This window comes from Podarcis erhardii, assembly GCF_964252035.2.
Source record: "Podarcis erhardii genome assembly, chromosome: 6".
In the NCBI taxonomy this organism is placed as follows: Eukaryota; Metazoa; Chordata; class Lepidosauria; order Squamata; family Lacertidae; genus Podarcis; species Podarcis erhardii.
In genome coordinates, this window is record NC_138510.1 from 41,454,819 (window position 1) to 41,515,766 (window position 60,948).

A 60,948-nucleotide genomic window follows, 5' to 3' on the forward strand; every position below is an offset into this window, starting at 1 on the left:
TCAACCCTGGAGCATGTGAATGAATTAACAGAAGATGTGCTGAAATCCTTTACATTGCTAGTTTCTCATGGACTGGCTGGATGCAGAGGACTGGTGGGAGGTATCAGCTGGGGAACCTTCAAGGGAAGAAGACTCGGAGCCAGGGGATTAGTGGTGGGACATGGTCAGAGGGAAAAGAAGGAACAGACTGGGAGGAGGATCTGTCGGAAGCTGAAGAGATAACAGGGTTTAGTGAGCAGCGAGATGCTGGGGCAGAGAGCAGTTCAGACTAAGAGGCAGAAACAGAGGCTAGAGAGGAAGGGAGCCAAGAGGCAGCAATGAGTCAGGCTGGTGAGGAAGCCAGGCTGTCTCCCCCTCCTGTGGTGACCAGCTCCCCTCTCTCCTGGTTTCCCAGAACCCAGAGAAGTATGAAGAGGGCGGAGCAAAGACAGACAAGATGAAGGAGCCTCAGATTGCTTGGGAAGGAACCAGGGGAGGAGGAGACTTAGGGAGCTGTGGGAAGGCAGGGTACTTTAGTCCTTGCAACTGCCTCATTGGGCAAGACCTACTAAGAAGAGTTCAACAATACAGGCTAGAATTGATTACCTGTGCCTATGTATGTGAAAAGACTTCAATCTCTTTCGGAGGAGAGATTCCCCACTATGTCTTACACAGAACGGGAACAGACCAAATGCTGGAAAGCTGGCACCCAACGCCTCTTGTCCCAATATCAATTACAAGATCTTCAGGTGACCATGAAGATGGAGAAGAAGTACTTAAGAGACTGTCTCTTTAGGTCCGATGCAGAAAGGGATCTAACCGTGATTGCTTCTACCAAGAGCTCACCATGGTTCCCACTTATCAAAATGGAGCATGCTCAAGCCAGATACCTGACAAAGCTCCCACTTGCCATACTGAGAATCGCTTTTACAGAACTATGATTCCAATCAATGCCCTTGGCAGTGTTGGATGGACAGTATGGCAAAGTACATTACGAAGAGAGATTCAGTATGTGTGGACAACCCTGCGTCAAGGACCTGTGCCATTATTTATTGCAGTGCCCGTTATATATAGACCCAAGAGACCGATTTATAAAACTCCTGTTTACAAATGGAACACATTTGAGTAGGGTGGAAAGGGTGAAATGGCTGCTGAGCGACACTGACAACTTTGTTACTTATAAAGTAGCACTCTATGCGCTGGCAGCTAAGAAGATCAGGAGGAAGGAACTAGACAAACGAGCGGTCAACTGCAAAGGGGATTCAGATACAGTCAGTGGCGTAGCGTGGGTTGTCAGCACCCGGGGCAAGGCAAATAATTTGCGCCCCCTAACCCGTGGATTTGCGCCCCCTAACCTGTGGATTTGCGCCCCCTAACCCTAACCCCCAGATGTTGCGCCCGGTGCGGCCGGCCCCCCCTGCACCCCCCACGCTACGCCACTGGATACAGTGGTGCCCCGCAAGACGAATGCCTCGCAAGACGGAAAACTTGCTAGACAAAAGAGTTTTCCGTTTTGGAGGTGCTTCGCAAAACGAATTTCCTATGGGCTTGCTTCGCTAAACCGCTAATAGCGCTAAGCCGCTAAGCCGTCAATGGGCTTGCTTCGCAAGACGAAAAAACCGCTAGATGAAGAGACTCGCGGAACGGATTCTTTTTGCCTTGCGAGGCACCACTGTATTTAATTTGGCACATCTTACCTGAGAATCTTCTGCTATTCTATTTAATGCAACAAATAATTTTAGTAGCCGTGACTGTGGTTTTATTGTATGTCTGTGCCTGATGATTTTTATGGTTCTTGGTTTTATTTTTATTTATTTTTTGTTCTCCTTCTGAATGATGCCATGGCCTATGGCTAGTGCAGTAAAAAGCTTAATTAGTAATTGGTACTAGGAAGAGTTGCTGTGATCTCTGGGCCTGGGCTCCTGAGCAGTCTTGTTTCTTTGAACAGAGTTACCTTCACTGACACTGTGTGAGTTGTTACTGACCTGATCCTGGCACCTGCTTCTGACACAGTTGCAGACGAATTCTGTGTGGAGCTTCATGCTTGCTAGATCAGGAGGCACCTACTTCTCTTCAAGATATAGTTACTGAGTTGCTTGAGAAAAATGAAGATGGCCTGTCTAGTCGTCATATTGCATGATGCAACTGCATGTGATCTCGCGACTGGCCTTCATTTTATTTTACACCTTTAGACTTGGGCTAGGCCCTGTACATTGCTTATGTGTGGAAGTTCCTAGTTATACAGCAAAGATATCATCAGGACATTGCCCAACAATGAAGTGTTCAAAGAGTAAATACAACAATGGTGAGAAGTGCTTGAATAAGTGGGGGGCAAAGATTCTAGAGGTATGGTTAAATATTTGTTTTAAAGATTATTAAAACTGTAGTCTACAAACTCATTTTTGGATTGAGCCCACTTTCATCCTCTTGACTTGAGCTGTAACCGGGGCACCTCAAATCCAAGTATTTTGGCTTTACATGGCAGGTTTCCTATCAAAGGCCTTGTTGTAAATTTACCTTTGGGGTGTGCTGGGATGGCTCTTAAGCAGAGTGAAGTAACTTCTTTGGGCAGCAGATGGCAGGGCTCAAAATGGAATTAAGGCAAAAGGCTGTGTTACATATGTACTGCAAAAATAAAAATATTCAAGCCATTAAATGTAAAACTGCACTCTTGTAACCATGTGACAGCCAAGGGTGTCATTCAACATAGCACTAAGTTGGATGTGTGTGTGAATGGAATGAAGTACTGTACTGGGAATTGTAGTTCTATGAGGGGCAAACTACACTATCAAAGATTCTTTGGAAAGGGGAGATCGGTGCTTTAAACGTATGGTGTGTACACAGCCTTGGTTTGACTCTATTAGTGCAAGCGTTTTAGTCATTTCCCTTTGGTATTATTTGTCTTTTGTGTAGGGACTGTAAGGCTTCTCTGTGATAAGAGGTGATCTGTAGTGGATCCTCCATAAGCTCCATAATGAACTGCTTTACACCAAGTCAGCCCCATGGCCCATCTCGCCCAATACAGTCATACCTTAGATCTCAAACACCTTGGCTCCCAAATAAATCGGCTCCCGAACGATTGAAACCCGGAAGTGAGTGTTCTCGTTTTCAAACATTCTTTGGGAAGCCGAAGGTCTGACGGGGCTTCTGTGGCTTCCGATTGGCTGCAGGAGCTTCCTGCAGCCAATCAGAAGACACGCTTTGGTTTCCGAATGTTTTGGAAGTCGAACGGACTTCCGGAACAGATTCTGGACTTTATTGACTACCCTGACTAGCAGAAGTACTCCAGGATTGCAGAGAGGTCTGTTACATCACCTGCTATTTCATCTTTAAAATTGAGAGGCTAGGAGGTTGAATTAGGACATTTTCCATGCAAAATATGTCTTGCTCTACTACCAAGCTATGGTCCTTTCCTAACTAATAAGTTTGGGGGGAGGTTGAGTGCTGAAGTAACACTCTTGCCAAGCAGCCTCCCTCTTGTTTATTCATTGGAGAGGTATGTTGATAGTTGGCCAACAGAAGTGTTGCTTCTGAAAGGGGGAAAGAGTCTGTAGTCTCTTCTGTACTCTTAAAAGGTCCCAGGAATACTTTGACATTGACCTGTCATTGTCCAAGGATTTTGTGTGCTGGTTTGAGTCAACATGTTGATAATGATCATAGCTGGGCTGCTTTCTCTTCTGCAGTCACTTCCTGCTCATGCGGTGTAGCTCTTTCTGAATAAACACGCTGGGGAATATTTGCTCTGCATCCAATAAACAGGCCCATGATGTTTACCTGAAGTAAACATTGTATCTCCGCCTGTGAGCCATCTGTACAAGAATCAAGATGATGGAACAGATGGATCAGAATTAGAAATATGGATCCAGTCTGCCTTGTTTGACCATTAAAATGTTTGCTCCTCTAAAGGGGGGGAGTGAGTAGCTTCAGCAAAACATTCCTTGTTTGTTACCTCTCCCTGGCTTTTGAATGAGGTAACTACGTGACTCTACGGATAACTAGCAGGCTCTGATTTCTAAACAGGAGGTGGTCCAGGGCACCATTTCAGAGATTCCTTTCTCAGCCAGTGAACTAATGCTTGGATTCTGGAAGGCTGCAACAGATCTTTTGGAAACAAATCTTATGCATGCCCAGTTAGTGGACCGATAGCTTCCCTATCAGTCCTAAACAAAGTTGACATCTTCCAGTGTTTTGACTCTCTTTGAATTTGTGCTCTTGAAGTAAAATCTTGAAGTAAAAGTCTTCTCATAGATGAAGCCTTACTGATACCATTATATACAGTGGTTAAGTACTTAATTCGTTCCGGAGATCTGTTCTTAACCTGAAACTGTTCTTAACCTGAAGCACCACTTTAGCTAATGGGGCCTCCCGCTGCTGCTGCTGCTGCCACGCCGCTGAACCCCAATTTCTGTTCTTATCCTGAAGCAAAGCTCTTAACCTGAAGCACTATTTCTGGGTTAGCAGAAAGTGTAACCTGAAGCGTATGTAACCTGAAGCCTACGTAACCCGAGGTACCACTGTAAATCTGTCCCGGGTTAGATATGCTTCAGGTTACATACGCTTCAGGTTACAGACTCTGCTAACCCAGAAATAGTACCTTGGGTTAAGAACTTTGCTTCAGGATGAGAACAGAAATCATGCGGTGGCGGCGCAGTGGCAGCAGGAGGCACCATTAGCTAAAGTGGTGCTTCAGGTTAAGAACAGTTTCAGATTAAGAACGGACCTCCGGAACGAATTAAGTACTTAACCCGAGGTACCACTGTACTGTGTACAGTTCTGGTTACCTCAAAAAGAATACTGTAGAACTGGAAATTATCTATGGGGTAGAGCAATTCCCCGTGAGGAAAGGTTGCAGAATTTGAGACTTCAGTTTAGGAAAAATGGCAAGTAAAATGATGTATAAAAGTATTTAAAATTATGCATGGCAGGGAGAAAGTGGAGAAAACAAAGTTTTTTGCCACGCCCCACTGCTCATAACACTAGAACTGAATGTTGGAAAATTTAGGACAGATAACAGGGGGGGGGGGAAACATTCTTCACACAGAACATAGTTCAAATACGGAACTCTCTCTCCCACAGGAAGCAACAATGGCGACCAATCTAGATGACTTTAAAAGAGCATTAGACAAATTTAGGGAGAAGAGGGCTACTGAAGGCTACTAGCCATAGCTGGAGGCAGCAATGCTTCTGAATACCAGTTGCTAGAAACCACAGAAGGAAAGAGGGCTCTTTTGCTCAGGTCTTGCTTGTGGGATGGCCACTGTGAGAACAGGATGCTGGAGCAGATGGGCCATTGGCCTGATTCAGCAGGCTCCTCTTCTACCTTTGCAATCTCCAGCAACATCTGGAGAGCACAGGTTGCCCACCCCAGTGTGAGCCGTAACCTGTTCCTCCCACTCCTGCCTGGACATGTCACATAGCTTGCCATCTGTGGCATGGATGTTGCAGTTGGCCACCCCTGTGTCAGCATGTTAGACTGTCAGTCAAGTTTCTTTTGAGTGCAGGAACAGCTGGCAGAGCTGACTGGGTGGGTGGGTCTCTCCATTTATCAATGTCACCCTCTGGGGTGGTCCTCTGCGTCGCTGCTCTTCCTGCTGCACTCAGACTCTCTTTCAGATGTTCACTTCAAAGGGGTCCCAACGAGATGCATGGTACCGAATAAACCACAAGCTCTGCAGCATGTTTTCCCTTTCGGAGACTCTTGTTTTTGTCTCCTGCTGTGTGCAGCTGCTATGCGAGAAGCCTTTAAGGAAGGGCAGAGCCGTGCAGCAGTATGAACTCTGTCCCATCGGATTGGCCCAAGGCCCAGGCTGGTGCAAAGCAGCTAGAAGTCACTTTGACCTAGTCTCTATAGTCCCATAGAGGCTCACAGGAGAATTCAGGGAAGCTGGCCGATAGGCATGGAGCTGTACATCTGAAAGGGGAGAGATTGGTGTTTGCAATATTGCCTCTCCTTATACTGGAGATCGTGAGCAGCTTCTTCCTGACATGCAGTCAGACATTGAAGAGGATAGGCATTTTCTCCTCTTGCAGGATGGGAAATGAAGTCTAGTGGTTTAAACACTGCCAAGCATGCATATTCCTGCATTGCAGTGGGTTGGACTAAATGATTCTCAGGGTCCCTTCCAACTCTATGATTCTATGATTCGGAAAACCACTATGGGGAAAAAGACTACTGGACTAGATTAGATCTTTGGCTTCTCCAACAGGGCCCTGACATAATATTCATTCCTCATCCTAAATATCTAGGAGAAAGGTTTCTCTCTCTCTCTCTCTCTCTCTCTCTCTCTCTCTCTCTCTCTCGCATCATTCCTTCTGGAATGCATAAATGCCACATTCTCGTACAATTTTTAATCAAGCACAGAGATCAGAAGCTGGTTTAAAGAGTAAACATTATGTCTGCAAAGAGATGGTGCTCTGCTGCTGGATTACTTCTGAGTATTCCTCAAAACTAACAATAGGAAAATTCTGAGAAAAATAATGGGATCAAACAGCAGGCCAAGATGAGTCAAGAAGACAAGGTCCTCCGGCCAAAGAACATTCTAGTTTCATGCTGGGAGACTTTCCAGTATCAATAAAAATATATTTTCACTGGAGAGCAGCAGCGCACCCAACTGAGAAGAGACATCAGCAGACCACAGGGACTGCCAGATTGTGCTTATAGTTTTAAGGGCACTTCTAACACTATTTCTATTTGGGTATCAACAACCCAGGTGTCAGCCCCACTAGGTAAAAAGGACATGAGTGTGTGCAAAGCACCACTTGTCTCATTAAAACAAGCAGCTATTGTTTCATCTTTTCCTCATCACATCTTTCATCTCTTTTAAAATAAAGGTGATTTATACAAATGTTAAGGGTGGTATTCAACTAACTTTTTGTGCTAGCACAAGGATTGGAATTTAGTGCAAGGGGATTTCCTCTCTGTCCTTTCCCCTGATGTGACCTATATTATCCCCAAATCTGCTCCAGAGGGTTGGGGGAACCTGTCAGCAGATCTGCACTGGCGGCTGATTTGTTACTTTGTCAAGTTCATGGTGATAATATTAGCATATAAAGCCCTCAAAAGCTTGGGACTAGTTTATGTGAAAGGCAACCTTACCTTGTATGTGTCCACTCAGATCTGTGAAAATGGGATTGTTGCAAGCATGTAAAGTTCATCCTGCACTTGGGGGAAAGTTGATCCTGTGTGGCAGCACCCACTCTTTTAATATTAGGCAGATGCTATTGCTTTATCTTTGGGCAGGCTAATAAAGAATCAATTTGCAATGAGGTTTTGTTTTGTTTTTTTAATTTTCAGGATGAAACCAGTTTCTCAAGAGCTGCTTTTCAGGGGCAAAAAATATGCAGTAGATCGAGATTGGGTGTGGACTGCATAGAAAAAGCAGGGACGTAGTCTCCGTTGATTCCGTAATAAGATGTGCGTACACAGCCTTTAATGTGCAATTTGAAAAATGCTGCTTTGAGTGAACTCAGCAAATGTGATCAAATTATCATCAAAGTAGATCTGGCAAGAATGTTATCTCCTTCAGTGCTGAAAATACCTTATCCATAAATCAAAACATATGACTGCTTTAGTCAAACTGGAAGTACACCATTACAACACAACACAACACAACACAACCTAATGTCCCACTATGCTTGGTGAGATTGCTGTCAATCTCACCAAGCATAGTGGGACATTAGGTTGTGTTGTAATGGTCAGATCTGATCAGATGTGTGTTTTTAAATTGATTTTGAATGTTACAAAAAGTCTCTGTCTCTTACTGCAAAACTCAAAAATGTTCCATACAGCTTATTTACACAAGGCACCAGAGAAACCACAGATTAACAGCTGGAAGAAAGCATAGCTAGAGGTCTCAACCATCTTTGCATCTCTGACAGCAGCTGTATCAGCTTGGCAGCCTTATGTGCAATCATCTCAATTTATTCAGCCATAGACCCTGGGAGCTACAGCCTACTGTCCTGTGTGGGGTTGGGATAGCACACATTTTCCCCACCTGGGGCATTCACACCACAGCCCATATCCTGTCATAATCCTGACACCAGAGGTCTTATCAACTATTACTGATTGACTATTTATGATTCTTTTTCTCCCTCTCCTGACACTGACTTGTAGTTTGCATGCAAAACAAAAGACGCAGAGTAGTGCCTCTTGTTATGGGATATCGTGCTGCTCTTCCATTTCAAGTTCAGCAAACCTGCATGCCTTCTCGAAGCATATCTGCATGTCTCTTATATTGGTGATTAGATTTGCTCAGGCAAGACCTCTGACCTTGTAAATGATGAGATTTGAATCTAGCAGCTCAAGTTCTACCAGGTGTATCAAGGCTCAAGAGCTGAGTTCGTCAGACAGAATCAAGGCACCATCATTTGCATTTTTAAAAATAGATTGGATAAGCCTCTGCCAGGGGTGGTTTTGGGTCTAATTAACCCTCAGTGCAGACACAGAGACTAGAAAACCTTTAAAGCTTAACAATTCTCGCATTAAAACCCAGCCTTTTCACCTGTCTGTTCCTCTATGAACAGAGCAAAGATTAGATCTGTTTGGGTATGGCAGACATATTTCACCCATTGCAACACTGCTGGCAGGGAACGACGTGTGCATGATGCAAGGCATGTGACTGCTCCGTTAAAATAAAAAAGGCAGGCAGGAGGGGGAGGTTAAGAATGCAGTTGGGGGGTGTGCAGTGCTGAAAAGCTAAAGGCCTGATCTCCCATGAGGCGAAGGTAAATCCCACAAGCAGCTTTTCATTCTTCCACAACTCTATGCAGAGGTGCTAGGCATCTTTCCAGAATCAATAACATGTTAGCCAGGGGAGCAGCTTTACTTGAGTGCCTGATAAAGGTCTGGGACTTATGCAACAATCCCATCTCTGTTCAAAAGCAAACGCCTGCCACTTCCGTGTTTGAGTTGCAGGATTCTTTTTCCTGAACAGAAATGGCTTTTCAGAGTCCCGTGATTGACCTTTTAATATTTCCTCCACAGCTTCTGAGGACCATGTATTCTAGTGCTCTTGGGTCATGGTGATATACCACCTTTCTCTTCCAAGGATCTCAAGGTGGTGTACATGGTTCTTATTCCTCCCCATTTCAACCTCACAACAACCCTGTGAGGAAGGTTAGGCTAAGAGGTGGTGACTAGGCTTTGCACCCACCCTGTATGATTCAGAGCGGCCCCTCCCTTTGATTCCCATTTCAGCTGTCATGTGAGGATGATTTGACACACCCCCTTCCAAATCTTCACTCACCCCTTCTTCCCTGGCTGGGGGTGGGTGGGCACCATTTTGTGGTTCGCCTCAGGTGCCAAAATGTCTTGGTCCATCTCTGCCTACATGTATGTATGGAAAAGCAGAGATTAACTCTGCCACAGAGTTTAGGTTTTAAGAACTACCAGTCCTTTTCATCTTGCTCTGCTCAGTTCTTCAGTTTCACTCATCTGCTTAGAGTGGCCCTCCATCTCCTACCCACTCCCCTGTCTCATAATATGCCACCTCAGTTGCACCAATTGATTGCATTATGGGTGTTTCCAGATGACCTGTTTATTGAGCTTTCACCCTGATTTGTTTGCAGGGAGACTAGGTAATGTTGCCTTAAGCAAGTGTTAAATTGTGTAGATGAGTGTTTGTTAGGCAAGCCCTCTCAATCAACTAACACTGCAAACCTGCATTGTTCAGCACGTGATTGAATTTCACCCCCAAATAGTGAAGCATCCCAAATGATCTCTAGCAGATTTTGGGGGGTGGGGATGGGGAGCATTGTGCCTTTTTCGCATGCTGATCAACAGTCCTATTATTCCTACACGGTAAGGCTGCAGTTCTAAAGGCATTTATTGAGGGGGGGGGGTGCTATACTCGTTGAACAGAACAGAGCTTACTTCGAAGTAAAACTAGTTTTGGATCGTATTGTGAGAAAGATAAAAGAGGAGATCTTTGACGGGGCCAACTCTGGTCTATTAAGCATGAGTTGCAAAGGAAGTAGAATGCCCCCGCATTATTAATGAATAGCTTGAAATCGGAGCCGTCAGCCGTCTCCCTCTGGCCAACGCCGAATCTGAACCGTAATCCAATTAACAAAGTCTAGCCGGCAGAGACCTTCTTTGTTCTTTGAGCAATCAGGTGAGAAACCTCAGCCCGCATTTACTTTCCCCCTTCCTCTGAATCTTTTTCGCCAGCTAGAGCTGATCCGATAAGATCCAATCATCTTTAATTAGCCCTTTTGTTAACCAATGATTTTAAAAAATGATTAAATAATAATAATCAAACCGAAGGAGACCCATAGGGATGTCTTTACGTTACAATGTAAAGAATTTTCTTACAGAGTGGGAGTCAAAGGGAGTCAAATTCTCTTGGAAGAAGAATAAGCGGATACTTGTTAACATGCTGAAGGTGAGAGACAATGAGGGCAGAGTCCTGAGATTGGAAGCACATTTGCAATGACCCAGAAAGGGAAAAGTTTCCCCTGAGACCAGTTCAATATGGCGGCAGTCCCTGCAGAGCCAGGCTGGGAACAACTCCGTACAAATGGCTCCGCCATCAAAAGGCTATGAATAAAGACACGGTGTAATGGAACACCATCATTTGCGCGCATAAAAAGAAAGTCATAGGGGTGTTCCTTTTTTTGTTTCTCCCTAAACATCCAAGACGAGGCACTTTTCAGCCTGGCAGCGATCCAGCAGCAGTTAATTTGCCTCCCAGGGAAAGCCCAGCTCTAGCCTTTCCCTTGACAATAAGTGCCCACAGTTGCATTTCTGTGGTTCCCTGGAGGTCTCCCCAGTTCTGCTTGGCCCGGTGCCAGTCTAGGGTTTAAAGGGCACTAGGCATGCTGATGACTGCAGTGGGATTTGCATCCTTCTGTGTCAGAAGAAGAAGAAGAAGAGGAGGAGTTTGGATTTGATATCCCACTTTATCACTACACTAAGGAGTCTCAAAGCGGCTAACATTCTCCTTTCCCTTCCTTTCCCACAACAAAGACTCTGTGAGGTGAGTGGGGCTGAGAGAGTCAAAGAAGTGTGACTGGCCCAAGGTCACCCAGCAGCTGCATGTGGAGGAGTGGAGACACGAACCCGGTTCACCAGATTACGAGACTACCACTCTTAACCACTACACCACACCGGCTCCCTATGTGAAGAAACTTCACATAGGAGCTAGTAAAGTCATGATGGGTTCTTCCATTTTTCCATAATTCTCTGGACGTGGCCTGATATCTGCAGGAGAGGTGTTTACATACTGTATCTTTAAAGCACATTTGAAGCACTTTCTTTCCCTCAAAGAATTATGGGCCCTATATCTTACTCCTCACAGAGTTACAATTCCCAGCATCCCTGAGCAAACTGCAGTGTCCAGAATTCTTTGAGGGGGGAAATGTGCTTTCGAGGTATAGTATGTATGTAACTCTGCTTTTAGGTGCTTAACCTTCTTTCACTGAATGGATATGTACTGCCAAAAAAGCTCTCAATTAATTCTCAAGGTAGTTGGCTTTTCTGGAAATGTAGGGTGGTATTCAACTAAGTTTTAATCAGAGTAGACTCATTGAAATTAATAAACACAACTAAGTTAGGACCATTAATTACAGTGGGCCTGCTCTGAGTGTAACTTAGATGACTGTTACCCATAGGGAGGAATTCAAATTAGCACAAAGGGGATTGCTCAGTCTTCACAAACATTTTTGTTTGCCTGGTGAAACAACAATCTCCCCTCTGCTTCCCCTGCATGCTGTTCTGGGGTTTCTCATCTGGATGCAGTCCTTGCTCCCTAATGGTGCCCCAGAAAGGAAAACACCAAAAGGGCTATCCTTAGTATTTGGGTAGTATAACACTTTGAAGGGATCAAAACCCTTCACATACATTTTTAGCAATCTTCACAACAATCTTGTAAATCAGTTCATGGTTCAAGTGAGATTTGAAAAAGTGACTTTCCGGCTCTTACTGTTGTTGTTGGCACCCCTCTGTCTGTCTCAGTAGAGAATGGAAGATTGAGCCTTTGGGGGTGAAGGGAAACTATTGGAAAGTTACAGGAGGGCATCAGCCATTGCACCCTCAACCCTTTCTTGTGTAGCCTCCTCTGCCCTGCATTGTGTTTCAGGAAGAACACAAGATAAAGGGATTTAAAAAGCAAACACAACTACTCCAAAATGAGTAATTGGGAGTCCACTTCAAATTTAATGTTTTATTCCCCGCCCTCAAGTATTTTTATTTGCAGCCCTTCTGAGAACCAAATTTGTAGGTTACGTGGTGTCGTCAATAAAGCAGTACAGTACATAGAGAAGAGGTGAGTGTAAGGTTTCTCCTGACATTTATTCTCCCATGCCTTTAGAAAATCTGGAAAAACTAGTCAGTGAGCCATTTAAACAAATGCCACATTGATGGCATGCAAATATGTGCAGAGAGCGCACATAAAGTCCCCATAACTGGAGATTTGGGATCTGACAGTCCTTTTCGTAGGGTGATGTAACTTGCCTCTATTCTCCGAGATCCTTGTGATTCACAGCAATAATGATAGGTTGGGACATATAAGTGGTTGCCATGTGGCTAGTGTAATAAAGGCCTAACTGTTTTTAAAGTGTTGCTTATTTTTTGCCTCCTCTTGGCTGTTTTTCTAGCTCTACCCCTGTCTAGTCTGTACATTTTCAATGAATTATGTGCAAATGAGTTGTGGTCTTGTGGGCTTTTCCCTCTTGCCCTCAGTTACCTTATGGGTATGTGCCAATTTTAGAGTCATTGCTGCACAGAAGTTAAGAGTTTTGTGGGCCTTCCAGACTGGCTTTTAAAAAACAACAACATTTTTTGTGTGAGAGTTGGTGTATTCTGCAACGTCATGTACTCAAGAAGAAACAGAATGCTCAACGGGAGGTGCAAATCCTTAAAAACAGCCTTCTGTCTTTTGATGAAGGAGATGACAGACTGCAACCCCACCCTCCCTAGCTCTCCGGATATTGTTGGACTACAACCCCCACCATTTCTGACCACTGGCCATGCTGGCTCCTGCCTTGTATATATGTGCACAACTTAGCTGACCTACTGAAGCATGTGCACAGAATATGCATGGTGTACAGTAGTCAGACCCAAGCACACCCTAAGTGCCCACACAGCAAAGGCAACTTGCATGATGTGATCCTTGTTCCACCCAAACCACTTCCATTCCTTCAGAGGACAAGTGGTATTGCCATCCTGCGCTGCTTATAGGGATCCCAATCTCCAAGGAAGGTGCCGTTGTTTTCGGTACGACGGATTTCAACATAAAATAATTGTTTACATGAATTTGGCTCTGAGTTCCTTCATCTGGGCTTGCTGCTGTCCTCTTCTGCAGATGTACAAGAATGGAGTGGCCACACTCACTAGCTCCAAGTGCCTTTCTGGCTCCTATGCCTGTCTACTGACACAGAGGCAGAAGTTATTTCAGGAAACAGCTTTTTTCCTCACTGTCAGGGCGTGGCTTGCTGTTCCAACTCTAGTCTTTTCTCTCCCACCACCTTCGTTTTTCTTCTCTCCATTCGCAGATCGGTTTGCATTGAAAGACAGCTTAGGAAAAAACCCCAGCTTTAAAAAATGACTGGCTACTCTCTAGTTCTGCTGGGAGATTCCCACTGCTGCAAAGCATATATTTAATTTTTAATCTTTTGTATACTGCTTTGAATTGAGACTGATGTGGGGGGCAGTATAAAAAGTCTTACTTTTACTACTACAGTGGTACCTTGGGTTTCATATGCTTCAGGTTACATACACTTCAGGTTACAGACCCTGCTAACCCAGAAATAGTACCTCGGGTTAAGAACTTTGCTTCAGGATGAGAACAGAAATCGTGCTCCGGCGGTGTGGCAGCAGCAGGAGGCCCCATTAGCTAAAGTGGTGCTTCAGGTTAAGAACAGTTTCAGGTTAAGTACGGACCTCCAAAACGAATTAAGTACTTAACCCGAGGTACCACTGTACTGGTTTTTTTGGTTTCTTCTATTATTATTATTATTATTATTATTATTATTATTATTATTATTACTACTACTACTACTACTACTATTACTACTACTACTACTATTATTATTATTATTATTATTAGCTGCAAGTTGTTCTGAGTTGCCCTGCAGGGTAAACCTGCTTCTGCAGCTGGCCCTACCATTAGGCAGAATGAAACAACTGCCATCAGGCGGCATATGTTGGGAGGTGGTGGTGCCGCTCAGCTCCCTCTCTCCTGAGCACCCTGACTATACCATTCTGTTGGGGAAGAGAGCTGTGTGTCATGCCTTCCACCTTTATAACTACCCTGCTGATCTCCCTCAGGGTTTGCCCTATAGTAGGATTCAGCAGCCAGTTCGGTTGACTTTGTGTGGCATGGGTGTGTGTGTGTGCCATTTTGTTCTTTGCCAAGTGAAGTGTCTTGAGCCGGCCTTGTGTACATGTCAGTACATCACATGCTGGATCAATGAGTGTGTCAGTCCTTAGACTTGCTCCTTCCTTCTTACAGCAAGTCGACTTTAGTTAAGAGGCACATGTGTTTCTGCCTATGATGTATATGTGTGTGTGTATTTGTCAGTGCCCATCCTTGCCACATCCCAATCCCCAGAGAAATTATATATATTTATTTCCTGTTTCAAAATATATTTCCTGTTTCAAATTTCTTTCTAATTTCTCTGGGGATGGGTGTGCTTGTTGGGCACTGACAACTAGTCACCCACAGACGGATAGCTTTTTTCTTCTGCTCAACTTGAAACCTAACCAAAAGCTTGCAGATTCATTCCCCCCCCCGCCCGCCAAACTTGCTCCAAAGATACATATGAGTTTTGAGGGCAGAAAAGGTACTTTGAAATATTACATTGGTCTTCACTCATCGTGTATGACTGCTGCAAAACCATATACTGCAATTTACGAAGGATCTTCATTGGGGTGAGGAACCTGTGGTCGTCCAGGCGTTGCTGGACTACAACTCCCTTCATCCCTGACTGTTGCCCCTGCTGGCTGGGGCTGATGGGATTTGGAGTCTTTACAACATCTGAAGGGCCACAGGTCCTTTCCCATCCCTGATCTAGAGCCTAGTGGGCTAAACTTCAGGAGAAGGGTCAGTGGGCCTTGAGTTTTGTTTCGTTTTCTAAAAAAGCCTGTTAATTGATTTGCTGGCTGACCTTGACCAAGAGACTTAATTTCTTCTGGCTTTCTTACTCCTTGGTCAGCATTTGTATAGCAAGCTTCTCTGCTATTTCTGATCACCATTGCTTCTTGGGTCTCATTGCTAACACACTGACACACCTCTGTCTTTGATGTTTGGGGCTGCAGTTCTGTGCACATTTACCTGGGAGCAAGTCCCACTGAATACTGTGGGACTTACTCCTGAGTAAACATGCACAGGCTCCAGTTACAGATAGGTAGCCGTGTTGGTCTGCCATAGTCAAAACAAAATAAAAAAATTCCTTCCAGTGGCACCTTAAAGACCAACTAAGTTAGTTCTTGGTATGAGCTTTCGTGTGCATGCACACTTCTTCAGATACACTGAAACAGAAGTCACCACAGTGAAACAGAAGTCACCACAGTGCACAGGCTGGCACTGTGGGTGAAGGACGGCGCCACAGTGAAACAGAAGTCACCACAGTGCACAGGCTGGCACTGTGGGTGAAGGACGGCGCCTAGATTTAGCAGTGGAAATAAGGCTTGCCTTTTGGGTTCTCAGTACTTGAAAAAGGCCCTTGAAAGTTCTCTAGTTAGTAAATCTGGGAAGAGGGAGGTTAAACTAGCATAATAACAGTGCTTCAGTCTTGGTTATAACCTTTGGTAATGAAGCACTGATGTCTAAAAATAGACTTCCAAACACATACTTAGGCTCCTGAATCAGTGCCCTAATTTTTCATAGCACCCAACAATCTTCATTGACTTGATTAGTAGCCTGTAGATTTTTCTACTTTTGGAGGAGATGGGAGTTCAGTATTAGTCCTCCCTTGATTTTTGGGTATTATTGTCTCCTGATTACTCATTTTATGGGTGGCATGTTTGAACTGAGACTACGCTTTTTGTTTGGAGAGGAAGGAAAGTTAAGTCCAAGAGACACATGCACTGACAATGTCAAGGACCCGGCTGTCTAAGTTCTGGGGGCATTCTAATCTTTTAACATGTTACAATGCACAACAATTCTGAACCACTGTCATTATTTTGCTTTCCAATATTTACTAGAAACCAACTAGGGATCCAGAGTAAATGCAAGCCAGAATATTGTGTTCACTGGGTGGTAGCTGACTTAAGTCATACTCAGTTCTTGATTATAGTTACAGGTAGGTAGCCGTGTTGGTCTACTGTAGTCGAAACAAAATAAAAAAAATTCCTTCCAGTAGCACCTTAGAGACCAACTAAGTTATTGGTATGAGCTTTTGTGTGCACACTTCTTCAGATGTTCTTGATTGATTGATTGATTGATTTCATAAGATTTATACACCGCTTGATTGTTAATGACCTCAAAGCAGTTTACAAAAAGATAATAAAATCAAGAATAATTCACAACCATACTTTAGAACATACAAAACATAAAATATTAAAACAGATTAAAATTCCCCCAACCTTCCAAGCACCTGGGAAGGCTTTCCTAAAGAAGAATGTTTTCAGCAGGCGCCAAAAAGAGTTCAGTGAAGGTTCCTGCTTGATCTCAATAGGCAGATGCTGCCACACTAAACAATCTGAGTTCTTACAAATGTGGAACGGGTATTATGTGGCATCTGCAGTAGTGCCAGTTCTGCCAATCAAAGCAGTTGAGTGGGCACATGAGGAATAAGGCCCTCTTGTAGGTAAACTGGTCCCAAGTTGTTAAGGGCTTTATATGCTAATAGTAACAGTTAGTTGTGAATAACCTAACATCTCTGTACATTTCTGGTAACAAAAAAAACCCCCTACTGGTATGTTTCTGTGTCTGAAATCTGTTTATCACAAAGAAAGGGACCACATTATGGGAGTTTGGTGACTGCAGCTTGCTGGGGCATGTCATTGTTAGATAATAGGGTAACTATGTGAAGACATCTAATCAGATGAGGCAACTGATGTGACCGTTACACTTCCTCTTCCTTGACTTCTTAGGCAGTTACAACTGTATTGTTTCTGACCACTGGAACGGCATTTTCCATAAACGTATACACGATAAGCACAATATTTCTGCTGTATTATGCTTAGAATATGAAAGTCAGCAAACGCAAAACTTCAAATGGAGACTTAAATGTCGAATCATAGAATTGTAGGGTTTAAAGGGACCCCAAGGGCCATCTAGTCCAACCCCTTGCAATGCAGGAATCACAGCTAATAATTACCCATGCAATGGAAAATACTCTGTGCTGATTGAGCTTGGATGTCAGTGGCTATGAATGATCCAGTGTAATGATTCAAGCTTGCATAAGCTTGATTTCAGTGTGACTTGTGCACATGCAACATGGCACTGGGCTATGGCCATTAGGCTTGAAGCAAGTGGTTAAAATGTATCTCAGGCCATTAACAATATGGAATATGAGACCTTCACTGTTGTCAAGTGGAAACTCTAACAGCAGGGCTCAGGGTTTCCAGCCAACCATGTCCCTCCTTCAGGATATTCCATTCTGTTCTCCTGCCCCTTTCCCCACATTCCATGAGTACTGGGCATGCTCAGTTATCACTGAGCTGGTTTCTTGGAGGGGTTGGGTTTTTTGCTAATACCTCGCCCATGTTTCTCAGTGGCTCTATTTTTTGGGAACACCATTCCTATGGGCACTTACCACCTCAGTTTGTTATTAGAAGGGGTGGTGGGTATTTTTTAGTAGAGTATAGCTGGGAAAATCTAATGTATGGCCTGTAGACTGTCTTTAGAATCTTATTTTAACTGGTTTAGTAACAACTGAAAAGGAAGACAATCATTCAATAGCAGCAGCCCTTAAAGTTTTACAGCTTAAGTTTCTACTCATTCTTATTTCCATTCTGTCCCTAACTCTCTTACCCTTGTGAGAATATGTTCATGTTAGTAATTCCCTGCAGGTGGGCATTTTTACACTTGGATCACTGAAAAAATGCAAACTCCATCTGGAACTCAAAATGCAGGAAAAGCAACTGACATCAACATTTACCTAACTACTTTTCTCTCACACAAAATAAATGATGCTTCCTGGTTAGAAATCTCTCCACACCAGTTTTGAACTCCTGTTATTTTTACAAATATAAATAGAATTGTGGGTTTTTTGTTTTTGGTTTTTTTTATAATTGCACAATGAGCAGGAGCTGGGAAGCACTTGGAGCTTCTAAAGGAAACAGTGCTGTCTTTTTGCACCCTTCAGTTGCCTTCAAGAGCCATGCCAATGGATTTGTTCCCATTGGTTCAAGTGACTCTGAGTGCAGGTGTTCCACATGCTTTTTCCCATGCAGTGCGGGTTCCAGTCTGCAAGCAATTTAGATGGAACAGCTGTCCGGCATGGAAAACAAGGCGACTGTTGTGCAGTCAATCCAAAATTAAATTAAAAGTGCAAGGGATGAGATGGTAAGTGAAGAAGAGGAGGCAATGATATCTGGCAGTTGCAATATTTTAACTGGCTTTCGTTTAGTGGGTACTACATTTGGCTAAAGTCCTGGCCCAGTCACGAGTGAGAATAAATTGGCTTGGCTCCACTGAATTGTATACTGTATCTGTAAGTGCTTGTCTAATTGGAGAACAGATGTCACCCCACCCCCCAAATGCGTCTGTGCCTCTGTTTGCAAGCATTTGGGCAAACATCTATTTGGCCACACATATGTTCAGGGAATGTCCACATTCATGTATGGCTGAAGAGTTGTCACAACCTCATGCTGCATGAAGTTCTAAATGGACCAGAGCGTGAAATCAATTTCTATGCAAATTTACACGGAGTTGAAACAAATTGCCCTTGTAGCATTCACAAATGATGCATGAGTGGCAGAAGATTCACAGGACATTGCTCCATTCAAAGATGATATTGCTGAACAGGCTGCTTGCCACCTCCCAAGGCGGTCTGCTGAACGCTTGAGCAGCTCTTACCATAAGGAAATTTATTCCAATGTTTAGCCAAAATGGTGATGACATCCTATCTAGCTAACAGCATTTCATTTGGCTGCCCAAAGTAACTTTGTGATACCAGTGCCATGGGCAACATGGGCAGGAAAGGCCATGGGCATCACAGAGAGAGAAACCCTATGCTCAGTGGGCCTTACTCAGAGGTAAATGTGCATAGTATTACTCTCCTGACCCCCCCCCCTACTAGAACAGGCTTAAAATGGAGGTAAGATACAAGGAATTTCCACTGATACAGCTAGGTTAGAAAGTTCTTTCTCTACAGTATAGTAACCTTCCACCTCACATCTTTAAGAAGGTGGACTCAGTCCAGGCATCCCCAACCTGCGGCCCTTCAGATCTTTTGGCCTACAACTCCCATGATCCCTAGCTAACAGGACCAGTGGTCAGGGATGATGGGAATTGTAGTCCAAAACATTTGGAGGGCCGAAGGTTGGGGATGCCTGACTCAGTCCATTGAGTTATTAAGTAAGAGAGGCCATTTGCTGATTGTAGATTCCAAAGGAGGGAAGGACAGAAATGTTTGTGGTGTAGCAGCTCTCTTTACTTTCTCCTTCAATACCTGAACATCCAAAGGTCGAGTGATTTGCAAGTAATAAATAATCAACATCATGTGTGTTTAGAGGCAATAGTTTAGCCTGTGAGAGAAGGCCATTTGAGATCCACTTAATCCAGGTGAAATTTTGAATCCAGTGGTGTTTTTAAAATAAATGACATACATTTTCTATTAGGTAATTCTGTCTATTTTCATCTAGGTATTGGGCAGAGTGAAAAAAGTGGAGAAATTGCTCCCCCACCCCCATTTGTGCAAGTAAGTTCCACTGAAATCAACCTTAGCTTTTCCCCTCTGCCTTTCCATCAAGGAAATCTTTCACACTTTTCTCACAGAGTAGAACTGGGTGGCTGTTGTTGTAGTCCCCTTCAACAACTAATATTTGAAGGTCATCGTTCTGGGTCAAACCCTCTCAACGCAGCTTCCAGAATCACCCCCCAAAGTAATAATAAAATGCTGGCAACCACCACGCTAACAGCAAAACATTAAGCCCAACATAATATCCTTAAATATCATGTTAAGTGAAGCTAGGGATTGCATCGCACACCTAGACCCATCGAAATGAATGGGTGTGGCTAACTCTGCTTCACTGATTTCAGTGGGTCTACTCGGAGTATAACTTAGTTGACCATCATAACGCTTGCCTCGCAGCGTGTGCTCGGGACGGGGCTGTTTACTGCAAAATAGACTTCATTGAAACGAGTGGAAACTTCCTACGTTTCCCTCGACAGATATGTGTGTGTATAATCTCGGTCTACCCTTCCCTTCCTTCCCTCCAGAAAACATCGCCGTCTGCGCTCTTCGGTCGCCGAGTCTCTTCCAATCGCCGCCTGGAAGCGCAGAGCCGGTAGGACCGGAGGAGAAGCCCCCGCCCCGCCCCCTCGACGATGCCTCGGGGTCGGGAGAAGCCCTTCTGCCGAACCCGACCAAAGCCAACCTCACTCCACCCTGGCGGCCTCGGCGCATGCGCCCTGGGGCTGGCCAATTTAAAAGGCGGCAGAGCGAGACACTGGCGGGTATTGAGCGCCTCTGCACAAATCCCGGCGCGGAGGGGGCCGAAGCGGAGAGGCGGCTTCCCCGGGGAAGGAGACATGCTGGCGGCGGCGCTGCTGCTTCTATGCCAGGTACGCGAGGAGCCCGTGCGCCTGTCTGGGCCGAGCCCCCTCCTGCAAGTCCGTGGGCACTCCCCGCCACTTTTAAAGACTGCAAAGCATCTCCTCCAGAAGTAGAGAGTTGTCTTTGCCCATGAATTGGAGCCGGGGGGGGGAGGTGGAAATCCCCGGGGATGCTCCTTGCAGGGGGGGGGGGCGAGTGCAGAAGGGGAGCCCGGCGGCCCCTCCCGGCCGGCGCTTCTCCGGAGTTTGGCGGGACGGGGCGGCTGCAGGCAGGCGCTCCGCGTGTCCTCCGCTGTGGGCGGGCGGCTGCTTGGAGGGCGCGCCGGGAGAGGAGCAGCCGGCTCGGCCCGGGAGCCCAAGGCGGCCCAAGGCACGCAGCGCCTGCTCTGCAAGAAGCCCGCCAGGTTCTTGGGCGCGATCATGCCGGATCTCTCTTTTGGGAAATCTTCGTCTCCGGAAAAGTTGAGATGGGGGCGGTGGGGGAGGAGGCGTGAGTCACGCACTGAACCGCCGGGTGTTTATTTTGGTTGAACTCGCAGCAGCCTTCCCTGGTGACGGACGCGTCAAAGATTCCCTGCTCGGCTGCTCCGATTTCCTGGTTCCTTTAACCTGGAGCAGGTGGGGCTGAATCAGGGCGCCTCGGTCCAGCGGGGCGGGGGCGATGGGGATGTTGCCGGTGCCTGCCTTGCTCTTGGACTGCTTAATAAGAGCCGGTCTGCTGGCTGGCCAAGGGACCCCCGCCTGCCCCGGATAAGCGGATCAACAAGCGAACTTCATCCTCCCAAGTCTCCCAGCCTTTCTGGAGCACGTGCGCTGCCGTCGGATCGACTTCTCTAAACAAGAAGTCCGGCTTGTGGAATGAGTTATCCCGGGAGATATAGGGCCGCTCGTCGCTTGAGAGAGCCATGAGTTGATACAATCCAGTTGCCGGCTGTCTCGTATAGTCCAAACACCACGCTTTTAAGAAGCTTGGCATGTGTCAAGGGAGAGAGTACAGATCCTTCATTCTTTGGCAGCATATCCCTTACTCCCTACTGTGCAACACTGGTGAAGCTGTTAGGGTTTCTGGGTGCAGAATGGGTAGCAACACAATGGTAGGATTCGGGGGGCCCTTGGCCCCCCAACAATTGATGGACACCAAGCAGTGCTGGGCAGCTGGTGGTTTAAATTTTCCAGAGCAACTTTATGTCAGAAGAACTATGGAAAATTTAAATGGCAGCTAGCGTTGGAGCCAAGTCTTAGGGGCTGAGGTCTTTCCCCCCCTCCAATAAAATATCTGAGGGGGTGCCCCCCAAGTTAATGGGCACTACCATCCAAATGGTGTGCGCTCTCTGTGTCTTCTGATCGATTATGCTGGGTGGGGCTTACCTGCCCCCCCAATATTTTATTCAAGTCAGCACCCCTGGCAGCTAGAGCCTACCATCTAGTGTGCTGCTTGAAGCACTGAACTGATATCCCCCCGCCAAGGAAGGGGAGGTGTCCAAGGAGGAAGGTAGGTGTCAGCAGTGGGCCTCGCCACAGATTCCTGCATTGCAGGGGGTTGGACTAGATTACCCTTGGGGTCCCCTCCAACTTTATGATTCTAGGGTGCTGGGCCCCCAGCAGCGGGCCAAAGATGCCAGGTGCTGGCACCAGTGCTGTGTATAACTGAAGTAACATCACTTACTATTTTGGGCCGTGTTTCCCCACTGCACTTTTGGAAACTGTTTGAAAGCAGCTTTGGAACTGTGAATGGAATCTGAACATGCCTTGTGCAAGGCACCCATCTCCAGGGTGGGGGTGCAAGGATAGGAATGGACCCTTGAATCACGAGGAACACATGTTGGCTGAGGAGGAACCCCACCTCACTTTTTTATTTACAAAGTCAAGGTCTGAGCACATCCTGCCAGGCAAAAGATTGCCACACAATGGGAATTGGCTGTTGACTATTTCTCTAGTTGATTGCCCATGTTTCTCTGTCAAACACAAAACTCCTGGGAGGATTTCATCATGTTTGTGCCACAGACAGACAACATGTAGCTCAGATTATGCAACTTGTCCCGCTGTTAAGATCCTTTTCCTAATAGTTAATTAAACTCTTATCTTGACATAACTTGTGTTCCCATAGGCAATGAGTAAGCAACTGTTCTGTCTTTTTGAAACAGAACAGCTATTGACTATAGAGAATAAGGAATAATTCATCTGTTCACTTTTTATGTAGTATCACAAGCTTTTGCAATTTCTGTGCTCCTTTTTTCACCTTTGCCTATAGAATACTGCTGTGTAAATCAAGTTTGCACTCTTCAGTATCAGCCGAAGCTAATCCAATAAAAGCTATTGCCTTAATTTCCTTCTTTTTCTAGCTTTGGGGAACCTGAGTAATGGATTCTAAGTAGCACTAAGCCTTTATGACAGGATGGGATATAACCCTAGTGTTTTAGTTAGGATTATCTGAGATACGGTGCACCTGCTAACGCAAGCACAGAGCAGTAGTTTAGTGCAATGATGATGGAAAGTGCAAATATTTGAGTAATGAGTAAGCTTACATGTTAAGCTCAGAACCAGTGTGCTGATGTTCTATTTGACTCCCTCGTAAAACTTTTCTTTGCAGTTCTTTCTCTTCTCTTCTGTGTGAAGTACAGAAACTCATGGAAACCTCAGTAGCCTGAGTAAGGGCTGTGGTTCCTGATTCCTAACACACTCTGAGGGACAAATTTATTGATGATGAATGCAAAGGAAGCTCAGGCGTGCTGCCACATCAGCACCCCTTTATGTGGTGCACATGGAATTGCTGTGCTTTTTTCCCACATGTGATACTCCTCTCCACATACCCCTCCCTTTTCTGTAGGAAAACTTTATATAGGGACCAGCAGTTTTGCTTTGTTTAAATTCTGTTATAAGGTGTGGTGCCGTTCTCTTTTCAGAAGCTAGTGCATAATATATTGTGTGTGTGTGTGTTTTGGGGTGGGGGGAACATGATCAAAAGGAGATTGTACTGCTAAGCAATAGCTTTAAGGGATTGTTGGTAGAGCACTCTGAAACAGGCTGAGAAAGAGTGTTTTCAAGAAAGCTGCATGAATAGTTAAGGGCCGGTATTACTAAACTATAACTCCCCTGAGCCTCAGCATTAGTATTCCACATGTCAACATTGGTATATTCTGTGCCTAGTGGTCAGCTAAGAGACATTGGATTGAGGTTATAGTGATGTGTTCTAGGTGCTCATTAATTAATAAAATAAAATAAATTTAAATAGTTATTAAATGTATATATCTCTGTTCATCTGGGGATCACTGGGCAGTTTACATTATATCATGCTTTTTGATGCTTATATATCCTTAGTCATTCTACAAATCTTCAGAAAATGTGACAGGCAGCAGGACAGAATATGGAGATGTTTGAACAATTGGATCAGTACAGTGGTTTGATAAGGTTCTTCTTTCTTACCATGTGTTTAACGCAGCCCAGCTTATTTCTGACTGCTGTATCCTGTTACAAGTCTAACCTAAATGGTTAGCAGCTTTAGGACATACTCACAAAGCAGTCAGTTTAGAGCAAAATGCAGTTGTACATCTGTCTATAAAGGTGGCAAGCCTTTGATCACTGGTAATGTCTGTTCTATGATCAAGACATATTCTAGCATGATGTTTAAGGAGAGATTGTCCTTAAGACACAGCACACCAGTATTTGTTTTAAAATCTGAAACATTTCTCATGTTTTGATAGAAGCTCAAGCTGCCTGGTCCCCTAGATATGTAAATACTTTTAATAAAGCAAACATAGTTGGATAAAGTGGCCTTGAAGGGCATTCAGTAGAATACATAGTTGCCACCACCCTAGCTGCATCTGGTTTGGCTTTCTGTGACACACTTTACATGGAGTTACCTTTGAAGAGTGTAAGCAAACTTCCGATGGTGCAGAGGGCAGCAGTTGGAGGTTTTGCTAGAGCTAGTTCTTTTGGAGCATGTGACTCCATGTGGCTCCAGTCTTTTTCCAGACCTGTTTAAGGCCTTTATCCTCTGTGGCTTGTAACCAGGATTCTTATAGGTTCACTTTTTCCTACCTAAACTTGCCCATCTAGTCAGTTGATTGGGTGCAGAGCCTTCTCCATATCGCCTGCCATAAGAAGCTGGGCTGTTGGTGATGCAAGCAAGGGGCTTCTTCCAACATCATGGAACTTCCTGCCTAAGGAAGTCTGCTTGGCTCCTTCACTGACTGCATTCAGACACCACCTAAATACTGTACCATTTAAATTTTCTGCAAGCCTGTGGCCTCACTGCCAGATTTGTCTTCTGTCCTTTGGGGTTTTCTCTTCCTTCAAATTGTTTTATTTGTTGTGGTATTGTTATTAGTTGTTGTTTTCAAGTTGCTGCTGTTGATCCTTGTACGTATCTCATGGTAGTCGAAAGGCTCATGAGCTGGACAAGTGGGCTTTAAATAAAATAAATAAATGACAGGTGAGGGCCAGAAATCTGAATAGCCTCTATGATGCAATAAGTAGCAGGATGTAGCTGTCTACCATGTTAAGACAGCACCTTCATGAGAGCCTGGAAGCTTCCACTTAAAGGACAAGTTGCTGCTGCCGTGCTTGTGGGCAGAAACAAGAGGTGTGAGTGCTGTTTTCCAGCAGCTAGAGATTAGGACCTCATTCTTGCCCCTTCCTCCCTTTCTGCCTCATTGACTCCACTTCTCCTGTGCCAGCGATTCATGCAAGAATTCCTCATTTTCTTCTTGCTTATCCAGCCTGTTCTCTGCCAAATTTCTAAATCAGCAAAATTTCAAATCTTCTTCCCAGAATCAAGTATGCAGTTTCCTACAGTTATTGCTCAATTGATTTCTCTAGCTGCTACATTTGAGTTTTTAATTTTGAATGCTGCAACCCCTCATTGTAGACATTTACACAAAGCCTGCTTATCAGCAGTATTTTAAGGTATTTTTCACACATGAGGTACCTATATGAGCTAGAATCTCCATTTTATTTACGTTTACTGTTTTAAATATTGTGATGATGGGCATAAATCACATAAATAGCACGGTGCAGAGCTCTTTTCTGGAGTATTGTATGTTAACAGTCTTAAGTGCCAGTGACTTTTCTTACTATTGCAAATATTTCTTATATACAAGCAAAGTGAAGCAAATTTTTTCTCGGTTTTTCAATGCCCGAGTTAGCAATATAATCTCGTAGGTTGCTTAACTTTTGACCACTGCTATAATGCAAGTAACAAAATTCAGGCTTCCTTACGTAAACTTCTAATTTGAAAGATGAAGAGATTGTCAAATGGCTGGAAGGCTCAGTTTCCTTCCTTGATGGCGTCTGTTTCACTGCCATGTAGCTCTGCTGGGGCTGAATGTAGTATGTTTCATGCACTGCATTACTCTTGATGGAATCTTGTCCGGGGGTGTAATCAGTTGACCCATTTGGATCAGTGAGGCTTTCCTCGTAGCTGAACTCAACCTGAGTTCTTCTGAAGCAGGGTTGAAAAAACACTTGTACAGTTTCCAAAGGGGAATTCACATTAAGTCTGTGGTTGCAAAAACTATGATGATTCTTATGGCACCTTCAAGACTAGGGATGGGGAAAGGGATTGAATTCATGTCTCATTTGAAGCTGAATTTATCACATTCGCTTTTTTCAAAACAATATGCAAACCAAAAGAGAGCTATCTGTCAAATTTCATACTCATCCAAATTTTGCTGTGCAGTTTGCCAACTAAACAATGCTTACAAAAATGCATGCATTAGGGGAAGTTTTTTAGGGATAATTTTTTCTAAACTTTATTTATTTGGTTTTTCAAATTAAAATTAAAAAGTGTGCATAAAATTAATATTTTGGCAAAAATAGCACACAGCAATGCATTATATTAGGGGAAACAACTTGCAAAAATGTGTCTATTAGTGAAAACTGCACATAAAAATGTGCTTATTAGGAGAAATTCACACCAAAATGCTGCTGAATTTTCATTGTTTTAAAAAAACAATAATTCTCATATTGCTGCAAAATGTCATGAAGAACTGAATTTTAGTTCAGAAAAATGAGAATCTAAGAGAACTGAATTTGACAGATGTGTCCATCCCTATGCAAGCCTTAACCAATTTATTAGGGTACAAGGCTTTTGTGGAATGGATTCATTTCATTAGATGCAATAAAGCACTGTTCTCAATTGGTAAGCATGTGTACATGAATATATAGAGTGTGTGTACAGTACCTGAGTATATGGTGGGCATGTACACGAGTGTAGGAGGGAAATTGTAAGCATTGGGGTCAAAAGGCAATGAAATTATTGCTTTGCAGCTGCCTTTATTGAAACTGCAGTAGATGAGATCCAAGTATACTCATACTGCTTTGAAGGAAAACATGTACACAATGTGGCTTTGAGATGGTTTGTAGGAACCCCATCTCATTGGCATGTATTTTCATTACATGAGGCTTAATTTGAGGCTCAAGCTGCAAGGCTGTGAAGAATTGGACACCTTGGTAAGGAACCAAATTCTTGGCTCTGTGGAACTGCCCAAGAAATTGCTGTGTGTTCTTTATTACTCCTCATCCTTTCTGCTAGTTCCTAGGAGGTCCTTTGAACTTGTGGCACCGTTGGTGTCTCTTCTCCTACCCAAATAGGAATCTGTTCCTGCTTTAAGTCTGAAAATATTTATTTTAACATTTTGCCAGTCTGAATATGAGAAAAGGCAGGCCCTGGGAAAATAAGGAACGGAATAGAAGGAAGGCAGCTCAAATAGCATTTTTTTGTTTTGTTTGGGGAGGCAGAGCGCGAGGACTGGAATATGTTCTTCAGCAAGCAGGTGCCAGGTCCGCAGGCACTCCATAAAAAAACCATCTCTTAATGCTTGTGTTGTGGCTGCGTTCTGGTCGTAAAAGTATTTCCCACAAGGAGATTGAGCATAGAGGAGAAGCAGCTCCTTCGGTGAGATATGGCATTGACCTTCCTTGCTCTGGAAACAATCTCTGCTCCAGCTGTTTATAGTCAGAATCACCTGCTCTGGGTTGACTTGAACAAGCCGTGGGGTTAATCATGCAAACTTCAATGAACCCCAGGCCTGTTTTTGCATGCAGCGCTCTGGTGATTTATGGTGTGATCTAGCAGCTTAGAAAGCTGCCAAGCCCATGACATCCCCACTGGATTGTAGTGAGTCCTGCAGCAGAATCTGGAGTTATGTGTGGCAGTTTCTAAAAATGGAATGTTCACGTTCCAAAAGTTCACTTAAAAGTTAAAATATAGAAATTTGTTGAGCTATGTAGAGTTCATAGGAGGTAGTAGCTCATCTCCTCCCTATTGTGCTATGATGAGAGTTTCTGTACTGATACTGCTAACAAGTTAATGTATATCAGTGAACATGCATGCTGGATTTTAACTTCCTATCCAAATAAATCCTGAAGTTTTCAGTTAATTTGAACTTCAAAGGCCAAGATGGTTTTAAGGCCAAAACAACTTTCCCTGCTGCGATGTTGTCATGGCTGCCATCTAAGGATCAGAAGCTGCTGCTTCATTATGCCTTAATTATTCCTCTGTGTCACATTTTGAGAACCAGCAGAGACCAAAGCTTGAGTGTTCCAGTTTGTGAGAACCTCTTCCTTGCTGCTCCTCCTCCTCCTGGAGCAGTAAACCAAGTACAAACCTTGACTTCCACTTTTGGTTTGTTTGTACTGAAACAAAGCACAAGTGCTGCTTCACACATAATGCTAAGTGAGTGCTGGGGGTTGTTGTTTTCCTCCTGGGGTGGGACAGGGAGGAGAGGGGTGGACCCAACTGAACAGTATGAACCAGCTCACTGATCATTCACAGGAATCCATAGCTTGTGACTTACTGTTACACACAAACCAAGCATCTTCCTTTCCTTCCCACTTTTTAATCAGGACTGGCTCTCAAAGCAACTATAACCTGTTACAAAGTTAACTTAATAAGGTGTTGAGTATACATGATTGTGTGTTTATATATACACACACGAAATGTGAACATTTGACGTGTGCTGCTGTTTGAGAAACAGAAATCTGAAATCCATTGGGCACAAAGAACTACTTTCTCAATTCTTTGGATCCTGGCGTTGGCCCTCACCTCCCTCTAAAGCAGAGAGTGGCCCTCTGGATGTTGTTGGATTACAACTCCCATCAGCCCTAACCATTGGTCACACTGTATTAGGCTGAAGGGAGTTGGGAATCCAGTGACACCTGGAGGGTCCCCAGGTTTCTCCACTCATCAGCAGTAGATCCAGGACATCAAGGGGCATGCTGGAAGAACTTAAAATCCTTGAAATGGAAGGAATGCTGCTGCAGTGGACTCCCATTTTCAGTGGATGAATTTTCCCATCTGAATCGCTTATCTTCTGCTGATTGCATCCTTCCTAGAGTACCTTCATATTGACACCTTCCATTTTATCCAAAACCTAACTTTTCTATGATGTCTTTGGCTTACCCCCAAGTACATGTAACTGCATTCGCCCATATTCATCATCTGCTGTTAGCTGTGCTTCGCCCCTTCATCCCACTGTTTCCCATCTCATGTTTCCTATCCCTCTTGAAGCATTCAGATCATAAACTCCTTGGGGCAGGAGTCTGTCTGTCTCTGCCTCCCCTTTCTCTTTCTTTCTTATTAGCTTTTACTTGATGAAGATACAAAGAGCAGGAAGAGGAAAACAAGCCAGTTCTCATTCTGGTCTTCCTTTGTGTTACATAATGAAGTTTCATAATAGCCAGGTGAAGTGGTTGCTGCAGAAGACAGTTCAGGGAAGAGTAGAGAAGCCAAATGGCAGTTTTACCCAGCCAAGCTGATGGAGGGAACTTCAGGGTTACCCTGAAAAGCAATTTTAGAAAGCTGAACTTTTATTATTTATAAAACACATAATACTTTAACCTGACTGTTTCACCTCTCCTCAGCTGCAGTCAAGTGTACTGAGTTACTGGGTGCATTGTTAGTGCTGTACAAACAAGTTGGCCAACTCTGTTCTACTACATATTTGTAGCAGAACCATCCTTGCTTGCCTTATACCAGTCAATGAAAGGTTGTGGACAAAGCTGCAATCCTGTGCCCATGTTCTTCAGAGTAAGTCTACTAAACTTAATAGGCGTTATTTCTCATTCACATACAGAAGACACTGCCTGACAAGGCATTCGTCAAGTGACAGTTATGCAAGTATGAAGTGACCTTTGGTTGTGATCTGTGTCTTGCACAATTATTCCCATTTTCATATGGAACGCAGGGGAAACATGACATAAAATACCCATTCAGATTAAATTTGGTGCATCTCTGTGGGGGTACCTCATCTTTAACCCTGGCTGGTTTGAGAGCAGTTGTGGACATTGGTGGATGTCTTGGGGAACCTGTGGCCCTCCAGATCTTGCTAGAATACAGCTCCAGTAATTCTTGACCATTGGTCATTCTTCTGGGAGTTGACATAAAATAACATCTGGAGAGTCACAGGTTCCTCATCCCTGCTCTGTAACTTTTTGCATGCTCTTATATACCATACAAAGTGAACTTCAGTGTCAAAACATTATGTGCTTTATAAATGATGAAGTTCAGCTTTCCATATGCATGCTTGAAACTTAACCGTGAAGATGTCAGGACTCATTTGTGATTGGGGATAATCTGTTACCCAACTACCCTTCCGCTTCACCTGTGTTTCCCATGAACTTTGATATGGTAAGCACAGCTAGAGGTGGGCAAACATCTCAACAAATGAAACATAAAGGGCTATTGGGAGAGAAAGTGTGTCCTTGCAATTTCCAGAGGCTGTCTGCAAGACTACTCTCAATTGCCACCCTGTCCAGGTGACGCACCAGTAAGTGAGAACATTTATAACTGGCCTTGTTTGTTCTGTTTAGCCATGCTGTGTATTAACACAGGACTGTTTGTGTTACGAGTGTAGGAGACAAGATCAGCCTACAGAGGGACATGAGCCAATAATCTAATGCTGAACCCAACTCCTTTTACTTTTTTTAATGAGATCCTTTATACCATCCTCTGATCATCTGGCAGCCATGAAACCAGTTATCATCTCAGCTTCTCTGTGAGGCTAAACTGATGTGCCATTTGCAGAAGTGGATAACTGGGACGAAAAAAAGGCCAAAATCATACCCAAAACATTTGGCAGATGATTGGAATGATAAAGTCAACACCGAGCAGTTTTTAGCTTTGTGGGTGGCTTCAGGGAGAGCTGAAACCTTTGCCATGAAGCTTTCATAAAACCCCAAATATTATTATTTAGTCCCATCAGTAAGTAGTTGTAATTGATTTATGGGCGCTGGTTAATAATTCCTATTAACAATAAGCCCGATGTGGTTTTAGGAGATTCACAAACTGGCTCTGAAAATAGTGTAATGCTGGATTGTAGAAATTGTATTAAGTTCATTCATGGGAGCAAAGTAAGGCAGCCCATTACAAATTATGTAACTTTCAGTCCTGCTGTAGAGACGAGCCTTGCCTCTTTTCATACCATTTTTGTATGATCTTGCCAACCTGCTGCCCTCTAGATGTGTCAGACAGACTACAACTCCCATCAGCCTCAACCAACAGGGTGGTAGCTGAGGCTGATGGGGAATTCAGTTCAAAACATCTGGAGGGCATGAGATGGGTGAAAAGTACCCAGATCCTCCTGTTTGCAAATGATCTTTGTTTCTAATCTATTCTTTCTTTGGAGATTGTGAAGAGGGAACCTGCTGGCTATGGTCAAAGAACACACACACACACACACACACACACACACACACACACACACACACGATGGCATTAAACATCTCTGGCAGGGATATAAATAGCTGGAATTGCAGACCAGAAAATTGCCATGGGGGAAAATGCATTAGTTACCACGTGATCACAAAAAGGCCCATTAGTATTGTGTGTCTGTCTGTGTCTGGGATCCAAAGTGTATTCTTCAACTAGGAGCAAAAGGTCATGCTCTTAAGTTCAGTCAGAAAAAAGTAATAAAATGTGGAGCCCTCTGTCATAGTCTCTTCAAAGCGTCTTACAGCGGAGACTTTGAACACTGTGTTTTCCTCCTGTCTTTCCTATAATGGTGTGCATGTCAGATATGACTTTTCTGTTGGCATTAAAAACCAGTCTCCCTATCCCAAGCTTGCAACTGAACTCCGCTTTGCCCTGTTAATGCTAGTACTCAATTGACCGGAGGGTTGGCTATGGCTTTTTCCAAAGAAGATGCTCTCTGTGTGGTGATCAGAGCTGCTGTTGTGCCCTGGAATGCAATCCTGAACCCTGAAAAGCAGGTTTTTGGATGGCTCACAAACAAGTCTGCTCCAACCCAGACCTCCCCTATCTAGCCAGTGGTTTCTTTGGACTTGGCAGAGGAAAAGTTATGTTAGACCATCCCATGGGAACTGCTCTATATTTTATCTCTTTAGATATCTGTTTCTATATTGTACACACAAACGGTACCAAACTGTTCTTCCTTAGAGAAGAAACATTTAGAGAGATGCACTTCAGACACCCAAGGATTGCATTCCTTATATTCAAATTATAAATGGCAGTGTTGGTACTAAGAGAAGAAACAGATACAGGAGCCACAGGATGGTAAAGACCACATGACTACCTACAACTTTTATGTGCTTTAAAGAATATTGCATTTCTCTGTCCAGGAGAGGGGTCTTCAAAGTGGAGAGAAATGAACTTTCAGTGCCAGAGACTTACATTTTGAGGGGGTTACATGTCCTCCAAATACAAGGTAATTTTTCTTAGTTTGGCTTCTGTTGACTCTGTACCTAGTGCACACCCTCAAAAGTAATCTTCAGTTTTGCTAATATAAATACTTTCATTTTTATCTTGTCTGGATGTCAGAAAGCTGAAGTCATCCTTGTGTTTTGACGAGGATTGGAGACATAACCAAAGTAACTGCTAAATTTTATATCTTCAAAAATGGGGAAACAGCATTTTTGCTTCTTTGTCTTAGTAGCCTTGGGTACATCTTGCAAATCTGTCTTTCCCCTAGTAAAGCTAATCCAATTATGACTGCATAACTCCTCCTGCACTCCATTTTAAGACTGTTACAAACTGCAGACTTTGGGACGACAACATGCCCAGCTTTTTCTCTCTCCAGCTCCCCCCCGCCCCAACCAACATTCATAGAGCATGATTAAAAGAGATCTGGAGAATTTGAAAGCTTGCTTACTGTGTCATGACTCTATGACACACTGTGGCTTTGAGATTATTCCTTTTGCTACGTGCCTTTGGGGAACTTGAGAAAAAGTCTTCTGGTTTCTGGGTCTTGCTTCTCCTAGCTGTGAAACGCTAGACCAGGCATAGGCAAACTCTGGCCCTCCAGATATTTAGGACTACAATTCCCACCACCCCTAGCTAACAGGACCAGTAGTCAGGGATATTGGGAACTGTAGTCCAAACATCTGGAGGGCCGGAGTTTGCCTATGCCTGTGCTAGACACTAGTATTTCTCTTCTTTCCTTGTGTGGGGTTGCTACTGGAAATGCTTGAGTGCTAGAGTAAAGGCTGCACTTTTTGGTGGGTGCTTTTGGGACCCATGAACCACTTAAAAATTGTGCAGAGTCTTACTGAGTTTTCTGCCTGTTGTAGCAGCTGCATTAGATGCTATATGATTTTTAATTGTATTTTTATTCCATAGAATTCAGACTAATACAATAAAATGCAAAATAATAGACAAAAGAAGCAATCTAAAAACAATTCAAAATAAAAATGAATACAGGCAACTCTCAATTTGCCTGCGTTTGCATGTGCAACTGTGTATGCACATGCTGTCTTTGGCACTGAAAGAGGGTGGAACGAGGCGGAATGCTCTGCTGACATACACACATAAAGAGCCAGAACGTAAGGGGGTTTCCTGTATTTAATGCGATGGATGTGCAGTCTCCCATCTGCAACCACAAATCCACAGACACACTGTAGACACCTGAATGAAGGCTGCAGATCCCTGTTGTCCACAGACCACAGTTTGGGAACCTCTGTACTGCACTTTATTTATAAGATTTTAGTCTTTGCTAAAGTAAATGTTTCCCAAAACTGCTTCTTACCTTGATACCCTGTCTGCTATAAATAATCGTGCGCACTACTATCACAAAATCCTTGCAGGTCCCCCTTATTCTGTGAGCCTGAGAAGAAACTCTGGGGTTCCTGTGATACCTTATGCTGAACTGCACCTGTCCATCAAATATGATTGTGTATATACATATTTTTTTCTTGCATAGCAGTAATATTCACGTAGGAAGGCAACCTTTCATGAAGTGACCGTAAGTAAACTGAACTTCCTGAATGGGTGACCTGAATATGCAAATGCTGGGTCGGCATTTTATAATTCCAAGGAACATAAACTCCATAAGATGTGGGGTTTTAGATTTCTGCTTTAGATAAGTTCACATTTCAGTTCCTTTTTCTAGTTGCTATTGAAACCTTTCTCCTTCCTCTTATCATTACCCTCCCCTTTTCCTTCCTTGCTTGCATGAAATAATAAAACCCCGACTGGCTCAGAAGGTAACTTAAGCCAAACAGGCATTAAATGGACTAATTTCCTGTAATATTTTCATCCTAGTAACAAGGCTCTGAAAGACAATTTTCTCCTTTTCTTCACCAAGGCAGGCTCACAGGATTACCAAAAAACTCATACAAAATAGGGCTTACTGCCAACTGTTTGGATGAGGTCTGACTCCCAGTGTTCTTACCACACCTGCTTTACATGCAGAAGGTCCCATGTTCTATCCTCAGAATCTTCAGGTAGGGCTGGGAGAGACCCCTGTCTGAAACCACGGAGAACCATGACCTGCCAGCATAGACAATGCTGAGGTAGTTGGACCAGTGATCTGACTTGGTACGAGCCAACTTCCTACGTTCCTTACATATGTGGGGCTGTAGAGGTGTGGCTTGGGAAGAGAAATCCACAGCCGGTGGAATCCCTTCTCTAGATTAGTTTCCAGCATTTTCTGCTTGAAACCTCATAAGAGCAAAGATTTGCTTGCATCAATAGGCGTTCCCCACTGTACATCTGGCTCAAAGGCTTGCATGCCGCTGGCTGGCAGCAGAGGAGAAAATGTCAATAATTGCCTTTGACAGCGTGACCACGCATGGTCACAAGGGTTTGCGATGCCGCTGTCTTCAGCCTGACCTTCCTGAAGCCTATTGCATTTTTCAGATTCTTGACACCATGGAGTGATGTTAAGCTGAGAAAGTCTCTGTCTCTGTCTAGAGCTGGGGCTGTGGGGTGGGGGTGAGGGCAGAGCCTGAAATTCTTCAGATCATGTGCCCTCCAATTTCTGGTTAGACTGAGTGTGAGATTAGACACTGAAGCTGACCTCTTTTTATCTATGACCTTGGTGACTTGGAATTGTATCCTCTAACTTTCTAGCAAGTGTGCATGGAGCCTGGGGCTGAAGGGGGCAGGGAACAGTGGATAGGGTTTTGGAAAGCTTCTTTACAGTAAGTTACGTATTATTAACAAGTGTGGAGGCATTGAGAAGATCCCCATTAAACCATTAGAAGGTCCTAGGCTGACCTTGAGAACCTCATGCTCTCCATTAAGCCTGCCTTACTGGATTGTGATGAGAATTAGGCAAGGGCAGCCCATTCATGAGGCAAGGTGAGGCAACTACATCAGGTGGCAAGATCCACGGGGGCAGCAGATTCAGCCTCCAAGGAATGCATTGCCCACCACAGTGATGGATGCAGTGTGCTCTTTGGAGGCCAGATCTGCCACCTGCTTGGCAACCCCCCCCCCCCCCGTGCCACTTCTGCAGTGGGCTGTCTGAGAATAGGAGGTGCTGCTGGTCTCCTCTCACCCCTAGGGAGGAAATGCCAGGGGGTGCCCTCTGGGGTCGCTTGGGGTCTGCACCCACCTGGCGTGATTCAGAGCAGGCCCCTTCCTCCCACAATGGCCTTTGATTCCTACTTCAACCATCTGCTAAGTAGATGTTCACTCGCCCCCTTCTTCCCTGGTGGGCTGGGAGTGGTACCATTTTGTGGTTTCCTTAGATGCCAAAATGTCTTGGGCCAGCCCTGTAATTAGGGTGGGGCATGTATGCAGTCTGGTGCTCCTTGGAGGAAAGGAGGAATAAAAATGTACTAAGGCCACATTCACACTATACATTTTGCTACCATAATACTGTACCACGTTAAGCAGTCATGCCTCCCCCCCACACACACCAAGAATTCTGGGAGCTGTGGTTTGTTAAGGGTTCTGAGAGTTGTTAGGAGACCCCTATCCCCCCCCCCAGTGGTTTAACAGTCACTCGTTCTTCCCAGGGAACTCTGCAGAGTAGCTCTATGAGGGGAGTAGGCACCTAACAACTAAATAAAAATAACAAATAATAATAGCTGTGACAGCCCAAGGCCCAATGGAGCCCAAAAAATCACCCCTCAAAAAAAAAAATTCACCCATCTGTGGTGCAGACCACATGTATCAGTTGTCTGCTGGCCATGAGTCTGATGTGTCACTGATCTGTACATTTGGTAGGAAGTTGGAGTAAAGGAAATGTCATTTTCCCTCCCCGCTTTCTCAAGTAACCTCTCAGGATACAAATTTATGACAATACCTTTGATCTTGCAATTGGGCCCAGATTTTTAAAGTGGGTTGAAACAATCTAGACTTGAAAGCAAACATCTTCACAGTGGGCACGGAGCGGAACGACAGAAGGCCTCTCCTCCTCAAATTCCTCTTGAAACAAATAGAGCTTGCATGCGCCAGCTCTGCTTCTCTGGACAACTTTTTGATCCTTATCTTGGAAACTGGAAGTATTTGGTGCAAACTTAGATGCTGCTCATTTATTGGTGTTTTAGGAAAAACAAAAGCCTCTCGCACAAAACGAAATAATCTTTCAGCATCGTGTGGGGAATTTGTGCGTGAAGCTCCCCCAATGGCATTTTTGGGGGCTCACTGAGAATTCTCTCTTGACAGGTTTGTGTCACTTAAATATAGGTTGCAGCTAAGCAAGGGATGGATCGGGATGTCCCAGAGATAACTGGTCCAGGCTGCGACTTTCCAGGAAGATGCAGAGGCCCTGAACTTGGCACTGCTTAGAAGGGAGGAAAAACGCCTTTGGGCATTGCTGCATAATACATGACCCAACTCCTTGAAATGTGGGCCCTTTCCCCCTAAATGAAGAAGGGGTGGGGAGGGGGTCAAGATATATTGTCAGCTCCTTTTCAGCGCTGCTGTTTTCTGTTACTGGATACGGAAAGGGGCTGAGGGAGGGGAGCGAAGCCACCTGTTGGATTTTGACACTTGGCGGGGGGAGGCCATTGCCCTTTCCAACAGTGTCTGCCTGTCCTCTTTTTCTCCCTGCCTGTCTCCCTCGCTGCTTCCCTCCCGTCTCTCAGGGTTCTGTTTACAACCATCCCATTGTGGTTCTTGGGCTGGAAGCAGCTGGGTGGACTGTTTCAGGCTCAAGTGTAATTTCAGCTTCTTCAAAAGCCTTTAGAGGCCACCCCCCCCTCCCGCAATCCCGGCCGCTCTACCCTCTGAAGAGGACAGCCACGCCAACAAGGGGATAATTTGATGGATTACTCTGCAGGGCTGAGAGGCTCTTGGCTAATCCCTTTTGTGTGTCTGTTGGACTAGACGCTGAGCAGAAGCCCTAGCCTCAGGCAGAGAAAAGGCTGCTCAGCAGGGTGGGTTTTACACACTGACATATAAATACAAGGACTCTGGTCATGTGGTGCAGGGCTTTAATCCCTGCCCACTACCATGGCCTAGAGGTTAAAGGGGGGGCACCTGTTTGGGGCTGCTTTATGTTTTTCCCACTTGGTTTGATTTACATTTTTATTCTTCTGTTAATAATAACTTGGAGAAGCAGGAGGGGGGAATCAGACAAGATGTTGGAGCTATGGGCATAGGGCGAGGGTGGGGCCCCCGTCTGTCTTGATGCCAGGGTGTCTGGAAACTCTGGCTGCTCATTTGACCAAACCTTACGGGCGCTGAGTTGTTAGCAGTTCTCCGTTTCCTGCACAGAGTTGCAGTTCCCGGAGTAGCAGAACAACCAGTCCCAGGGAATGGGTCAGCACCCTTCACAAACTACAGTTCCCAGGATCCTTTGCAGGGGGGTCATGACTCTTTAATGTGGGATGGTATTGCTTTAAATGTATGGTGCCAATGGGGATTAAGACTATACAATAAAAATGAATGGATAGCCAATGCAGACTTTATGCCTAAAGCACACACTCACTCCTGCTTTGCTTAATATTTGCCCTGATGAAATTTTGGTAGAGTTGAAAGCTTTGTGGCATTTTGGTTGGTCATTAATTCATAGTAAAGGGACTTTGGAGGGTTTAAAAAAATAAAAGCAGTGGTTTAACCCTTAGCCATGCATGCTAACATAGGCCATCTCTTTCTCTGCGTAGTTTATTTGGTGGGTTTCTTTCTGAGAAAAGCTTATTTATTTGGCATGCAGAGGAGTGACAAATATCCCCCCAGGAGATGACATCATTGTCCCCGATGTAAAATACGTGGTGGAACTGTGTCCCTCCCTGTCCCTGCTACCATTACATCACTGTTCTCATCACCCTTGTGTCCTGCACTTTTCCCGCAGAATTCAATTTGGCATGTGTATGAGGTGATTTTATCCCCACAGGTTAGGCTGAGAAATGGAGACTTCGAGGCCACCCAGTGAGCTTTGTGGCTGTTAGGGCTCTGAATCTGTGCCATACACACTCTGCCCACTTGGTCCCCACGTTTTGTGGCTACTCTTGAGACATGACGCTGTTCTGTGGCATAGCTTCTAGTACCTTTTACGAAAGAAGTCTAAGTTTCAGAAAAGGCGGGCTGCCATGCGAACCCTTACTGGTACCATAATCTGTTATTTTTGCCTCTGATTTTCTGGAGGGTCTTGTTTATTCACCATCACGTTAGTACCAGACCCCCTGACCTGTTTTATCTCCTCCTGCTGTGGTCATCTTTAATGCTTTTGATGAGGTATGCTGTGGAAAAATGAGGTGGTAGCCAGATCTTTCTCTCCCTCCACTCATAAATCCTCATTCACTCCTGTTTGAACAGCTTCAAAATGTTCCATCCAATGCTTGCCTTACTTTTAATCGTTCAATTTTATTTATAACTCTTGTTTTGAAACAGAAATAGTTTTTGAATGGCTGTTACTGGCACTCCCCACCTCCTTTCTGGTGAACGTAGGTTGCTGAAAATCAAAATGGAATCTCAGTGCTATAAATTGCCATTTTTTATTTTGGAAAGTCAAAACAATTGACAGGTGGGTGTTGTTGTTGGTTGTCTTTTGGCAAAGATGTTAAGATTTACTGCACAATACGGTTTATGTTTACACAGAGGAAAGACCCACTGTGTCAAATGGTATTTGTTTCCTAGTTAAGTATGGGGAGAATCGCAGCCTTAGAGTGTGTACGCATGGTGTGCCAATGTGTGCTCAGAGCTGGATGCAGGTGTCTTTTGGGGTTGCTATACATGTGATACCATCCCCATAGCATCCCTGTCTCACACTATTTGCCAATCTAAAATCTCAATCTAAAGCTCATTCTCCTGGAACAGTTATAATCCATTTTGTGCCAAGAATGTACTTCTCAAGTGCTTAGTGCATACATGTGTACACAGAGAGCACTTTCAGATCACCTCCTTTTGGAACAGGCCATGCCAGGGGTTTTCAACCTTTTTGAGTCCACAGCTCCCTTGACCAACTACATTCTTCCTGCGGCACTCCTGTGGGGCTCAGGAGCCCAGTTATGTCACCCCTTGCCTGCAGAGCTGGCAGCCTCTCACCCTTTTTTGAACACCCTCCCTTGTGGAGTGTTCCCTCAGCTTCCTCTCCCCTGTCCTTGGGAGTCCTCTGGGCAGCCGCCACTGCTGCCCCTGCCCCAGAGAGAGGTACCTCCTCACACTGCCCCACAAGGGCCTGAGATTTGTCTGTCCATTTCCAACAGCAAGGGCTGGCAGACTGGCTGGCTGGGCTCCCTCACCTGTTTGCTTGCTGACCCCAAGGCCGCCTCAGCTTCTGGTAACCAACACCCCCTGGCCAACCCTAGAGGCACAATTTGCCTGGGGAGCTTGTAGCCAGGGCTGCTGCAACAAACAGCTGTGCAAGCCTTTGGGAGACAGAGATGTGAGAGGGCATCACAGGAAGGGAGGGAAGGAAAGGGGGACCTAGGCCAGTGTTGCCCATGGCACCCCTGACTATCCTTCAAGGCACTCCAGTGTAGCACACTGGTTGAAAATCACTGGGCTGTGCCATTCCCCATCGCCATGTATAACTTGACCATGAATAAAGGCTGAATAGGAGGCAGCACATTAACCTGTGAGTGTATACTGTACACTGTATACACATCCCCACCTGTATACACAGATAGTAGCTGCCACTTTAGAAGATGTTATTTGTGAAAAAGCACACTGTGAAACAATGACCCATGTGCATTTTAAGGCCCACATGTGTACAGAACCTTAAGTTAAATGCTCACGGAAAACCTGAGAAATGCCTCCATTTGGCAACCGAATGCTAATTCATAAATCTTAGAGAGGAGACTCTACATTTCCAGACTGCAAGGTTTCTTGGTTCTTTGCATTTGTACACAGGGAAGCTTCTATATTCAAACCTATGTTTCTGCCTTCCACTTTGGATAATAAGGGATTTCCAGCAGCATGTCATTAGCCTTGCTGCCTGGTATAGGGCCAGTAATGTAATCGAGGCCTCAGCTCACCGGAAACCTGGAGCTAATTCAGGGAGATGAAATGAAATAAATTACAACTGTGCTTCCATCCCTTCCCTGCTACAGAACACATTTTAGGAAGTGGGGGTGGGGAAGGGGGTCAGGTGAGTTCAATTCCAACATACAAAATAGCCAGAATTACACCATGGTGTATTTCACATTCAGCCAGTTGGTTCCAGATTTTCCGGTACATTGGCCTTAAATGTAAACAAATTGCTGTGCACGCGAGCCATATTCTAGTCAAGAGTGACAGTCTGGGCTAGAGATCAGGGACAAGGCTGGGGGAAAATTGAATTCCAGGCCAGAGACTGGAAAGGAAAGGGACTGACCATATAACAACTGCCCCCACCCCCATTCATGATTGAGATCCAGCATGTATAAGCTTATTGGACTGTTACCCAAATAAAGGAGTACTGGTCAATTAATTACATGTGTTCTAGTTGGCTTTTAAATCTATATATAACAGTGAACTTTTGAATGGGAAAGGAGCATGTTTTTACATGATGAATGCATGTATTGTGGCAGGCACCGTATTAGAAAAGGTGTGAATGTGTCTGTGAAGAGAGAGAGAGAGAGAAGAAAGAATGCCTCTGTTAAGATTGTACTAAACCACCCTTCTCTCTCTTTTTCTTTTTTGGGGGTAAATTATTCCGTCAACTATAATTAACTATTTTTAAAAGAAACCAGTCACAGTATAATGCCCCTAGTTCAGCCTTTGCCAACTTGGTACCCTCCAGATGTTTTGGACTACAACTCCCATCAGCCCCGAGCCAGCTGGCTGAGGCTGATGGGAATTGCAGTGCAAAACATTTGGAAGGTTGGCAAATGCTGCACTAGTAGTAGATCAGTAGCTGAGGGAACCTGTGTGAGCATTGGAGAGTATGAGCAGAACAGAGGTGGGGAGGAAGAGAGGATTTGCTGCGGTGCCCATTTGCTTTTGGCCCATCCAGTGGCATAGCGTGGGGGGTGCAGGGGGGGCCGGCCGCACCGGGCGCAACATTTGGGGGGGCGCGCTCGCACTCGCAGCTCTCTGCCCCTACCTGGCTCACTCACTCACTCTCCCTGCTGTGCGAATCCAAGCCGAGCCGCCGGGTCGCCGCCCACTGTGTGTGTGGGGGGGGTGCCAGGCATGTGGGTTAGGGGGCGTAAATTACTTGCCTTGCCCCGGGTGCTGACAACCCACGCTGCACCACTGGGCCCATCATCTGCCACCCCATTGGCTCCAGTTTTCTGTCCTTCACAGGTATGGCCTTTGTGCCCTCCTGCTTTCCATGTGGGGAGGGCAGATTTGGATCATGGCTAGCACTTTTTAAATCTATCTTTTTTAAAAAAGAAAACTATGCGTAGTTCCCAAGTCACACAATTTCACACATTTATGTCCCGCAATGTTTTATTTTAATTTTAAAAACCGAATTTGGTCCAATTTCGTACTCGTAAAAATACCCGAAAGAGATGCCAGAATTTAATTTAACACAGCTGCCCTGAGGGAATTGCTGTACTTTGTGCTGGGAAATATGTTTCAAAATTTTCACTGATGCCCTGCCTTTACTCCATTAATATTGGTTCAGATATTGCCTAGTTGTACCGCAATGGAAGAGCGTCTGCTTTTCATGCAAAGCCCCGGGTTCAGCCTTTAGCATCTCCAGGTAAGCATAGTTAAGATTAATTGCTTTAGAGCTTGGGCACTTAGACCTGGTTAGCACACAATGCTAAGCCGAACTATAAGAGACCCCTGACCATTAGGTCCAGTCGTGACCGACTCTGGGGTTGCGGCGCTCATCTCGCTTTATTGGCCAAGGGAGCCGGCATACAGCTTCCGGGTCATGTGGCCAGCTAAGCCGCTTCTGGCAAACCAGAGCAGTGCATGGAAACGCCGTTTACCTTCCTGCCGGAGCGGTACCTATCTATCTACTTGCACTTTGACGTGCTTTCGAACTGCTAGGTTGGCAGGAGCAGGGACCGAGCAACGGGAGCTCACCCCGTCGCGGGGATTCGAACCACCGACCTTCTGATCAGCAAGTCCTAGGCTCTGTGGTTTAACCCACAGTGCCACCCGCATCCCTAAGCCAAACTATGCCTTGGCATGAATGAGCAAATGTGCTGGTGCACAATAATAATAAAAAAGCCACTGCTTTGCCCCTCTTCTGCTGTTTCCCTGTTACTGAGAGAACTTGAGCTTGTAGATTCTTTCACTCTAAACAAACCATGAACTGTAGCCAAAGCTTGTTCTTAGTTTACAATTCATGATTTATTTAGAGGGAGACAAACCATGAGCCTGCCTGGGTTCATGTACAAACCATGGCTTAGCTCCCAGTAGCATGGCAGCAGCGGGAGGCAGGGAGCTTCATGGCTGATAGTCCAACACTCTAACCATTACGCCACCCAGCAATCTTTGATCACTGAGCATGCTTTCTATACATTGGACTGTTTTAGGTGTGTCATTCCTCCCCCCAAAAAATATATTTTTCTGAAGACTTTCCTTGTGTGTAGATGGTGCCATTTTGGGTACATGATGATGATGATTTGGGGTACACTCACCTCTGAACTTCAGATACAGAGTGAAGGTTCATGAATCCCATTATTGTGAGCCACCTTGAAGAGACTGCAAAGTGAAAAAGCAGCAAATACTTAAAAAAGTTCCAGTTCTCAACAGATGCTGTAAATGATATAGGAATTAAGTGCATATTTGATGTTACAATACAGTTGGGTACTAGCACAGTGTTAAATCCTATTCTTTTTCGGTGAGAGTAACTCCTCTTGGAAGGATTTTCTGAATTTTGAATGATTTTGTCCCTGCCCAATAACATTTTCTAAAAAAACACTTGTGACTGTAAGCTGGAAAGTTGTGTGTGTGTGTGTGTGTGTGTGTATCTAAATGGGGAAGTGTTTTATCTGGGCTTGGCAGCTGCTGTAGAATCCTCACTATCTTTTTTGCTCTGTCACTGTTGTCCAGTTTGCACATCCATGAAGAAAAAAAGCTGTTTTCCACGACTTTGCAGAGCAAAATAGGAGGAGAGTTGTCCTGAAACTGCAGGAATGCTAAACATCCAGGCTTGTTTGATTGCCTGGCCATTATCAGAACTGTGCTGTCCTCCCAAGCTGTGCTTTTAAACCTTCCCTTTGTCTAGCTTTCCCCCTTTAAATCAAGTTGAGGCCCAGCCCACTTACCTGGTTTCCAGGTGAGGAGGTTCTGATGAGTTGTTCTGTTGTTTCTTGGGGGGAAATGTCATTCATTTTTCATCAGGTAGGGCTTGTGTATCCTGTACTGTGTATACTCTTTTCAGGAGAAAGCAGACCCGCCTCAGCTCTCTGCCTGATCTGTTTAGACACCAGTGACTATACTGCTTTCATGGAAGGCAGTTGCTTATTTTTTTATTAATAAAACTGCATGTTGCATAAGAAAAGGACAGATGGTTTATGAATGTATTTATAATTCACAGCTTAACAGAATATGCATTTAAAGTAGCAAGATAACATCTGACCGTGTTTTGTTTTTTTTAAATGGAAATCTTGGAGGGGATTAAACACACTGGGACAAACTGCATCTGTTTACTTAGAGTCAGTTTGAGTGTGGAGGTTAGTTTTCATTGTACCATTAAATTTAGCATCTATTTAGTAAGCTGGGCTAGTTAGTATACAGAATATCGCGATACACTCTTTGCCAGGAATGCTTACAGTCTGTGGGTGAATACAAGTCTTTTACTGAGTGGCAGCTTGCCACAGGAGCCCCTTTCCAGTTGGGTTGGGATCCAGCTACAGGTCTCCCTGGTTGTCGTCCAACACACTAACCACTACACCACACCACACTGCCTCTCCAAATAGGAACATATACCAAGCCAGACCAGTGGTCCATTTAGCTCAGCATTGTCAATTGGGCATTGATTGGCAGTGGCTCTTCAAGGCTTTAGATAAGGAGATGCAGCAGATTTAATTTGGGAACATGTGCATGTCCTGTGCTTATGGGCTACAGTCCTTCCTGGGTCTTTGACGCAGAGTTTCTGGAGAGGGGCAGGTGGGCATGCGGCCAGCAAAGGTGTGAACAGGACAGCTTCATTACAGTGACGGGACCACTGCTTTATTTTCAGCGTGGTGGGCTCCAAATGTACCTCTGTGGCTGGGACTCTTCCCCTATATAGCATCTCATTTGACTGTGTGCCTACAGGTCCGGTCTGCCGGCAAAGCTGTTGTGGTGGAGATCAGTGGTTTATAATATATGCTTGTTCTCTGCAGGGACTGTTATTTGTAGCCAAACTGGCACCTGCCAAATGCAGAGTATCAAATTATCCTAACAGTTTCCCTCCTTCCGCCACAGTTTTTCCATACAACCCGGGACAGCTCCACCCCATTCATTTAATGATGGAGGGCAATGCCGAGGTCATGCTGCTTGTTCTCCATGCTAAGTTTGCACCTGAAACGGCAGTAAAAATGAGTTTTTGGAAAACAAGCCGCAGTTGTATTAGGAACAGCACAACATTGGTTCTCCCTTGGGTAGTTCTTCCTTTTTAGTTCTGTCCCAATTCAAACGGTCCCAGACCAAAGCCTTAACTTGGTGTAGCAGCCAGATCTCTTGGCATCTATGAAACCTGGATGAAAGCAGGGATAAGCAGCCCTGTTCCTATACAGGGGCTTTGAGTCAGTGAGTGCTGTACAGTGACATCGTACTGGGTGAGCTGCTCATGGAGTGCATAAGTGGGGCATAGTTTTTATTCCATGCCGGTTCTCTGCGGATCATCTTGCATCCCACTTCAGTACCAACTCTTCTGTTCTGAAGACAGCGCTCACAGTAAACTGTACTGTCAAGGCGGGCTTTCCACTTCTGGGGCCCCCACAGTCCCATCCCAGGTAGGGCTCTTGTGCTCTTTAAACACCTGTGCGAGAAATTCAGCAGAATGAAGCATTGCTTTCCATGAAATGCAGGGATTTCATTCACCTGTTGGATTACTGTCTGTAATGCTAGTGTGAAAGACTGAGGAGCCTTCTGGACAGGGAAAGTGGGAAAGTTGTCATTAGCACTGGGAGGCTTTTAAATAAGGTCTTCTGCTCCGTGGCACAGTGATATTTCCGGAAAGAGAAGCACATGGCACATTGTAAGTGGAACAGCAATGTTGCATCTGGCAATCTCTCTGTAAAACAGGGTTTGGCAGACTTCAGCTTTGGTTTTTTTTACTAGAACCCCAAGATCTGCCTACCAAAAAGGCAGGAGCAACAGACATTTAGCTCAGGGTTTCTTGGAGCATATTCTGAGTTTAGGAATTGGTTTGCAGTACTAATTGCTGTTTTTAAAAAGCCATTTTGTTGGTGCTGTTGTCAAACCCTTGGTGATCTACTGCAAATCTACCAGTAGATCCTGATCTATCACCTTTTCATGCCTGCAGTATACAGTAGTTTGCAATGCGATTCTTTGGTGATGGCAACAGGAGGAAAAAAAAGGCAGGGAGGGCTCCCAAACCAAATAGGATAGGTGTGCTGAGTATAGGTTAACTCCTCCTCCTTTCTGCAAACTAATGCACTACCTCTTAGAGTGGTGCACTCTCTGTGTCTGGGTCAGGCTCACTTTGTTGAAGAAGCTTTGTCTGAGGGGATGAAACCAATGTGCTGGGAGCTCACCTGTTGCCCCACAGCCTCAGAAGAGAATCGGGGTGAGTTTGTTCTTCGTGTTAGAGATAAGTGGTGGTTTTTCAGACGTTTTTGGAGGCTGGAATAGCATGATCCTGTTGCTTTCTTAACTGTGTGCTGTGTTTTCCTGTTTCATCCTGTTAATTCTTCTGATCTCCCTCCCCCCCTCCCCCTCCGTGAAGAGAGACACAAATGTTTTGAGAGAAGCAGAATTTCACATCCAAAGCTTGACGGTTGTGTGACATATAATTATTGAAATATTGCAGCAGGAAATTCTACTGGGGACACATTCCCCCCACCCCATAAACTACTAAAGTAGGGGAAAGGAATTATGTGGTAGCCAGGAACTTCTCTCAGTTTCTGCCTGTTCACACATCCTTGCTTTCAATGTGTGCCAATAAATCCAGGCTAAAGGGTATGAATTTAGGCTTGCATGTGAGAGAGACTTGTCTAGTGTTTAGTATTGAAGCAAAGCAGAATAATAGATTTGTCATCTAGTCTAACCCTCTGCAATGCAGGAATCTTTTGCCCAATGTGGGGCTCGGACCCAGGACCCTGAGATTGAGTCACATGCTCTACCGACTGAGCTATGCTATTGATCTTGGTGAGGGAACTGCAGAAACTGGAGAGACCTAGAAGATTGTCTAGTTTAGCCTTTATCAGTTTCCCCAATAAGTACTATATGAATCAGTGTGCTACAGTATCTCAAATGTGTGTCCTCTAACCATCCCTGTCATCTGGGGAACTTGTTAAGAGAATTTAACAGGACTTAGTTAATGCGTAAGATCAAAAGTTCTCAACACATCCTTCATCACAGACCGTGCTTTCATCTTCAGTTGAATCATATAGGACTGATGAATTCAAAGCGCTTGTGACTATGTGGGGGAAGTAATTTCATACCAGTGCTCCATCTAACCATCCTAATCAACAATGTAATTAGCAAAATGGTGTCCTTTATATGTACGGAGGGGGGTATGTGGATGGGTGGGTTCATTTGCCGACTGAGTAAATCTTGGCAGATGTGAAGAACTGACCCTTGCCAAGTGGGTCACTACTCAGAATTATTAGAAAGAAGTCGGTAGAGCATGAGACTCTTAATCTCAGGGCCAAGGGTTTGAGCCCCACGTTAGGTGAAAGATTCCTGCATTCCAGGGGGTTGTGCTAGATGATCCCTTTGGTCTCATCCAGCTCTACAAGTCTGTGATCCTGCAAGAAACATGACTTGGGGTGTAAATAGTTTTATCCTTTCCAGCTTTGAAAGCTGGGGAAACTTCCTCTCATCTGCATGATGATATCTGCCCACATTCCAACCCTCTCCCCTCCGCAGTTAGTTAACAGTAAAGATGGGTTTCCATATTCGAGGAAGAAGAAAAAACCATTGGGAGTCTATAGCATCTCCCTTTAGGAGATGAAGGATCTTTAGTTGGCTTCCATCTTCAACGTGCCGTGCGCTAACTTTCCCCCTGTTTTGCTCTACATGGTTTGTGCATCTTCTCCCTCTACCTTGGTCATAGTTTCCCCCCCTAAGTGTACAAAGGAAATGTGCTCTTCTGTAGTCTCATTAAAAACCATGAAGATGGGTGAGAGGTGAATGAATTGTTTGGAGAAGGGAAGGATGTCAGGCATGAAAATGTCTGCACCGGTTATGTGTAGAATGAAGATGACAGCCCCATGAACTTCTCAACTCCAAGCAAAGCCTTTAAGGGCCATAATTGCTTCTCTGGGGAAAGGTTGGTGTGCCTGGGATACAGTTGTACACACAGGCTTTCTCCAAAGCCACATAAATTTCAGGCAGTTAACTAACTAATAGGAGTTGGCTTCTTCTGGGTTATTCCTCTGTATATACGATGACCTCAGAAGAAGTTAGAGAGGCGTGGGCCTTGCGGATTACCTGGGTGCATCATGCAGCCGTTTGCCTTGGTTGGCTGTTGGAGAACATAACTCAGTGACAGGCCTGTCATCACTTTCCCAGCTGAGATAGGTAAGTCTTGATGTGGCAATGTCTCCGGAGAGTCTGCAGGGAGAACGCCTTGCAAATGAGAGGTGCCGCCGGCCAGCTCAGTAAAGACACAACTCTTCATATTTTAACACTTGAAAAATTCAGGCACCTTTTCCATTAACTGCTTCCCAAACCCCAAATGTTTGCGGTGTACGGTATCTTGGTCCCTCCCCCTTTTAAATTTTGTTTTAGAACAGGCATAGGCAAACTCGCCCCTCCAGATGTTTTGGGACTACAACTCCCATGATCTCTAGCTAACAGAACCAGTGGTCAGGGATGATGGGAATTGTAGTCCCAAAACATCTGGAGGACCAAGTTTGCTTATGCCTGTTTGAGAAGTTTATCATTTGACTTTTAAACTGAACATCACTGTGATGAGCCCATGAGGATACTTCTCCTGAAAGGCTTTTAAAATACTTTAGTTAAGTCAATTAATAAAATTCGACATGGGCAGGTTTCATGATGATAACAAATGCTGGGGATTGGCCATTGGTTGAATTCTCCTGAACAAACCCATTCAGATGTCCGTGGTCTGCTCAAGAGGGGGATACTTCCTAAGTCACATGGGCTCTGTGTCATTGTGTGTCCCGTTCTAGGAAATGGGACTACCTCAAGCTGTCGTGAGAGGGCTGTTTCCTGCCTGTTTTTAATGGTGTTTCTCACTTAAGAATTCTATCCCTTTTATTAAACGACCCAAAGAGTCCAGAAAGGAAGAACAAACCTTAAATTTGGAAGAATACTGTATTCCTCTAAAGAAAAGAGAGTATCTGTGGGCACCAGATGCGTCTGATTCAGACGTTGTGGTTAAGTGACCTCAGAAAAAACCCACTTTTTAGCATACCCTTTTAGAAGGCTGTAGAATTTTTATTTACATTCTGCCATATAATAAGTCAGACTGTTGGTTCATCTCGCTCCATACTGTCTACTCTGACTGGCAGCAGCTCTCCAGGATTTTGGGCAGGGATTTCTCCCAGACCTACCTGGAGATACCAGGGACTGAACCTGAGACCTTCTGCATGCAAAGCAGATGTCCTACCACTGAGCTGTATTCCTTCCACATCTCCCTAACTTCGGTGGATTTTGACATAGAAACACAAAAACTGTAAATGTCCTTGATCTTTACATGCTGGTTCAGGAACTGGTAGGATACGTTTGCCCCAGGGCTTTTTTTTGGGGGGGGGCATTTGAGTGCATGTGATGCATGCTGGATTTGGCCTGTAACAGAAGACTAAACTTGCTCATTGTGGAAGGTTTGCTTGTTCTTAGTCCCCTTATTAAGGGAAAACTGCTTTGCGGCCTACATATTGTGGATAATAGCCTCAGAGCTCCAGCAAAGACAAACACAGTGGTTTAAGGATAAACTGCGTGTTAAAGGGATTCATTATGATGGGATATTAAACTTCCAGTTTTATAGCAACAGGTAAGGCATGTCTTAGAGACAGTAGTGCCACCTACTGTTGTATTTTGGTGTTTCTCTTAACCTGTTTCTTAGCAAAGGTGGATTGTGTTTCAGGCACATGATGGTTAGGGTTAAAGTTCTCTCTCAAAAGAAGTGTATGCTTATTTGTCTTCATGCTTCTTTGCTCTCTTATTATATACATGACTGAGCAGTTGCTTGGTAGAGAGGGGAAATGTTTGAAAGGCAAATAAATAGCTCAGTGGCAGTAATTTGGGCATCAGATTAATCAGTATATTAACTACAATCAGAGTCTAGGGGGTTGGTTTTATTGGAGGATATGGAACAAAACAGCATCTGTTTCGTCCAGCTACGTGCCCCCATTTTGACAACCAATGAGAAGGTCTGGTGTGTTTTCTTTGCTGAGAAGGGCTCAGGAGGAAGCTTTGAGTTTGAATGGGAGCAGCAATGGGGACAGTAGGTGTCACAGCTAGTTCCTCAAAGGACTGGGGTGGGCACAGGTTTATGCAACCAACTTTGCATAAAAGTTGTATATGCTAATTCATATATGTTTTTCCGGGTTTAGGCCCAAAGCCATTCTGTAAGCAAAGAATAGAAATGTTTTTAAAAGTGTGTGTATGTCTAGGATCCAGGGGCCATCGCAAAAGACCTGAGGCTCAGGTTGTTGGTCAACCCTTTAAATACACTTCTGCCTTATTTTTATGAAACCCGTTTGGAAGGAGGAGGAAGCCTCAGTTCTCTCCCCCCACCCCCCGGTTTTGCTAGCAGCACCTTCAGCAAAAAGCAAAAATTAAATAAAAAAGTCTGCCTCCTTTGCTTCCACATACAGCGGTACCTCTGGTTGCAAATGCGATCCGTTCCGGAGGCCCGTTTGCAACATGAAAAGAGCACAACCTGAAGTGGCGCATCTGCGCATGCGCTGGTTGCGATTTGCCACTTCTGCGCATGCGCGTGATGTCATTTTGAGCTTCTGCACATGTGCGAGTGGCAAAACCCGGAAGTAACCCTTTCCGGTACTTCCGGGTCGCCGCAGGATGTAACCTGAAAGAACATAACATGAAGCAAACATAACATGAGGTATGACTGTAATTTACTTGTTCGTGGCTCTTAATGATCATTCCTCTCCCACTCATTTCACTCACTATCCAGCATATACCACAATATTCTATTTAGCAATTCCCAAGCAGCACTGCTGTTCTAATAGTACAGGTATGTAGTAATGGCACTTCACATCTTCCCTCTCCGCAACAAGTTCATTCTTCATAAATGAAAATGCAGCAGGTTGGAAACTTGCTAAGCTCAATCCTATATGTGTTTCTTCCATATCAGACTTAAGGGGCAGTGGCGCTTACCTGATCTCTGGGTGGTTGTATTCAGTGCTATTTTTCTAGAAAAAGAGGTACCGGAACTGAGTACGGATGTCTCCTTTGTTCTCTTACGATGGCAATAGAGCTCACCTGAGTGGTGCCAGAACTGAGTTCTGGCTGGGGGAAAAAACCCTGGTTGCGTTTCTGTTGCCAGAGGGTGGTGAGTTTGGCTTGGTGCAACCATCCGCAGCTGTGTTTCTTTAAAAGTACCGGTAAGTGCCTGTGAGTTCAGTGGGACTTACTCCCCAACAGGTGCAGAAAGGGTTACGGTATATACCCTTGCAGTGCCATCATGTCCATATTTACTTGGAAGCCTGTCCTACTGACTTTAATGTTTATGCATGTTTGAAACATAAGAACAGCTCTCCGTGATCAGCCCAAAGACCTTTCGTTCAGCATCCTATTTCCCATGTTTGCCAACTAGATGTTTCCTCTTTTAAAACCAACCTAGTGGCCATCACCTCATTCCCAGAGCAGTGAATTCCATAGATGAATCATACACTGTGTTTATACTTCCTCTTTTAAGTCCTGAATTTACTGCCAGTTCACTTCATTGCATGACCTCCAGGTCCAAGTATGATGAGAGATAGAGAAAGTCTTCTCTGTCCACTTTTTGCACAAAGTACATAATTTTATAAACCTCGGTCATGTCTGCTTTTACTCACATTTTTTTTTTAACTTAAAAGACTTGGATGTAAAGGAGATGTTTTAGCCCCCACTCCACCATTCTAGTCGTTGTTTTCTTCACTTGTTACAGTTTTACAATGATTTATTTGAGATGTTATGGCTGGAACTCTACACAGTACACAGTGTGTGGCCGCACCATAGAGTTGTAGAAAGGCTTTATAATACTGGCGGTGATCCGTTTCGTAATGATTGCTAGCATTAAAATTGCCTTTTTCATAGCCTTTTTTCATAGCTGCTGAAAACTGAGTTGACCTTTACGCTGAGCTCTCCACCCTAACTCTGGATCTCGTTCTTGGTTAGGATTCTTTTGCCCAAATGTGCATCGTTTTCTATATTTGCTCACGTTTGACTGCATTTCCCATTTTGTGGCCCATTCATCCAGTGTCTGGTAGTGCTTTGAAGCATGGCAGATCAGCTGATCCTTGCACTTCAAAATGCCAAGGAAGACTCCTTGCAAGCCCCTTCAAAGATTAGCTGGCTATGGAGCTCCCCATGGGGAACTTCGTAGTGCAGCTGATTCCAGGGAGCTTGAGCTGAGCACCCATCAGCTGATAAGAGCTGACTTCAAACTCTGTTTTTCTGCTGTGCCTGGTGGCGAGAGCAACTCAGCTAGGACTGACTGTGCTGTTGGCCAGCCAGCTGACTGACTGACTGGTGGTGAGAGAAAGTCTCCCTTTCCAGTTTACAGTTGGGAGCACAATTTAAGGCTCTTTCCTGACTGTGCATTGGCAGCTGCAGGTGGGCATTGTGTGTGGGTAAACAGCCTTGTGTCCAAATTGGGATCTGTGCCAAGCCAGAGAAGGCCCGTGAGCCAGAGATTCCCAACCCCTGATTTAGACAGGTGGAGGAAGATCATTCTTTATTGGGAACAAAGAAGCTGCTGTTAAAACATGTTTTGAAGGTGGGAAAGAGTTGCAGGGAGGGTGAGCTACTCAGCGGAGGAGTTTGCTTTATGGTTTCATGGCAATCTAGCAGTGTTTCCACTTCAGAAAATTTGCTACTGATGTATGTTGTGCTCAGTTTTTTTCCTCTCTCTCTCTCTTTCCTTCTGCAGAATGTGAAGCACTGGAAGATGTCCAAGCTATTAATCTTCTCATCCTGAGCCAAAACTCTTGATTTTTACCAGCAGGCAACGTTTTAGAAGTTGTCCACTGCTGGCTATAACATGGCTGCAGACCTTTTGCTACTGAGCCACAAAAGAAAACATAGGACTCTGAAATCCTGCTCTGGATCATCCTGAGGAGAACAGTGTTAGGTGCGCACAACTCTCTGATGTTGCGGTGCAACGGTGGCATGGCTCAGAGGGCCTGGGTCAGCATGCTCTTCCAGAACCGCAAAGCCCAGCTATTACTGGTCAACTCCCTGACTTTTGGCTTGGAAGTCTGTCTGGCTGCCGGCATCACTTACGTGCCACCTCTCTTGTTGGAAGTGGGAGTGGAGGAGAAGTTCATGACTATGGTTCTGGGTAGGTGGCATTATTCATGTTATTGTTAGATGGCCATTTTCTGTGTGAGATCTAGTGTGGTGGAAAAGAAGTCTACAGTAGTCCCTCTAGGTACAATGCGTGCAACATGCCCATTATTGTTGTATGTACAGGGAGGGCCTCAATATGGTAACGACCCCAGAGGAACTGCCAGGCAGGTTTAAGAGAGAACTAGACAGGTTTTCAGGGAATGACATAGCTGTCAACCTTCCTTTTTGCGGGAAATTCCCTTATTCCAGCGCCATTTCCCGCTGCTTCCCGCTGCTATCCCAGATTGTTAGATATCCTGTAGACTGTTCCCGGGACAGGTAAGGCTGCTGATCCCTTATTTTCAAGGCTGCTGATCCCTTATTTTAAATCTGAAAGTTAACAGCTATGTAATGGTGAATTCATTTTGGATACCAAACCTGAGGGCTTCTAAGAGTCTGAATTCCAGGGGGAAGAGAAGACAGTTTTAATTGTGCACTGGAAACTGGGGCTTTATCTGTAGTGAAATGGAATCTCTAGATATGGTGCACATTGTAATGCATGCCCACTTAGTGAAACTTGAGGCCTAGTTTGCATGTCATGGTAAGCCACTAACTATGAGCAGTAGCCAAGGTTTAGTCTGGTTTGGGTGGTACAAGAGGTACAAGACTAAAAAATAAATCAGGGAGCAGCAAAGTGGCTGTGCATCTCTTCCTGGAAGCCTGCAGGTTTGTTTTTTTAATGCTATGTTTTTATGTTGTGACAGTGACTGGCCCTAAGTCACCCAGTGAGCCTCATGGCTGGGGGATTTGGGGTTGGAGCCCTGCTTTTCCAGGCCAAAGTTTGACTGAGTCTCTCCCCAGATTATGTGAGTGATCTCATGGGCCTGCAGAGTGACTATCTTGTCAACTTCTTCCGCCTGATGAAATGATGTTCTTTTCCTCCCCTTAATTCCAGGGATTGGGCCAGTTCTGGGCCTAGTGTTTGTGCCACTCATCGGTTCCGCCAGCGACCAGTGGCATAGCAGCTATGGCCGCCGCCGGCCTTTCATCTGGGTCCTGTGTCTGGGAGTTTTACTGAGCCTTCTGATCATCCCTCATGCACAACGACTGGCCAGCCTCATTGCCTTGGACACCCGCTCCCTGGAGATCGCCTTCCTTATAACGGGCATTGGCCTGCTTGACTTCTGTGGCCAAGTCTGCTTCACCCCTCTGGAGGCTCTCCTCTCCGATCTCTTCAAGGAGCCTGACAACTGCCGGCAGGCCTTTGCTATGTACTCTTTCATGGTTAGCCTGGGAGGCTGCATTGGGTACCTGCTGCCGGCAATTGACTGGGACAGTAGCTTCCTGGCTCCTTACCTGGGGAGGCAGGAGGAGTGCCTCTTCAGCCTCCTCACCATCATCTTCCTCAGCTGCGTCTTGGCCACTGCCTTTGTCACGGAGGAAGTGGTAGCTCAGGTAGAAGTGCTGGCAGGCCCTGCAATGAAGGATTCCTCCAAGTCCCCGCCTCTGGCCTGCTGCTCTTGCTGGCTTCCAAAGAACTTTCTGAGGACCAGGCATCTGGTCCAGGCCTTCAGGAGCCTGTGCGCCTTAGCCCCACGCCTGCACGGAGTCTGCTGCCGCATCCCCAAGGTCATCCGGCAACTTTTCGTGGCCGAGTTATGCAGCTGGATGGCCCTCATGACCTTCATGCTGTTCTACACGGACTTTGTTGGGGAAGGACTGTATCAGGGAGTTCCCAGAGCTGAGCCAGGCACAGAAGCCAGGCGACACTACGATGAAGGTAATTTGATTTCGGGTGGGGGGTGGGGTGGTCAATGCTTTATGCTTATGTCCTTCCAATACAGCAAGTTTCAGCACCCAGACCCTTTGAATTATGCAACAGGATAATTCAAACTTTTTCTCTTACTTCTGATAACTTATGCAAGCAAAGCAGACTTTCATAAAGTTACCCTTTCTATTTACTGCAAATTCTTGGTTCTTGCTCAATGTGGGATTCTTTGGGAAGGAAGCAGGAAGTGGAGGGAAAGAGGAATGGGTGGTGGAATGAGGCCAGCTGGTTTCAGTGTGGTCCTGTGATAGTGTTGGCTCTAGATCTGGGAAACCAAGTTCTAAAACCTTATTCAGCAGTGCAGTTGCTGAATTGCCCTGGGTTAGTGATCATCCTTATAGCCTGAATTCCCCCACTGTGTTATAAAGGAATCTCTTCCCCACCCCAAACATCTAAAGCCAGGTTTTTTTTTTTATAAAAAAAAAGAACTGGGAGACTCATTGGCCTGTATAGTCATTTCTATGTGTGACGAGAGCAAAGTTGGGGGATGGGAAATATGTGGCCCTCGAGATGTCCTCTGTCATTGGCCATGTTAGTTGGGGCTGATGGAAGTTGGAGCCCCAACAACATAAGAAGGGCCACAGGTTCCCTGTTCCTGGTGTATGTGATGTGAAAGAGAAGACCTCAAAAGCATACGATGTGCTGGCCACATGCAACTTAATAATATCTTTCTGCAACCCACTGTCTTGTTAAGATCCTATCAGGAGCAGACTTTGGTAATCTTTTGCAATATGGTGCCCTGTGCTAGACCAAAATTTTGTGCCCTCCCCCAAATGGATCTTTGCAATTGTAGATATTCACAATTTTGTGTCCTCTCAGCTTGGCACCCTAAATCTGGCACCGATCCTATGAAACCCCCCTTGGGTGGTGGTGGGGAAAGACAGCTAAGGAGTGTAACTTACCATTCTCGTTTGTACAACAGAGTTGTGGGTGTGCCTTGTACAGAGTAATACCAGACCAGAGTACAACTGAACTAGGTCCACAATAGGACCAAGTAGAGTAGTAATGACTGAATCTTGGACGGAAGTATATTTATTATCTTGCAAACCAAGACCATTTTTGCAATGAAGGGGACTGAGCCAGGGACCTCATATGTACAAAGCTGTACAGCTTTTTAATTGCACTTAACTAAAGCATGATATCTAGCTGCCATCCTCCAACACATAAAGTCACTCCTATGGAGCATATTCTCTGCTCAGTAAATTCATTTGCTGACCTGGGCTCCTTTGGGAAGAAAAATGGTATATCAGATTAATAATGAATAAGCAAAATTGCCTTTCATAAGAGCAGCTTTGGACATTATTTTGCCGTGAAAGCTCCCTGTGGAGGTTAATAAGGAAATCTGGAGTGTTAGCATCTCAAAAGGAATTCAACATTTCTTCTGCAGACGTCCCCAAGCTGGTATTCTCCAGACATTTTAAACTACAACTCCCATCAGCTCCAGCTAGATTCCCTTTTATGTTGCATGGACTTTGGAGACCAGCAAGGAGCAATGCCAGAGTTAGCTAATGTGCTGCCCTCCAGATCTTACTGGGGCACAACAGCTATCATCACTGGCCACGTTGGCTCTGGCCAAAGGGAGTTGTGGGCAAACATCACCCAGAGAACACCCGTGGGCAACCCCTGATCTATTGCCTCTTCTCCATAGCTGAAAAAGGTGCTTTGGTAATAGGCTTTCTTGAATACTTCTACTAAAGCTACTTGGCCCCTTGCCTACCTGTTGTTCTCATATAATAGTTCATTTCAAGGTCTGGGTGACCCAGCTTAACTGTAAGTAATATTTAACATTTATATCCTGGTGGTGCCTTTGAGGCTCTGCAGAATTGGAGGGTCAATTGTGTACACACAATGATGCTCAACAATCTCAGAGCCATGGCCAATGTCAAGTTGTTTTAGTCTTCAGAGGACATTGTCCTATAAATTAATAAACAAATCTTTGGATGTCTTTATACTTACCTCCTTAAATGAACACGTTGACAAATCCTATAACTGAAGTCTACTTAGGCCTGATGACCTTGCATGTAGGTCATCTGTTGGTTCTGCCAAGAGGAGTGACAGATGTCTTCTGGACTCTGTGTTGGCCCTTCCATTGCTATTGAAGCATATTTCGTTTTTAATGCATTCATATTTTTATCCTGCCCACCTCTTAATTGTGAAATGGGAACTTCTATACAGGAACAGCTAAGAAACGCTTCTTAAAAATTGATAAGACTGAAAGCTGAACTAGCACTCAAAGCATTGCAGCTATTTGCCTTTATGAACCTGGCTGTCTTTTTCGTCTGACCCCTGGTTTTTCTCCATTTCACCCAATGTACACACATCTCTTCTCAGGGATTCGAATGGGTAGCCTGGGCCTCTTTCTCCAGTGCATCATCTCCATCATCTTCTCAACAATCATGGACCGGATGGTGAAGCAGTTTGGGACACGAATGGTCTACCTAGCCAGTGTGGCCTTATTCCCGCTGATGGCCATCATCATGTGCTTCTCTCAGAGTGTTGTCATCGTCACTGTTTCTGCTGCCCTGACAGGCTTTCCTTTCTCAGTGCTGCAGATCTTGCCGTACACACTGGCATCGCTTTATCATCATGAAAAACAGGTGGGGATGTGTATGTATATGTGTGTGTGAGAGAGAAAGTCCAGAGAGTCTTGACCAAAGTGGTTTTAATAGGGCCTAACAACTATGTGAGGGACGCAGGTGGCGCTGTGGGTTAAACCACAGAGCCTAGGACGTGCCGATCAGAAGGTCAGCAGTTTGAATCTCCGCGACGGGGTGAGCTCCCGTTGCTCAGTCCCTCCTCCTGCCAACCTAGCAGTTCGAAAGCACATCAAAGTGCAAGCAGATAAATAGGTACCGCTGCAGTGGGAAGGAAGGTAAACGGCGTTTCTGTGCGCTGCTCTGGTTCGCCAGAAGCGGCTTAGTCATGCTGGCCACATGACCTGGAAGCTGTATGCTGGCTCCCTCGACCTATAGAGCAAGATGAGCGCCGCAACCCCAGAGTCGGTCACGACTGGACCTAATGGTCAGGGGTCCCTTTACCTTTACCTTTAACAACTATGTGATTCATGTCTCTGAGTCATTTACATCTTGGGGTACAGTAGTGGTAGTGAAGATTGAATAATGCATTGGTTTTTAAAGCAGGAGTGGGGAACATCTGGCCCTCCAGATGTTTCTGAGCTCCTACTTCCATCAGCCCTAGCAAGCAAGGACAGTGGTCAGGGATAATGGCAGCTGCCCTTTACAGCCAGATTCTCAAAGACCTCGATGGGGTGCTTCTAGCCTGGGCATCAAATGTGGCCCTCTATTTCTGTCTATCAGGACCTTGGGATTCTCACTTGCCAAACCCCCCTCCCCAGGCAACACCACCATTGCTCTTGCTCTGTGCCCTCTTAATGGGCTTTTGCCTGTCTAGAAGGTCACCCTGGACTGTGATATGGGATAATGACTCTTGCTTGCTTAAATGGAGAAGTGTGTATACAGTCATACCTTGGAAGTCGAACGGAATCCATTTGACTTCCAAAACGTTTGGGAACCAAGGTGCAGCTTCTGATTGGCTGCAGGAAGCTCCTACAGCCAGTTGGAAGCTGTGGAAGCTGCGACGGACATTTGGGTTCCAAAGAATGTTCACAAACCAGAACAATCACTTCCAGGTTTGCTGCGTTCGGGAGCCAAAATGTTCATCTCGCAAGGCATTCGACTTCTGAGGTACGACTGTCTGTGGAAATCTCTGAATTTTGTGCTGACAGGATGTTTACTTAGCTCTGTGTTGGATGCAAGCCATAATCCAGTGTTTTAATAATTCTAACTATACATATTACACTCTCACTATAATTGTATTAAACAGTTGTTACAATGCTTACATGTCACTGTATTACCTAATTGTCATGCTATTAAGTGACATAATTACAGTATTGCATCTTGTTCAGGTTGTGCTGGAGGCAGATGTCCCTCTCCTTACTGAGTTATCCCCCTCTTGGGAGGATATTACTGCTCTCTAAGCTTCTTTCTCCTTTGCCTGTTGTTAACCCTTTGTGTCTATTTCCATCATCTGTTTGTTTTTGCTTCGCCTCTTTTCCCAAGTGAGTTACTCCATAACAGCTGCTAGCCCAGTGTTGTGAGAGCCTTCAGACTAAACATCTCTGAAGCTTCATGCTCGCAAGCCGTGTCAGATACTACGCTTGATCTTAGCAAAAAGGCCAAGTAGTGATACAAGCCACGCACTCTGTTGAATCATGCTGAAAATACCATTGAGCAAGGAACACTATCATTTTTTTCTAACTGGTTGACTTCAGTTTGATGCACCATTCCCCCTCCCTCTGTTCTCCAAATGGTTATGGATCTATTTGGACTTTGGAGTTGGTCTTAGCTGGGGAAAGATTATATTGTCCCTTACGCCTTGTTTTAAGTCCTTGTTCCAACAGACTGCCGCTGCTCACCAACTCAGCCGCCATCTTCTATAGCCTGGGTCTTCTTCAATTTCTGCTAATGATGTGTCAAAAGAGAAGTGCTTTGCTGCTGCTGCTGCAGCCACAAAAGTGCTGCCTTCTACAAGGTGTTGCTTTGTACACTCTCTGGCCCTGTTTTAACTGCACAGCCCTTAAACGGGTTGTATTTTCCATGTGTTTGGAACTGAAGTGAACTCCCATTTCCATCAAGCACTGATCATTTTCTGCCTAGTCTGTAGCAAATTTCACATTCTGTTGCTCTCAATGTTTTTGTAGGGTTGCATTATAGCATCTTACCTTCCCCCCGTCCATTTCAGATATACTTGCCCAAATATAAAAGTAAAGAAGACGACGCAGCTCAGCTGGAGAAGAAACACGGCTTCCTCAAGAGCCACCTTCCTGGACAAAAAGTGACCTACCAGAATGGACACGGCGGAAGCCTTTTCTCCCCGCCCGTCGCAGGCTCGGCTCTGTGCGTCAGCTCGCCCTGTGAGGTCTCTCTCATCATGATGGTGGGAGACTCGGACACGGCAGCAGCAAGCCGCGGCATCTGTTCGGACTTGGCCATCCTGGACAGTGCATTCCTCCTTTCTCAGGTCATCCCCTCCCTTCTCATGGGCTCCCTTGTCCAGTTCACGCAGTCCGTCACCGCTTACATGGCATCAGCCACTGGCTTTGGCCTGGTGGCCATTTACTTTGCAACCAAAGTGATCTTCGACAAAAGTGACATGGCCAAGTACTCTGTGTAGGAGGGGGAAAGGCTGCCGAGGGAATTTCGCACATTGAAACGGGTCAGGTGGTGCACATTGCGGCCTCTTTCTCCCTGCCAGGTTGTGCTGTAATGAGACGTGCAAAAAACAGAAAGAAAAAGAAACCCGGCTCCCTCTGGTTGAAGGAAAAGCAGTGCTAGGCTGATCTCAGGGTATCTAACGAAAGGGAGTCTGGTTTACTGTTGTCTGTTTCTCCCTAATGCCTTCATTGAAGTGCCTCTGCACAGAGGCCCGCAGCAGACGCTTGCGGGTGTGAAAAGTAAAATGCCATCCTTTCTGCAACAGGGTACTTGCTCTGTTAGCTTTGTCACATGGCATGGCGGGATGGTGACACAGTTCAGGAAGGGACCAAAGCTGTAATTAACCTCACTTCTTAAGCCCCTGCTCACACCATTGCAAATGGGAAGGGGGTGGGCGCTGAGCTGCATTTGCTGGACTCTCTCTCCAGAGCTGTGTGGCCTGCCAGCCCCAACCCCATGCTGTCTGAAGCAAGGGAGCCTGCTTGGCACGAGTGGGCTTTCAGCAGGATTCATTAACATTGCAGGCCCTGTGCTTCAGACATGGACACAATTGCCCTCGCAAGCCAATAGGACTTTAGTTGTGCCTTTAATACATTGCTGTTGCTTGGTCTTCATGTGGGAATACTGAGTTGCCACGCCCATGTAACATAACATTTTGGGTATTGGTGTGAACTGGGGGGGGGGATTTGTGAAGGAGATTGCGAATGGGCACATCTGTAGAAACAACCCCTTCCCCATAGTAGCTGTTCCAGATGTGCTGCAGGTCGGAACCCAAGATCAAGGTGGTATAAATAAGCTGAGCAGGGCTCCGTAGGAGGGGGCTTGTTTAGCAGAGGATGCTGCGGTTGAGCTGGCGGCAAGTCTGCAGTGGCATGACGGAAATTAAAACCTTGGTCATCATCCGATACTTTCCCCCGTGTATGCCCCAAATAGAGCTTGCTGTTTGTGCAAACAGAGAGGCTCGCATAAACGTAGCTTGAAGAACATGCTCCTCTGGGGGACCTGGCTTTAAGTGACTGACTGGCGCAAACACATTACACAACCTTCCACTGTGCAGTCCTGAAAAAAGAGGCCTAGTGTGCCAGCAAG

The 60,948-nt window shown here is 45.1% G+C and overlaps 1 protein-coding gene across 2 annotated transcripts; it reads left to right on the forward strand.

The window, feature by feature from the left end:
• The first annotated feature begins 20,388 nt into the window (after positions 1 to 20,388).
• On the forward strand, positions 20,389 to 60,539 carry SLC45A3 (solute carrier family 45 member 3). Of its 2 annotated transcripts, none has more exons than XM_081866722.1 (5): positions 20,389 to 20,654; positions 52,400 to 52,810; positions 53,753 to 54,577; positions 56,957 to 57,222; positions 59,387 to 60,539. In XM_081866722.1, the coding sequence occupies exons 2-5, from the start codon at positions 52,618 to 52,620 to the stop codon at positions 59,816 to 59,818; spliced, it is 1,716 nt and encodes a 571-aa protein (XP_081722848.1). In that variant the 5' UTR covers positions 20,389 to 20,654; positions 52,400 to 52,617; the 3' UTR covers positions 59,819 to 60,539. The 2 variants fall into 2 exon arrangements, with proteins under 2 accessions (XP_081722848.1, XP_081722849.1); XM_081866723.1 differs by lacking the exon at positions 20,389 to 20,654 and adding an exon at positions 45,715 to 45,906 and having other exon boundaries at positions 52,409 to 52,810.
• The last annotated feature ends 409 nt before the right edge of the window (positions 60,540 to 60,948 follow it).

Excerpts from the sequence above, each read along its gene's own strand:
- SLC45A3 (XM_081866722.1), top strand. The coding sequence starts at position 52,618 with ATGTTGCGGTGCAACGGTGGCATGGCTCAGAGGGCCTGGGTCAGCATG. Across the intron at positions 52,811-53,752 it reads GTTCATGACTATGGTTCTGG|GGATTGGGCCAGTTCTGGGC; the intron begins GTAGGTGGCATT and ends CCTTAATTCCAG. Across the intron at positions 54,578-56,956 it reads CAGGCGACACTACGATGAAG|GGATTCGAATGGGTAGCCTG; the intron begins GTAATTTGATTT and ends ATCTCTTCTCAG.